The sequence below is a fragment of the Pyrus communis genome, chromosome 10, assembly GCF_963583255.1.
Source record: "Pyrus communis chromosome 10, drPyrComm1.1, whole genome shotgun sequence".
Classification (NCBI taxonomy): domain Eukaryota; kingdom Viridiplantae; phylum Streptophyta; class Magnoliopsida; order Rosales; family Rosaceae; genus Pyrus; species Pyrus communis.
In genome coordinates this window covers 5,266,666-5,336,665 of record NC_084812.1, presented here as the reverse complement: position 1 = coordinate 5,336,665, position 70,000 = coordinate 5,266,666, and the positions used below count along the sequence as shown (strand labels likewise).

Below are 70,000 nucleotides of genomic sequence, written 5' to 3'. Positions count from 1 at the left end.
GATTCAAAGCAAAATAAGCACTCTGTTTCTTAAATATAATCAATTAATGCATGAAAGAAAAGAAACAGTCAAAGGTTAAAAAAATAGACTGTTTCTGGAATGTAAGTCACTGTTTCTGGAATCTAACTCACTGTTTCTGAAATTTAAGTCCTTGTTTCTAAAATTTAAGTCACTGTTTCTGAATTTTGGTTTTTTTTTTTTTTCCAGATACAGTGTTTGTTTGTGCACAGACAAACTGTATCTAATTTTTTTTTTTTTTTTTTCCGAAAACACTGTTATGTTTTGGGTTCTCCAGAAACAGTTTTATGTTTTGGTTCTTTTTTTTTATCCAAACACTTTTTCGTTGGTTTCTGCCATTAAACTTCTTTGAACTTGATTCGACAGCTTTGTTCTGATGAATGCTTCCTTTTTCAACTTTGATTTGAACTGACTCTTCCCTTAGGGGTATTTACGGGTTGAGGTTGGTGAAGAGTTGTCTCCGAGTGACGCACGCCAACATCCAAAGAGAACAAAATCCCCATGTTTCTTACATGTCCACCTGCGCCGAGAAAGCCGGCCAGAAGGGTGGGTTCTTCATGCAAGAGGAAACTGCAGTTCTTCGAGACCACGAACCACGAAGAGGTTGAAGATATGTTCAACATCCAAAGCGAATAAATAATAAGAATTCAAAGAATACCAATTAGCTAGCTAGTTGTGGAGGAAAGGTAATTCATATGATTGAAGTAATTCACACGCACAGATGATGAAGGAATACAAATATATATCCACATCCAACTGTCTGCAAAACTCATCCAAGTACCCCTCCTATATATAACCTGGAAATTCAATCTTGCCCACCAGGCTTGAATCGATCCATGAACTTGTAATACAAATTATACGGACGTGATTGCCACGTTTTGGACCGTACATATCCCTCATATATAAAACCCAGAAACCAAAAATCGTGAAAAATAAATAAGAAAAAAGGTGTAATAATAGTAGTCCGTTGAATTGAATTGGCACCAGTCCATGAAGCAGCTTTGATTTATGTACATGGGCGGCTCCTTTTGGCACGAGAGTTGATCATAAAGCTCGATCTGAACATATCTTCAACCTCTTCGCGGTTCGTGGTCTCGAAGAACTGCAATTTCCTCTTGCATCGAATCATTTAGGGTATTTACGGAAGTGTAGATTTGTAGCGGGTTTTGCTTGTAAGTTTGACCCGTGGACAATAGTTTTGGATGATTTTTTATTAAACTTTGAGTCATTTTGGTTAAATAACATTTTGGGATGGTGTTTGGTTAAATATTTGTTAGCCCAAACCTTTTTCATTAGAGCTCTCTAAAAATAATGCTAGAAAGACAAGACAATGTATTCTAGTATTTCCGTAACTGGAGTGGGTGCCCTTTTAAAAATAATAATTTATAATTAATAAAAATTAAAGAGTTGGATAAAATTCGAAACTATTACAAATATCTTCAAATCATTAATACATGCGTAGTTAATTTCATAACTTTTTGTTTGCATGTGTGTAAACAATAATGCAACATGAAGAACACATGCATGGAAGTATATATATCATGTGATCGACTCTAGCTATTCATCGACCATCAACTTTTGGTGTTGGTGAGAAAGAATTAAATTCAAGAGTTTGATCATTTTTCTAGATGAGAAATTTTTTAGTGTGTCCGGAATACAGAATGATGCATCACATGTTATTATATAAAAGGAGAGAAATTTTATTTCAAATATTATTTTTACTTTATAATGACATGTGGTGTACCATCCCGTGTTCCGGATACACTGTAAAATCTCTCCTCCTATACAGAAAGGGAATTATGTCCTATTAAATTGCACAAACTGATTTAGGACTTGCTTGTTAATTGTATCAAAAAATGGTGCAGAAAATCAAGTTTTCTTTCAATTTTGCTTGTTGGATACAATTACTTACTCAAGTTTGAAGATCACAAAAGCATATAAATGATGATGTAAATGCATTAGAGGCACAACAAAGTTCAATATTTCCCAGGAGATCAATATCACAGCATATTAATAATGAATGTCAAAATTATGTGTGGGATCAAAGCAACATTTACTTCATCTGTGGTTTTTCTTGGTTTCAGAAAGAAATTATGGCTTTGTAGTTCTCTACCAACCAAGGCAGAGTCACCGTACATACATAAATTTGATGACGATTATAATTCTTTTATTGTAGGCAATATCACTATTTTATAAGTTACAATAAAGAAACAAAGAAAGGGAATTGTTATTATCACTCCAAAAATCTTATTCCACACTGCAAACTTTCTTTATTAGGAAAGAAAAATACACTTATGAGGAGTATAGAATGAGATTTTTAAAGTGTCAATAACACATCCCTAAAGAAAATGGGGATTTGAATTTGAGGTGCAAAAGGTTGAAGAAAAAGACTTCTTTTCACATAATCAATCCCTTACTACGTACGGTTAATTGTCATTTAAATCATCACGAGTCACCGCCAATACACACATTATACAATTAACAACAATTAATATTGGTGCATCTGTACTAGTGAATAATGGATATTGATGTTTAGTAAGGGTGAAGTTGAGTTACATACGAATGAACCTTTATTTGGACATCAAGTATACAATAAATATATAGTTATTTGGCACTTCAAAAATGACATCCACATCCCTTTTTATACAACGTTTTCCCCGTATTTTTGTGAATTTGAAATGCATACCAAACTTATTTAAGTAATTAAGAAGGAGATTGTAGCGAGATGGAGTAGGCAAAATTGGACTGGCGATAAGGGTTTGATTAATCTTAATTAATCCACTGATGATAGCCATCTTGTGAATTGAGAAAAGCTGAAATTGCATGGAGGTCTACATCTTCATGGTTTGGTTGAAATAATAAATGATCACTGGTAGCACCCAAATTTTTCCACTTTGCAGCTTCTGCATCCTCCCTCAGTACTAAATCCTCACACTTCGTTCCATCACCATGTCCAACAAAGTTCGAATCATCCACCACATAATTTCCAAATCCATTGATCATTTCGGCCTCGTGTGAAAGGCCATGGATGTAACTGTCGAAATCTCTTAGAAAACTCAACGACGAATTCTGATCACGATCATCTGAGATGTCTGATAGTGCCACCGGATTGGATTTCACTGGATTGGATTGATCATCTTCATCTTGGGAAGGATTAGAACAATAATTACCACGTTGATGATGATTATCGCCAACATTAGGCGCTTGCTTGTTATTAATTATACGTCGAGGTCTTTCTTCTTGAATTCTCTTGCTCAAACTGATATTCCAGAAGTTCTTGATTTCATTGTCTGTTCGACCGGGCAATCTTCCGGCTATGAGAGACCACCTAATATATCAATGCGTCCACCATTATTATTTTTTAACTAATTTTGTACGTGTGCTTGGATCATAGAAATACACAATATAATCAAAAGCTTGGAGGACTAGTTTAAATTGCGGTTTGACCCCCTAAATTATTACCTCAGTTGAAATTGACCCCTTGAACTATTTTTTGGTAAATTAACCCCCTAAACTATTTAAATCAGCCAATTAACCCCTTGCCGTTAGACTCCGTCCACTATTCTGTCAAATTCAAGGCCAGATTAGTCTTTTCATCATCAATTCTTACTTGTCAGCTATAACCACCAATAAAATAATGACACGTGGACACGGAATAATTCAAAAATTTATAGCATAGTAAGAAACATAAAGAAACGAAGCGTTTACATAAGGACCATTTCATATTGTCATTACACATTTTATGTGTCCACATGTCATAATTTTATTGGTGATTATAAGTGACATGTAAGAATTGATGATAAAAAACTAATTTCCCCTTGAATTTGACAGAATAATAGACATAATCTAACGACAAGGGGTTGATTGGCTTATTTCAAATAGTTCAGGGAGTTAATTTACCAAAAAAATAGTTTAGGGGGTCAATTTCAACTGAAGTAAGAGTTCAAGGGGCCAAACAACAATTTCTCCTTTATCTATTTGCATCAAATTTAATTATATAAAAAAAATTAAAAGCTATTGGTTAAAAATATTATAAAGTGAGTATTTAACCCAAAACCAATAAACAATGGATAGTGATGTTCAGGATAATTCAATCACTTATGCAAGGCTCTGATGTGAAATTTACATTCTCAATACGTCTGCTTACATATGAAAACGTGAATAGTCTACTTCATATCATGTTATAATTAATGTGAACATCCAACCCAAAATCAATTGGCTGGGAGACTTATCATGTAAACACTCTTGCAAGCCTTTGCTTCACCATACTGGGATTCACACTATTAATGTGCAAAAATATGTCATACCTGTTTCCAAGAAGCTTGTGCAATCTGATAATGAGGTCTTCTTCTTCCGGAGAAATGTTGCCTCTCTTAACACCAGGTTTAAGATAATTCAACCATCGCAGTCTGCAACTCTTCCCACTCCGATTCAACCCTACAAATATATACAGTAACAATCAATGAAATGGTATTATATATGTATATTATCACTACGAAAACTAGTTTATTATGTAAATAAAAATAAAAACTTTCGCTATACGAACCAGCTTTTTTAGCAACATGTCTCCATTGTCCTTCTCCATGTGTTTTGACGTAGTCAGTAAGGACTTCATCTTCCTCAGCACACCATGCTCCTCTTTTTAGCCCGTCTGTATCACCGACTGATTTTCTCCCCATCTCTCTCTCTCTCTCTCTCTCTCTCTCTCTCTCTCTCTCTCTCTCTGTATATAATTTTTCTGGGTGGAGAAATCATTGCATATTAGTGGGTATATATATAGCGCGATTGAGGAACTAAACTTTGGTTTCCGTTTTTGGAGTGAAGGTCCTAGCACAATAAATGTTTCTGAGATTTAGCGACTTAATGCAGTAATAAAACAAAATATTTATAATTTACCAACTATGTATGTTTGTGTGTGTTTTTAAATTTAAACGTGACTAGGTATTTTTTGACGATCGAGAGAAAGATAGAAAGAAAGAAAGACCTAGAAAATAATGTTATGTTTCCGATCAGTTTTGTCTTAAATGAATGAGCAGAAACATTAATGCAAACGAATAAATATATGGACCATATATAGATGTACATGTTAAAGCAGAGTTTGATTTTAACCAGCATATATTTACCCAGTAGAGCACTGTCGGGAATTACAGTATTTTGGACATTCAGATGTACTTTTCACTGTCATGGATGCATATGGAATAATTTATCACTGTAAAAGCTATTTTACATCTTAAGCTACCTAGTCACAGTAGGTATTTATGCGTGTGCTCTGGTTAGTCTCGTATATATGTAAAAAGCTGCTAGGGTTTCAGTAGGGAAGGAAACCATACTGCATAAACGATGCCAGAGGTTCTGGAGTCACGGTTGATATACACACACATATGTATATTTTTTTATGACCAATGTTATTTAAACATACAAAAGTGACACACTTTTTACGCACCTTTCATAAAGATAGGCCCAAACAATGGCATAGCCCTAGACGTATTGATTGAAGTAAAAATTTACACACCGGTCATCTCAAAAATAAATAACAACTTGTATCATGTGGTTCCACAACTAATTGTGTCCCGACCTTTTGCATAAAAACCATCCACACCTATGGATTGCATGGGTAGTTAAGTAGGGACATTATTGATACAATTAGTGGTGACCGTGGTCTGCCTCTCTAAAAGTTTAACATAATATCATAGTGGGTTGGCCTGCATGATTGGGTTCATTTACAAACATGATCAACACGGAATTGGCTCTATGCGTGCCCCACCCACGTGAGGTGAGAGGGGGGGGCGCAAATTGAACAAAATAAAAGGTCTCACATCAGTAATTTCACAAGATAAATCACAACTTATGTCAAATAATTCAAATTCTAATTGTATTGAGGTATTTTGCATAAAAGCCCCACACATATTGATTGTAGGGTGGTTAGTGTGAGGACAATATCAATGCAATTAATAGTTGACCACAGCCAATCTTTCTGAAACTTCGATTGTACACCTCATACCTATTGATTGCATGAGTGATTAAGTGGGGACATTGGTGATGCAATTAGTGGTGATCCACGACTTGTCTCTCTGAAATTTTAACAGTACATAGATCAGCAAATGTGTCAATTTTATGTGTTTGAATAGTTTTATTTTCACACGCTATGAAAAAAAGATTGACAATAACCACTAACATTAGTTTCACATATTGAGTAAAGTTTGGTAAGCTAATGAAATTGGTAAAACAAATCCGCCTCCTTAGCCACCCCGTTAGAGTTTATTCACCTCATTTTGTACAACCAATTTTGATAATTATTATCAATTTTTCTTGTAGTGATCTACCTTGTGAGGTATTAGTAGTTAGTACAATATGTTAGAAGAGGTATATATTTATCTTCCAATATTAGAATAAGTCTTAAGATCCAAACCCTAATGAAAAAAATGTGAGCAACAATGCGCAACACAACTTTCTTTCTGTGTGGCTAGCCTTGCATGTGTGGATCATGCATGAGTAGTCATGACACTTAAACTCCCAATTGAATTCAATATCTAACCGATGGTCCAATCAACTATCCAATTGACCAACTACTTTTATTGGTGAGAATAACTGCCCTACCATGCTGGTCGATCATCCACTGCAAAAAATAAATAAATATATATAAAAAAATTTAAAAAAAAAACCTAATCATAAATGGTTTTTGTGATGACAAGATATTCAAAAGATAGCTACAGTGTTAACAAAAATTATGATTTAAACTCTAGTGGTATAGTTCGTTAACAAATTTAGTCCTAAAATAATATTTTAATTAAATGCAGAGATAAAAACGTATTGGGTAAATTACACTTTCATACCTCAAGTTTGGGGTCTATTTCAATTCCTTACAACATCTTTAAAACATTTCACTTTCATACCTTAACTACTATTTTATTTCAAAAATAATACTTCCGTTAGATTTTCCATCCAATGGTCTGTTAAATGCTGACGTGGCTGCCACATTTGTGCTGATGTGGCTGCCACGTGGCAAAAAAAATAATTTTTTATACATTAACAATATTATAATATTAACCCTAAAATAAATAAAAAACCAGAAAAAACCCGAACCTAACCCAAATCCCCTTCCTTCCCCCTCACCTCTTTGCAACTCCTATATATATACAAAATCCCTTCCCCTTGAAGAAGAAGAAACCAAACCTGTCCCGATGACCCACTTGCCTTCCCCCCCTCGGCGATGATTGCAGGTATTTGGGTTGTGGTTTTGCAGGTATTGTGTTGCAGGTATTTGGGTTGCAGGGGTTTCTAAGAAAACCAGTGAAAAAAAAAAGCAGAGAAGTGATTAAAGTTGGGGGCTTTGAGGTGGGAGAGGTGGAGGGGGATATGGGTTTTGGGGGAAGGAGACGCGTGGAGGCGGGAGACGGAGGGTGGCGGGGGAAGAGGCGGGAGACGGGTGGAATTCGAAACTCAAACCCTAGAGAGGGAAAGGGAAGGAAGGAATTGAAAAAAGGGTGTCAGGGAGTGTGTTGGGGTTGGTGTGGAGGAAGAAGAAGAGTGGGAGAGATGGGTAAGAGGGTGGGGACGAACGGACGGGAAGGAAGAGATGGGTAAGGGGGTAGGCGTGGGATGTGGGGTTGCGAGGAAGGGGATCTGGGTTTAGGTTTTTCTGGTTTTTTTTATTTTTTATTTTATTTTTTTTTTCATAAATAGGGTTAATATTATAATATTGTTAATGTATAATTTTTTTGCCACGTGGCAGCCACATCAGCACAAATGTGGCAGCCACGTCAGCATTTAACAGACCATTGGATGGAAAATCTAACAGAGGTATTATTTTGAAATAAAATAGTAGTTAAGGTATGAAAGTGAAATGTTTTAAAGATGTTGTAAGGAATTGAAATAGACCCCAAACCTGAGGTATGAAAGTGTAATTTACCCAAACGTATTTTTATCTCATTTTTTCTTTCTTTTCACCTTCTCTCCCCATCTCTCTTTCTTTTGTCTCTGATTTGTATCTTCACCTTCCTCAAGTCTTTCTCTCTATGCCTAACCATTTGTATGGGTTTTCTGTTCAAACCAAAGTACTAGGATCACAAAAGAGTAAACTGTCGATTTACCCCCCTGAACTTTCACCTAGCTTTCAATTTCCATCTTAAACTTTTTTATTGGAAAATTAAGGACTCAAACTAATTTTTTTTTAGTTGATTTGCCCCCTACCGTTAGATTTTCATATATTCCATCCGTATTTCTGTTAAGTGAGACCATATGCACAACATGTGAGGGTAGTTAAGTTATTTCGCTCTTAAAAATGATTAAAAAAACTGAATATAAATATTAAAAAAAAAAAACAAAACTTTCCCTCTATTTTTTCCCACTAATTCCTATCGTCAATTTTATTTTCCCTCTCATTCCTATGCATGAGAAATGACATATGGTGTTATTGTCTTCATAATTAGCTAAGTTAGTCTTTTTCTTGAAGCATGTACTACCATTTTTATTTTCTCTAACAAATTAATAATTTGACAAATGCTCATGGTGTTATTGTCTCCAAAGCAGTGCATTAATATAAGAAACATGTTCATAATACTCATAAAAACTGCTCAAGATAATTACATACTTTTCATAATGTCATAACAATCCCAATACAATTCCACGAAATGATCCTTAAGAAGTTGGAAAACATAAGAGATTTTACCATCCATAAGGTATATAACCCATAGAATCTCGATTACAAAATATGGGCATTCCACTTAACCAAACACAAGCAAAATAAGGTTTTAGTTATCAAAACAAGAGCACAAACATTCTGCTCGAAACGCACATGACACGTGGAGATCAGCTACGCTTTCCATGGCCTTCCTTGTTTGGTTGGAATCTTGTACCTAAACCTATTTTCATTTTTTATGGTTGAGTAAGGTTGAGGGTGTTATGTTTTCCAACTTCTTAAGGATTATTTTGTGGAATTGTATTGGAATTATTATGACATTATGAAAAGTATGTAATTATCTTGAGCATTTTTTTATGAGTATTATGAACATGTTTCTTATACTAATACACTACTTTTGAAACAATAACACCATGAGCATTTGTCAAATTATTAATTTGTTAGATAAAATAAAAATGGTAGTACATACTTCAAGAAAAAGACTAACTTAGCTACTTATGAAGACAATAACATCATATGTCATTTCTCATGCATAGGAATGAGATGGAAAAATAAAATTGAGGATAGGAATTAGCGGGAAAAAATAGAGGGAAAGTTTGTTTTTTTTATATTTATATTCAGTTTTTTAATCATTTTTAAGAGTGAAATTACTTAACTACCCTCACATGTTGTGTACATAGGCTCTCACTTAACAAAAATATGGATGGAATATATGAAAAACTAACGGTAGGGGCAAATCGGCTAAAAAAATTAGTTTGAGTCCTTAATTTTCCAATAGAAAAGTTGAAGGGGAAAATCGAAAACTAGATGAAAGTTTATGGAGTAAATTGACAGTTTACTCATCACAAAAACAGAAAGTGGGTATAGCTGATTCTTTTTCTTCCTAAATTTCCAACCTGCAACCAACCTTTTTTAATATTACGGACAAGCTTATGATGGAGAACAAAACAGTACAAATCACCACATTCACTTGCATCACTGCAGCCATTAAGCTTTCTTCGTTTTCCAGCACACCATGAAACAAAGGCAAGAAGTTTATATAAATCGTTTTGAAATTGTTTCATTATTTTTCAGAGATCGTGTGTGTGTGAAAATACAAATTGGAATGTGGTTGAGATTTCCTATTTTCTGTCACCACAAGAAAGAATAGAGTGAAAATACAAATTACAAAGAGAAAGAAGAGAGACGATGAAGAAGAAGATGCACACATGAAAAAGTACATTTTTTTTCCTGTACTTTTAATAGAAATATCATTTTTGAACTGAAATTTTTAGCCGACTACACCGCTAGGATTAAATCCTAATTTTTTAGCTCAGATGCTATTTTTCGAATATCTTATAAGCACAAGAATCATTAATTCAATTAGGCCATAAAAAAAAAAAAAAAAGGCTCTACGGGTACATATACGTACTGCGAGAAATTAAATAAACTTACATATTCTCAAAGATTGCCCAATCATTAGACCTATTTGGATCATTGACAAACAACTTAAGTCTACACAATGTGATTATATCGATATGTGTATCTATAATATCCTTTAGACCTATACTTGTCACCTATGAAGTGTTGAACAATTCAAGGTTCACCTTGAAAATTTGACAAATTTAAATATAACTTATATTAAATGATTTCACTTTTAATTGTACTGAAATTTTTTTTGATAAAATTCTCATACATATCATGCTGTGTGCATGGTCGTAGATACGATTCAAACCAAAACTTTCTGACTACTTTAAAAGGTGGTTTGAAGCAATGAACTTCCAGAACGTGATGACCATCGAATCTAAGATCAACTGGTAACAAGATATACTAAAGTTATTTCTTTTAAGTCATTTTATAAAAGATATTTGCAGCAAAACCCTCTTACATGCATCTCCTTTTGCTCCTAACACATGAACAAACATGTGGGATGGTAAGACTAGCCACAGATAGAGATCAGACAACAATATTTTCCTTAAGAAGAGAAAACACAGATTTGGGCTCAGAAAAGAACCATACAAACTAATTGTAACTTAAACAGTAATGAGCCTAATCAAATTGGGTTTGAGGGTTTACACCTTCATCTTGGGCCTTTAGATACTGTAGTAGGTAGCCCAACCAAACTATAGCGTTGTTATTTAATTTTTTTTTTTATTTTAAAAAGGGCATTTCATTCATATATTAGTGGATCATTTTTCTTTTTGATGACAGAATACATAATATATGTGTATATGGGTGTGTGGGGTAATAATTTTCACAATCTTATATTTTCACTTTTGTTCTTCACTTCTATTCATGTTCTTTAATTTTTCTTTAATATATTCAATTCAAAATTTAAAAATAAAGCACTAGCATAAAGAGAAAATTCGAGTGCAAAAATCGTTATCTATATACACTTAAGTATGATACTTTGTACTATGAATGAGTGATATCTCTCTCCAGACCTATATACATTGAATTATGCTTATGTTAAAAGGAGAAAAATTAGGCGAGATTATTTATCCGGAAATACACATAAGTATGATATTTAGTACTAAGATCTAATGGTATGTCTCTTTACTTGTAAGTAAAAGATATTAAGTTTGACTCTTATAAATGACGAGTTCAATATTAAATTATTATGACATGCACATTGTGTGGACTTAAACCCAAATCTTTTCATATATTGTTATATTAAAAAAATTTTATATGCACATAAGTATAGATAGGCGATAAGATTTCATTGGTGACCAAATATGTTACGACTTTTAAAAGACAAAAGTCACCATAAAAATATGATAGTGTCATGTAGGCCTAGTAAAGTTAAAAGCTTATTGTGTACACAATAGAAAAGACCAAAGTGTGTTTATTGGATATAGGAAGAGCAAAGTCTAAAAAGTGATCAAATACCCAAAAAAAATAAACAAAAAATGTAGAATGGTGTTATTCACACACTCATTTTTACCTCATCCATTTTTACCTCCTACACAACATGTGGCCATTTTTCTTCTTCAATTTATCAATCTGACAACTAAAAATTGAAAAGCGCATGTAAGAAATAAAAATAGGTATGTGAATATCACCATTCAAAAGTTATTACAGGATTTTAAATTTGAAAAAAAAAATGAAAATAAAAGAAGGTCTGACCAGAAGCGACAAGGCTTGAGTTGGGTCAAGTGGTGAAGCCACTCCCATAATCTCTTCAATGCATTTGGGGTTTGGCATTGCAAATTTGTGTCCAATAATGTTTCCAAGGGGGTTCTACATCTCCCAACCCATGTGCTTGCTTTTTCGCATATGGGACTTCACTTATCTTCATCCTCCACATATTCCCTTTCCAAAACTCCTAGTCGAAATCATCTTCCCCATCTATTAATGTGTCGCACGTTTCTAGGGCTAGTTTCGGAGTGCTGTATTTTTTTTTTTCAAACTGTTTTTGTTGTACTGTAATAATAAATAGTATAAAAGAAATCAAGTAAATGTTTGGTAAGCTACAATGCTAAATGTACGTTTAGCAAAACAAAGATGAGAGTATGTCAATATGAAAGTTTCATTAATTGGTATTATTTACCTGCCTCCAATGGAAAAAAGTTATTTTAGAAAGCATGTGTAGAGCTATTTTTGCTTTCTACGATTTTGGATCTATAATTTTGAAGAAAAAAACACTTTTTTTTTTTCATTTAACAAACACAATTAAGACCCTAGCTTTTTTAAGAATGTGCTTTTAGGCAACCCCAAACTAGCTCTTTTAAGAATGTGCTTTTAGGCAACCCCAAACTAGCTCTTAGGCAATAGATTCTCATATGAATATCCTTCTATTTTGATTAAACTATTGCACATGAAATCTGAACTCATAACTTCGTTCAACTAAGAAAAAAATCAATATCGTTAAATTAAATGATCATGCGCATAACGCTAGTCTATTGAGTGTTTGGTGCCTGAATACTTACATAAGCGTAAGTGTTTTTTTTAAGAGATAATGTAAGCATAAAATTTAAAATAACACATCTTCATTCTCGAAAACTACAAGCAAAAGTTAATATGGTGGGTTGGTGGGTCGGATTTGGATAACTATTTTAGCAACGGGTGGGTATGGGGTAGTACACATTATTATACAATCGGATGTGGACTAGTGTGGGTGAGAAGAATTTTAAGCAAAGCATTTAACCATATTAAGAAGAGAAGCACCACTGTTTACCTGTCGTAAACTAAAAAAACAGAAAGAAAAAAAAAGATGGAGAAAGTTCGAGAAAAAAACTGTTTTTGTATAAGACTTTATGCATATCAATTTTATCTCATGCACGTCTGTCGTTTTCAGTTGAAATTGACCTATTCAAAAAATTAATTAAATCTTGCATATATAAATTTAACAAATAAGACTTTATGCACATCAATTTTATCTCCAGCACATTTGTCGTTTTGAGTTGGAAGTGAGCAGTTTTTTTTTCGCGTAATGTACTATTGAGTGGTTTAAAAAATCAATAGATCTTGCATATATAAATTCAATAAATCTTTACTGACACACTCTGACCGAAATCAAGGCGTGCTGACCGTCACGCGCCGGCCAAGGCATTGCCAGACGCGTAGGTACGTGCCTTGCACACGTACGGAAACCCTAACATTGTTAGGGAATATTTCGTCCAAAAATGGAATATATCGTTATATATACTGACGCCGTTAGTATATTCCGTCAAAAAGTTATAACCCCTCGCCGTAAAACCTGTATAATTTACCAGAAAATAGAGTATATATATCTATACCATAACCATGCTCAGAATAGAAAAATTCACCAATATGCCATGTCAAATATCTCAGCATAAAAAATATGTAAGCCAAGTGATACAACTTAATGCAAATGATATGTTAGCCGAAGTCACCTAGCGTGACCTGTACGGCTCAAATCCACATCTCAACAAATATACCTGCACACGAGTCGGAACCACCTAAAGTGGTTTGTACGACAGGACTGGGTGTAAATAAATACGCTCAAGTGCTACGATCACGTGAAAACTGTGCGAGTAATCGCAGGTCACCTACGAGTAGGAACCACCTATAGTGGTCTGTACGACAAGACTGTGCACCTAACTTGGATCCAAGATGAGCGTATGGTGCGGGAGGTGAACATCACGTGAAGAACTGTGCCCTAACTCTGAGCGGGAGCACTAACACCGGGGTGCAGGTTTATGAGCTCTCAACACATCTCACATAATCAACCAATTTACATAAACAATCTACAACTCACTTGGTACTTATCTGAGAGTCCACAACATCAAATCACAATATGCACATATTGTACAAATTTATAGTCTAAGCATAAATCAATAGGCATGGCATTTCAAACATAATTTCATTTAAATCGATTTTCTGGGAAAAATCTCAAGTATATAGGTATATACGGAAAACCAATTGCCCACTCACATTTTCTGTTTTGCGCCCCTCCAGGTTCTAGTTAAGAGTGCTTTTTGGTGGCTTGCGAGGAATCCACGGCAGCTCTAACAAATTATCACCATTGTATGGTCACCCTTGGGTGTTGTATAATTAGTATTTGTCATGTTGGATTGCACTTAGGCTACTTATGCTCTGATTGTGTATTTCACACTTAATCTCGCACTAGCACCTTTTCTTAGCTAGTATTGTTGGTAACTTGGTTTTTATTTATTCGTATTTCTCTATATCAATATTGCTTCCGCACTGTGCACATGGTTATGTTATCCTCACGTGACAGTCAACACGCCTTGATTTCGATTGAGGTGTGTCAGTTGGTGATAGTCAGCACGCCTTGATTGCAATCGAGATGTGTCATTTACACCAGTTAAATCTCACATAAGTGAAACGTAATATTATAACTGGACCCGGAAATAAAAAGAGAACTCAAGAAAAGAAAAGCAATCTCTAGATCCTCAACACAAGACGCAACCACCATTCCCATTATAAAAAAGTTGGTGTGTTTAGTGGAGACTGAAACATTTGCCTTCAGATTGTCTCCCATTTAGAAAACCAATCGTGGAGATTAAAGATAATCATTGATATCATTGGGGTTTTAAATGCTCATTACAACAACGAGATATTTTTAATTATGATGAGAACATAAATGGTACAACACGTGTTTTAATAGGAATAGTGAGAAATTTTATTTTTTAAGTTATTAACTTTTTAGCACACGTATTTCACTATCTGTATAGTGACACGTGATATATCACCTCGTGTACTGATCATACTGAAAAATCTCTCATGACGAGAACAACACTGAGCTTATGGTGCACGGATCCATACTCAATATTCTCTCTTTATCCATTTCTCCAAAGATACTCAAAAAATAAGGAGTAAACTTGATATAAGTTTAATTTTGTGAGTTATTATTGGGTTTAGGTTTATTTGATGATTATTATTTACATCTTTTTTTTTTATTAAATTGTGATACATGTCATCCTTTATTTATAGGTGTATATTTTGGTTGGTTCTATCCACATACTCTTTTTACTTCTCACTCCCCTCTCAATTTTTAGTCGTCAGATCAAATAAATTGAAGAATATCAAACATAAAAATTAACAAGATGTGTGTAGAGGTTAAAAATAGGTGTGTCAGGATAGCACCACCCAATCCTTTACTCAATTTTAGGATTAACTATAAAAATTAAATCTGTTTTTCCTTTTTCCTGCTCCTAATTCATATCTCAATTTTTTTTCTTTTACCTCCCTCGCATGTTAAATGTGTTAACTAATCTATGTTGTATGTACTACATATATCACTACAAATGCTAGTATGGGTTTATACATGTATCAAAGATGAAATTTCTTTGAACTATTTTCATGGATGACAGGTAGATTAATTTATATTTATTTTCATGGATACCTCTATTACGGGTTAAATGTACTTTATCAATATAAGTATCATATATGATAACATATAAATTTTCTTTTAACTATTTTCCGTAACAGTGGTTAGATTTTCATATTTAAATATTCAAATAACAAATTTGAGTAAAGATGCATAAATTAGAAAATTTAATTAAAGTTGAAAAAAAAAATACTAGACTAAATCCAACAACAAGGACCTTTATCACAGTAAAAAATAAAATAAAATCTGAAAAAAAAGCTAAAGGCAAATGGGCTTGTTTATTTGTTTATGATCAACTTGTGAAAACGACCGTGGCCAATAATGTTGTGTACTTGTGTAAGTGCTCCTAGATTAGCATTAATCATAGTTTTATTAGCGTGGTCCACACGGTTCTTTTAATACGATTAATAACTTGAGAATCTTGTTGGCAATTGGATTAGACTCTAATTATCCTTTCATTATTCATGCTAAGCTACAAAATGCATGTCGTCATGAACATGATTTGAACTTTGGATTGGATTTTATCTAGTTCCTATACTTAGTAACTATCAAAGTGTTCTTTATCATAGGTCATTATTAGTTAATTAATTATAGACTCGTTTGGAAATGCTTTTAATATGGGTGAAAACGTTTTTCTGGTGCAGGTACTTCTGGAATCAATCGTTGGTAAATATACAAGTGAATCCTGAAAAAACACTTCTAGTATTTTTAGAACCTAAAAACATTTTCTCTAAAAACATTTTCAATCGTTTTAAAAACAATTTCAAAATGAGTTTTATTTGTGTGCGTAGAAAATATACATAGGTACTAAGTTACAACCAAGAAATCACGGGCCTTGCTAATATGGGGAATGTTTTCAAATCCAAGGATCATGAAATTTGTAGGTACAACCTGACCAAACGCAAGTACGATCATAGTGATGCTCTAAATTAGCTAATTCCTATGTTGTCATATTTGCTTGTCTATTAAGTATATTGAAAAATTAGACTGAATTTGTCCCGAAAGACGCAAATTATCTTAAATAATTGGTTGGGTGCGCTAAAGAACTTGAGTTAATTTATTTTTGTGTTGGAGTTTGGTGGCTGAGATTAGAGCCACATTTGTACCTCACATTGGCTAGAAGGAGAGCCATATAGTGCTTTATAAGCAATGGTGCCCCAGCTATTGTCAAGATTTTTTGATAAAATCTCATACCCGTTTCCTTCAGATGGTTAAAGAGGGGAGAACGACGGCAATACCAACTCGTGTGTGTGGACTCTGTTCATGTGCTCGGTATTATAGTTTGTAGTAAGTCTATTGATATTAAGGAGTCACCTTCATGTGCTAAATTATAGTTGGCATGCCAATTGAAGCGCTTGTTGTAGTGTCAAAACCTTAGCTTCTAAATTATCGAAATGCTTATTGATTGTAACATACTTTTCTATACTTTGAAACGCTATAAAAAAAAGTTGTGATTTTTTTTTTGTTGAACTAAATTAGATATATAGACGCGCTTATTATCGTCGAAAACATGTTTGATTGAAATCCCTTGTTCAATTTTTACATAAGATAAATTATAACCCAATAGATTTTGAAAGTGAAGTGATTTGTTACACATGTGGAGAAATTTTTTAGTGTGCTTAAAACACAGAGTGATACACTATATCCACATGCGGTTTATATAAATAGAGAAATTTTTTATTTTTTAAATGTTTATTCACTTATATAATGTAGCACTTCGTATTTCGAACAAACCGAACAATCTCTTCACACTAGATAGCAACAAACAAAATATTGGTCTTGAATGGCGTGTCCACATGATACACCTCTTTAAGACGATATTTTTTAATGTGATCGGAACACGTAGTGTACCACTCGTGTTAATAACTTTAAAAATAAAAATTTTCACCATTTATATAAAAACACGTAATATATCACTCGTGTTCCGGTCACAATGAAAAATTTCTCCTCTTTACCCCCTTTTATTTTTTTTATTTTCTAATTTTCCATGAGGAAGTTAAAAATAATTATTTATTTATATAATAATGTCGAAGCATGATATTACTATTAGAGAGTGGGTCCACTTTGATTGAATGAAAGAACTGCAGCAGGGAGAGCATAAGCAGCAAATCAGCAGGCTGGGGACCTGGTTAGGTTTGGAACCAAACTTGCAGATCTCCCGAGCCTCCGGGGACACGCGTCTTCACCTGATTAGCCAAGCTTTTAGATATACCATAGTTTATTTATTTATTTTCTGATGGGACAATCGAAACAAAATTAAGAATTGGGACATGAGTTTGGTTCGAATCCAATTCTGAAAGGGACGAAAAAAACATACTTTAAGAAAGTAGTTCAGGTTGTTCGGCTGGTTAGAGCAAAAAACTAAAAAATTCAAATTACGATCGTAGTATTTTTATATATTTTTTTTTATTAAGCATAAGATCCAAACTCTGGCAGTGTATGTGTAGTAGATCAAGTCATACATTTTTCTTTTAGAAAAATGAAAAGTTCGATGTCATAATTTTCCTTAATTCAAATTTTTACGAAAAAATATAAGAACGATATTTTTACGAAGAGAATTCAAATTCTGAGCGGATGAGAAGAACATAGATAACCAAAATAATGTGGGCATACTTGATCAACTTTTTAGATCCAATATGGTTCATTAGTAACATGATCGATATTGATCTAACTTAACTACCTATTATTAAAATTTTACCACAAAAGATATTATTGATGTTAACAGTAAAATCTCTCAAATATTAATTGTATTTTATTTTGTACGCCTGATTATAGAATTCTATTTTCTAACACGTCTCTAAACTCTTGTTCTTCTTCTTAACTGCACCAAAGATGATGAAAGTTTTGTGAATATTATATATATATAATCAGGATGATAGAACACCCATTTTTTTTATACAACCCTTTAACACACTTTTTTGTAAAACTTCCACTACTTTGAATTCAAAGATGAGCGTGAAAGTGAAAAGCTAACTTTGTTGACTTTCATGGTCTTCTTAAAGTAAAGGCTAGATGTGTATTTTTCTATTTTGGTTTCAGAATCAAACGCATCAAATTTTTTAATGATACGGCAGGACATGTCATTGGAGGAATAAGAGATTTTTCGAATCTTTTAATTATATCCGTTCAACCGAACATTGAAAGGTAAAAAATTAATGATATTTTTTTTTTTTTTTTTACCTTTTTCTTGTTCATCTTCATCCCCCTTCTCACTCTCTCTCCCTCGGACTCTCTTCTCTCTTTATCTGGGATTACTTGGTTCCAGTTTTGGGCAACCAGAGGCCAGAAGGCGATGGTGTGGGCATGGTGGGTCGGTAATCGGGGCCAACATCCATCGAAGAACGCAGAGAATTAAAGAATCGAGAAAATCTGGATAGAAAGGATCTAAAGAAAATTCTGACCCGTCATTAGTATTACATTACACTATGTGCAATATGTATAAAACTAGAGGTACAATGTTACAATTGAAAATTGAAACGAAATTGTGTTTTAAGATCAAAGAAAACATCCTGAAAAATATGGATCTAATTCACACACAAAACCAAAACTTCTTTCAAGCAAAAACGTACGTAAACCAACCCTTGCGAGACTTTCCATGTATATATCAGATGAATCTCGCATGTAAATGCAAACCTAACTAACATTGCTTTAGAGTCTAAAACAAGTTGGTTCTTAAATTCTAAAAGTTCAATCATTAATACATAGATGAGTTTATAGACTACATTACAGATAAATCTTATGCATGTTTTACACATTGTTAACGATTCATATCTTTTATTCACATGAAATTATAAAATAGAGGGAGAGGGAGGGTAAAAGGCGACTATTATTAATTAAACAAAATACAACAATCGCAACTTTAAGAAAAATTACTAAGTGATTGCTTATTAAATGAGAAAAATGTGGTTTCACACATGGCACAAAAATTAAAGAACAGTGACAATCGCCTTATAAGAGCAATGAGACTTTATCAAGAAACTTATATGCAACATTTGCTTGTGTACTACAAAGTGATACAATACAGAAAGATGAGTGTTAACGACTCTATTACAATGTATATAGATGTGGTCAATCAATTAAATGGTTATATTACAGATGTGGTGAGTATATCGAATGATTCTATTACAATAAATTACACGGTTATATCAGAGGTGTGGTCATCAATGTGATCAAACCTCTAGATACCTTAATTCAGGCAACAATTGTAGATTCTATCATCAATCACTAGCAACGTGGCTCATAAATAGACCAATAGACAACTCATATTAGGATATGAGGAAACACACAAGCAAATCCCAACTAAATCCAATATAAAATAAAGGAAATATTTTTACTTACCGTGAAGACGGTTTGGTATTCCAAGTATTATACTACAAATTGTTAAAAAAAAATTATTCAAGTATCCAACTACTTGTATTATGACACTTGGTATAATGAGTCATCTTCCCGATACTCTGAAAATTCTCTCTCTTCACCCTTTTTCTAAAAATTGGATAAGATTAAATTTCAAGATATGTATAATACACAGATACAAATCTCAAAATTTAAACGTAATAGTAATAAATAAGGTGACGTTAACGCCACTTCAAGGTGGTGAACAAAATGCATTCTAAAATAAAATAGGGAAATAACAGGTAGATATGGAATTTATACTATTATACGACGACAATATATTAAGAGAGCTAAAATATTTAGACACACTCTGAGGGGGTCCGAGCGTGAGCGTGACTGTCAAATCTACATATTCTCTCTTCTCTTCTCTCTCTCTAAAAAATTTCAGAATTCAGAGGTGTGGTGTTCTGTTCTCTTCTCCTCTCTTTCTATTCTCCTGTTCCGGAGATTCGATTCAATCGCCGATCTTTTGCAGCGTTTTTTCGGATTCCGTCGTCGTCTTCCTCCTCCTCCATTCAATCTCTGTCTCTTCGCAGAATATAATGTTCCAGATTTTCAAGGTACGAATTTATTATAATTTAATTACGTATTTAGAAAAACAGGGTTGAATAAAAAAACGCAAAAAGATTTATTTTTTAGGTGGATTATATGTATTTTTTTTGTATATTGAATTTATGGGTGTTGTTTAATTTTCTTCTGCTAACACATTGACCATGTCGGCTTCTTGTTCTTCCTCCAAAGTTCTGATCTTTATTGTGGATTTCTGGAGTTTTTGGTTTTTCCCAAATGGAAATTTGAGATATTTTCTTGGTGTGTAAATTTGGATTGTGAAGATATTTATATTTTTTTTTATTACAGGCATTATTTTTTTCTTACTTTATTCAGTATTGTTTTCCACTTCAGGAGTTTTTGCAAAATTCATGTACCTCTGAATTCCCAATTAGTTCTGGTTTCTGCTATTTTTTAAATTTCTTGTAATAACCCAATTTAGATTTTTTTTTTTTTTTGGTTGTTAACTTAACCCAATTGGGGTATTTAATTTATTTAATTGTGATTTAAGAGATTTAATTTAGTTCTTGTACTTTTGTCTGGAAAGATCAAAGAATGCTGTTTGTATCTGCAGCAGTAGTACTCTCATGGCCTCATCTTCTTTGCATCATTGACTGACTTTTTATTTTTTATTTATTTATTTTAATTTTGGGGTGTTTGAGATTCTTCTTTGGGAACTCTGAGCTTTAGTTGGGTATTTTCTTAGTACATTATAAAAGGTTCCCTTTTGTGGAAATGGGATCTGCTTTTTCCCCCATCTTATCATAAATCACATAAAAACAATAATAAAAACAATAATAATAATTATAATCACAGCAAAACTCATGTCTGTTTTCTGATTCTCCCGTGGAAAAGAAGAACCCTTGGAGGTCATGATTTTTTCCACAGAAACTGTCTCGTGTACACTTATGTTCTGGCAGTGATTATCGCACTCTCTTTTTCTCTTCTGACACTTGTTAAAGCATAATCAAAGGACAAAAACAAGGTTGATAAGTGTGGCAGGGAAAGAAAGGGAGTGCGGAAATCACTTTTCTACTTTTTCTTTGGGTGTTTTGGTTAGTGCAAGCATGTTCGGATAGGAAGTTATGATTGTGGGTGTTTGTAAAAAAACTAAAAGATAAGAACTTTATCTTAAATTGGATTAAAGTATGCTTCTTTTCCGATTTTGCTTATTGGGGTTTCTTTCTTTTTTCGACCATCATCACAATCTTTTTCTTTTTCTGTTCTTGATGTTGCAGGACTGGTTCTGATCTGATCCGAATTTTTCTGAGTCCTCAGAAAATAAAAGAGTTTTAATTTAATCCAGTCAATGGAGGGTGACACATTCTCAGGGCTTGGCAATGGCAGCACACAAATTGATGGAAAAGTTCTGCAGACGTTTCAGAAGAGCTTTGTGCAAGTGCAGAATATCTTGGACCAAAACAGGCTGCTGATAAATGAGATTAATCACAACCATGAATCCAAAATCCCTGACAATTTAAGCAGAAATGTGGGTCTGATCAGGGAGCTCAACAACAACATCAGGAGAGTGGTTGATCTTTATGCTGATCTCTCAAGCTCCTTCACCAAGTCCATGGATACTTCTTCTGAGGGAGGAGATTCCAGCGGGGCTTTGAAGTCTGATGGAAAAGCTGGGCACAAGAGAATTAGGCCTGCTTAGAGAGAGAAAGTTTGAGAGAGAGAGAGAGAGATTATAATTTCTTCCTAATTCTTTTGCATGTTGAGATGGTAGAAAGAAAAAAAGGAGAAAAATTGATCAGATTCTGTAAACTCCGCTGTATCTGTTAGATAATAATTCCCCAGAATCGCTGTTTCACTGTAAGTCTGTAACTGTGGATCTAATTGAAGAGATAAAAAGAAGTTAAGCTGTGTTTGTGTAATCCCATATCTTCTTAATTGGTAATAAAAGTTTATATTTGCCCTTTTGTTTATCTGTGTTCCTCCTTCTCTCTCTCTTAATTGGAGCGATATTCTAATTAATCAAATACAAATAACCGAGAGGACAATCCAAACTTGGGTGCAGATGAAGAAGCACATTAATAGAGTCAAACCATATAATTTCTCAGGGAATTTAAAGAGTGCTGATATATTCCGTAAGAGCTGTACAGCTTTTATTTAACTTTTGCTGTTGTCAAAAAGGACTATCTATCTATGAATCCCCTTTTTGATCAAGGGTTCAAGATTAACTTTTGATGCAAATTCTTCCACAGAAACAAAAACCCTTTATTCCCCTTTTTCTCAAAGTTTTCTTCTTGATTTTAACTAAGAACTGGAGAGAGAGAGAGAGAGAGAGAGAGAGAGAGAGAGAGAGTTTTCTCAGTAATCTGCTTCCCATGAAGCCAAAACTGCTTTTTCCCACACTTCTTTATGCTGTTTTTATGGATTTTGTTATTGTTTTCAGCTGTGGACTCTGGAGAACTTGTGTTTGGGTACATATTTTTACAGGCATATGATACATACATCTGTAGCGTGAAGATGCTCTGAAATAATTGGAAGGAAAAGCAGCTTTTAGATTAATCTTTTTGGTTCCCAATCACACACCACCACAGGAACAGAATCTCAGATAAGAGATGATGAGCTTTTTTGACCAGTTTTTCCATTTTATTTATTTATTAATTTTATTATATTTGCTGTAACCAATGACAGTCCTTTTGATTGTACTGATAGAGAAAATAATGTATTCCATAGGTAGTTTAAAACAAAGCACTATATTTCCAAGAGACAGACAGATATGTATAAACAGTGACCCCCAACAACATGACAGGGGCCCCAAAGCTTCCCCCCTCTCTCTCTCTCTCTCTCTCTCTCACTCTCTCTCGTAGATTGAACTCAACTTCCCCATGCCTACGCTTTTGGAAAGGATTCTCTTTTTTCTTTTTTTTCTCTTTTTTTTCTTTTTTTTTGTTTAAACGTTTAAGATTTTATCTTTATAAAAAAAAGAGAAAAAAAAACAATAGAAAAAAGAGAGAAGGAAAAAAAACTGTGAGAGGACGGGAGGGGAAAGAATCCCCATCCTATGCTTATTCCCTCCACTCTCATAGATATTTTATGCACCTAGGATGTCACGTTATTGATATTTCGAAGTAACTATGCACTGATGTACGGAAATAAATAAAATAAAGACAAGTGGCAGCGTGTGATTGATTTTAAATAACGCTAGCATGTCATCAATATACACTTAAGTGATTCTCCCACTAAAGGAACTTTTTGTATTGAAATCGAGTGTATACTCCCAATAGTCTCTCTTATTATCCGCTCATATCACATGCTGAGAGAGACGCTGATGAGACGATATACACCCGGTTATATTTACGAATCTTTCCTATAATTTACTTATTGCCTTTAAGCAATAAATATCCTTGATGGCTATTCTCAAGTTGATGATTCCTTGGCATCTATTTCACTTTCTCTGATTGAGTACATGTCTCTGTTGATGGACCCATATATTTTGCAACCTAATTTCCTGATCTTTGGAGCGGGGGCCCACATGAGTGATTGCTGCAAATGGTTTTTGGATTTTTGAATATTCAATGGAGGGGTGAGATCAACTGAAAAATAAATTAAAGTTATGTAAACGCTCACCTGAGTGGGTAGATTATGTCGAATATATCGTATCGGTATAATGATATTAAATTGACACACTTCGATCCGAATATCGAACGTGGACACCGGACATTCGAAGTGTTCCGGTCAATAATTGTAGAGTGGCGAATTCCTAAAGGGTAAGTGATGTGAAAAAAGTGTAAATAAATTAAAATGAGGTAAAATAAAAGGTGTGAGTAGACAAAAAAATAAGGATTTTTAAAAATCAATTATGTTTCGAACATACCAACTCCTCAATGTAAAAACTCATACAATAGTCATACGTTCACTTTGAATCCGTAGTAGATGTTAACTTGTCCCTAGATTGCACTAGGCAACTATGACATCGTATGTGAGCATTAAGCACCAAAACACGGTATGTCTGCTTAGTTGTGCATATTCCCCGGGAAGATTCATCTAAATATTGCATAAGATCACACTAATCCTTGTAACCAAAACACGGTTTGTCTCATGCGGCCATGCCTAATTAGATTTTATAGAATAAACATGAACAATGAGAACAACAGCTAATCAACAACATTAAACATAGAATGATCACATGTGCTAATTATAAGACAATAATCTTGATCACACCGTCAAATCGCGCCTAATACGAGCTGGCCAACAATGCAAATAAAAAAGTGCTTTTGCTTAGTAATCCACTTGATCAAGTTTAATATATAAACTAACAATTAACCTGCTAAACCATGGTCGTACAATTAATTAACGATTATGGAATGCTTTGTTATAAACATGATCGTACAATTAATTAACAAATATGGAATTCTTTGTTTATTGTGAAAAATTAAGGTAATCACAAAGGGGTTAGAAAACTAGAAGATAGAAAAAGAGGGTGAGGAAAAACTAAGACAAGAAGAAAACATCCAAATTTGAGACAATCACTCGGAAAAACTAAGATAAAAGTTTTGAAAACCTTAGGCTAAGAGAGCTGGAAGATTGAGGAAGAGGATGAAGAAAAACGACAAGAAGAAAACATCCAAATCTGAGACAATCGCTAAAAAATAAGAAGCTCAGAAAATTAAGGAAAAAAAACACTCAGAAAAAAGAGGGGTTGCCACCGACCTCAACCGAAATCAAGGTCGACAACAAGGAAGCTTGGTTTTTGTTCGGGCAAGTAAGCAGACAATGAGAAAAAAGGAAGAGTAAAAAACCCTAATGGGATTTGTCATAAAAATTCAATCGATTTCCATCTTCCTCCACCTCTTCCTTTCATCACTAGCACACCCACCCCATCTTCTTCTTCTTCTCTGAAACCCAAGATTCTAAAAGGCATTAAGCTAGTGGCAGGTAAAGGTCTAACGCTTGGGCATCTAGGCGAGGGCCTAACGTTTGAGTGTCTAGGCAAGAGCCTAACACTTAAGCGTCTAGACGGGGGCCCACGAAATTTTTTATTTTAATTAAATTTTTTACATAACATATAAATAAATGTCTAATTATACTTTAAAAAAATACATAATTGTATTGGGCCTTGAATTTTTCAATTTCGGCTTTTTCTTTGCCTCATATTGTTGCTCATGGTCATCCTCATCCTCATCCTTACCACATATGTGGACTATGAGTCTACAGTGATCAACAGATAGACCTAAGGTCAATTTTGACCCTTTCCTTGATCTATTGAGAATGACACACATTGAATCGGGTGCGAAGCTCCAACCCCATCCTCTAAAGATTTTTTATCGAGGCTTGTTCTTTGCCTCTTCCTTGGTTGCTAATGGCGATGACGGCAGTTCCTGCGGTAGACGAGTAGTTCGGATTCTTAGGATTTGTTCGTATGTTTTGGGCTTAAGTCCTTGTATTAGACCCCTTATTTTGTTGCTTGGCTGTCCACATCTTTAATTTGCGCTTAACTTTGCATGACCACTTTATGTACTTTTGTGTATAATAATAAATTATCATTAAGAAAAAGAAAAACTAGAAAGATCAGATATAATTGGTCCCCTAATAAACCAGGCCAGACAAATTAAACATTGCTATAACATGTGCAATTCTGCAGTGGGAATCTACTTTTGTGTCCATTCCTTTTTTTGTGTTCCTTGCATTTCCAGCAAACTGCAGGTTGGAAAGGAGCCCATAATGTCTAGTTTTCCCCTTTTGACAAAGTTTTACAATTCTTTGATTAATCGACTCACAAAAAGTCATAATGAATCACAATTTAGTATCGAGCTCACTCTAAACGTGTACTCTCTTCGTATCTTGGCGAGTTAAACATGACACTCGGGTATAGTTCCAATGCTGCGAAGAAATATTACATGTGTTTTAGTCGTTAGATTTATTTTATACGATTATTAGATCTTCTATTTTCATTTTCAACCATTCATTTTACGTAGCACTCAATGTTGCGTAATATTAAAGAAAAACTAATCAAACTTACTATAAATTGTTAAATATATATCATCCTCGCACTCTAGTGATTTGAACATGAAACCTCATTCAACTGTGCGGAGTTTAAAGGTCGTTAGACCAATTGGTCATGTAATTTTACATATCCCTCTAAATCATTATTAGTTGAACTAAATTAGGTAATCAGATTATAATGATCGACTTCCCATACTTGAAAGGACCTATTTATGCCCTAATGACAATGCCAGTAATGATGATATTAGTCCCTTAAGTTCTCCACTTTGTTTCTTTTTCCCTAAGGAAAGAAGTTTGGTGGTGAGTAGACAGATTCATCGAGCCCCAAATAATTTGGATATTAACAAATATTATGTGCAGCAATATGAGAAAATATGAAAAACAATAATATGTAATAATTACATAAGAAGAAGAAGAACATGATTTTATGTGTTTGTTATATTAAGCACGAAATTATTGATTAGCGTTATATCAAACAACAAAGTAGTTTAACAATGCAAACATGTTACAACGACGAACTCATAAACAACATCAACAATAGAATAATTGAGTACAGAGTCGAAGAGAGTTGACAATCTCCAAGCTTGCAAGAATGCAATGTCTTGAAGACAGAAGTTCGCCCTACTCTTCAGCTTGTAGTTCGGTAGGTGTCCGTCTTCCAATATTCAACAATCTGTATTTTATTATTTATAAGGTATCAGTGTCATTAATTATAAATATATACCCTAAAACTTATGCAAAATACACACTTCTTCTACCATACAAATGAGGTATATAGTGTGTTAACTTCTTTGAATCATGCCTGATCAATTTGCCTATTGGACTATGGAATTTTCAATTAATTAAGTTAGGTTTCCGTTCAACTTATTCATTAGTTGTGTTGACTTTAGCCTCGTTCTCCTCGATAATCAACTTACTCTCTAATCACACCTTTAATAATTGGATCCTCTCTAGTCCTAACCCACGTTTAAACAATTGCTATCAATGTTACCTTCAAAATTTCTCTTCAGCTAAGAACATAATGGGAGGACTTGGGCCGCATAGTTAACTTCTACTTATACAACCCAAATCTTATAGACATGGACTGACGGACAGTGGTCCATCATAATTTACCACAAACTATAGCCAAAAATAAAATTTTGGGCTACTTTCTTGGTTTTTGGGCCTTAAGGTCCACAAAATTGAGTTTGTTAAGGTTATGTTTGCCTGACTTACAACAGTTGATGCATAAGGCAACATATATCTCACCAACCGTTGGTGTAGCGATACTTTTTTTCACTTGTAGGTAAAAAATCTAGTTGTTATATTATGTATTGTGTGGTTTAACACAAATCTATACTCCATGTCTAAAAAGAACATTTTGCGACAACAAGCTTTCAATGTTACTGTATGTAGGTTTGAAGTTTGAATCTTCCATTTCCGTTGGTGAACATGAACACGAACACTATTCTTGATCACATCCAACCAAGAAGAAACATTAATCCTCCAACGAAGTTGTTAATTTTGTTACTAACTATAGATCTTGGCAATTACTTTCTCAATGTTGAAAAATGTGTAAACTTGAATTTCCCGCTCCTTAAATAGTCCAATCTAATAAACGTTTTAAAAACGTTTTTAAACTCTAGTCGACGTTTTTTTATCAACTATTGTCGTCCATAAGATTCAAATTTAGAACGATGTTGTTATAGTAAAAACTAAATCCATGACCATGAGATTGAAGTCATGACATGCTCCAACATAGTGAAAACTGAAAACTGATGTTGTTTGTGTTAGTTTTATTTTAATTTTTTTTCAAATGGAAAATAAAGTCTAGGACAAATCTCGTCCGTCCATAGATCTAACCGTCCGATCCATCTCCACCTATGCATATAAACCCCCTCATATCTATAACCCCAAAACCCGGTGCCAAACAAGAGTTAGGGTTTTCAGAGCTCCCGCCACCACATTTCAGATCCCATCTCTGCAACTTTCACACCCACAACCATGGCGACTGCGACCCAAATGAGCAAGAAGCGAAAGGTCAGCCCCTCTCCTCCCCTGTTTGTTTCCCCGAGAAAAGCGAGAAAATCAATCTCATTTTCAAATAAAGCTCTCGTCTTTATTTTTGGTTGCAGTTCGTCGCCGACGGCGTTTTCTTCGCCGAGCTGAACGAGGTGCTGACGAGAGAGCTCGCCGAAGACGGCTACTCCGGCGTTGAAGTTAGGGTTACGCCGATGCGAACCGAGATCATCATCCGAGCCACCCGAACCCAAAACGTTCTCGGTATGATTCTCATTTGAAATGAGCTAAATAATCGATGTTTTTGTGATTTAATTAAGCGTTTACGTTAAATAATTAATAGATTTGTGGGCATTGTATATTCTTAGGAGAGAAGGGGAGGAGGATTAGGGAGTTAACCTCTGTTGTACAGAAGAGGTTTAAGTTTCCGGAAAACAGCGTTGAGCTTTACGCTGAGAAAGTTAACAACAGAGGGCTGTGCGCTATTGCTCAGGCCGAGTCTCTCCGTTACAAGCTTCTCGGTGGCCTTGCCGTCCGCAGGTATACGATCCCATCTCAAAACTTTAGTTTATTACTGATCGAATCCCGAGTCAATTTATTAGATAGTCTAGAGCTATTATTAAAATGCACATTGTTGGAGAAAGATGAGGAATAGGCATATTGTGTATTTTGTATGTTGAAAATGTGCAGCATTTGTATTTCTGATTTGGCTTTCTTTAGATGTGGGTATGTCATCTACAAAGCATATTGGTGTTCTCATACCAGCTCTGTGTCGGAAGTTGACGAAATTGATTCATATCCTCCATTCCATCATCCTCATGAAAGTCACTTTCTTTCATGCAGTAACCGTGCGGAGGGTAAATGGTTAATTGTTGCTACCTGTGTACTTTCACCATAGTTGTATGTAATCCAACAGTATTCCGTTTAAAGTAATTGGGAATGGGACTTCAAATTATTTTTTTTGGTAATTGGATGTAGTTTGTATTTCAAACATATAGTGATAATTTTTCCAATTTGTTAGATTTGGTCTTATGTCATCTACAAAGCATATTGGTGTTTCTGTACCAAATTTGTGTCGGAAGTTGACGAAATTGATTGACATCCTCCGTGAGATAATCCCGTGAAATGTTCTTATTCATGTAGTAATCTTTGGGAGGGTACATGTTTATCATGGATCATTATTGTTAGTCTGGCCCGGGGTATCTGACACTCATGTCGATCTATTTTTCTAGTAATCAGGCTATTGTTTGGAATCACTGCCGTTGTGATTTGTGTCATGTCATCTACAAAGCATTTTGGTGTTTTCATATCAATTTTGTGTCGGAAGTTGACAAAAGTGATTGACAACCTCCAAGAGATATTGCTCGTGAAATGCTCTTGCTTTCTTGCAGTTACCTTGGGGAGGGTACATGTTTATAATAGACCATTACTGGTAGTTTCACCTGTGGTTTCTGGTACTCTTTTTGAACTGGAAATAAAGGCAACGATGCTTAGTGAAACCATAATCTCTAGGCTCGTTCTTTTGGGATCAGTGGCTCTGTGTCCTGTCATCTACAAAGCATATTGGTGTTTTCATAGCAAATTTGTGTTGGAAGTTGACAAAATTGATTGACATCCTCCGTGAGATATTCCTTGTGAAATGCCCTTGTTTTCATGCTGTAACCTTGGGGAGGGAACATATTTGCAATCCACTATTACTTTTAGGTAGGCTTGGCACTCATTCAGAAGTATAAACAAAGGCACTGATGCTCAGCCGAACTGTGATTTCTAGTAATCAGGCTATTTTTTTAATCAGTGGCTCTGAAATCTATATATCTTTGAGTTGGCGGGGGCGAGTGATTTTCTTAGTTTATCTAAATGGTGGCACTGCCAATGATCTCAATTATGTTTATTAATGGACTCCATATTGGTATGCATTTTAATATGTCAAATGGATGTCCAGTAACTAATCTGCCAATGACTGTTCCTTTCAGGGCTTGCTACGGTGTTTTGAGATTCGTCATGGAAAGTGGAGCAAAGGGTTGTGAGGTTGGTCATTAGCAGTTTCCGGCTATGATTTACCTGTTGCAATTTTAACTTGATGTTAGATGTTATTGGTACATTAACAGTTGATAGTGGTATGTTAACAGGTGATCATTAGTGGAAAGCTAAGAGCTGCACGAGCCAAGTCCATGAAGTTCAAAGACGGATACATGATTTCTTCTGGTCAGCCAGTCAATGAATACATTGATTCTGCTGTGAGGCACGTCCTCCTTAGACAGGTTAGTCCCACTCACCCGTTTCTTCTTCTTCTTATTGTGTTTCATGGGCTGGTTTTGTTCTGTCCAAATCGTTCACCGTTCTTAATCAACTGATCACTTCATATATTTGCATACAGGGTGTGCTTGGTATTAAGGTCAAGATTATGCTCGATTGGGATCCCAAGGGCAAGCAAGGCCCCAAGACCCCCTTACCGGACCTTGTTACAATTCACCAACCGAAGGAGGACGTATATATCAGGCCGGCACTAGCTGCCCCTGTTGCAGAGCCTTTTTTGGCCCCTACTGAGGTCGAGGCCCCAGTCCCGATTGTGGCTTGAAGTCCATCACATATGTTCCGAGATCGACATCCATTTTTTCTTTTCTAACTCGAATGTCGACTTCTTCATTTATATTGGTTCCTGTGTCAAATTTTCGGCACCAAAATATGGGCTGATGCGTTTCTCAAATTGCTCAATTTTGTTCAATTTGCAATTCTGAACTAAAACGAAAGAACTGGATCCTGCGTCCGAATTAAAATTTAAAAAAAGATATTTGTTTGGAATTGCTTCTGGAATGATTAAAAGTGATTTTACACCACCCAAAGTACTTCTTGAAGAAGCGTATTTATCTACGGAGTACTTGGGCTCTTAATTAGAATTTTCTAAATTCTTTTAGTAAAAGCTCTTCTAGCTAAAGTATTTATGAGCAGAAGTGAGTCCTATACGTATAATAGTCCCCAAACAGTCGGTAGTTGCATATTTATTTATCGCCAACGGGCGTGCAAAGTAGAGAAATCATTCGGACTCTTGATATAGTCATATGGATAGTTGTTAATCTAATATTTAAACTAGACATAATTCACGACCTTTATAATTCAATGAGGGCATTTTTATCTTCTTCAGAAAAAATTCAGTCTTCTATATTTTGGATTATTTTTTAGTCTGTAACCTTGACTAAAATGAATGTCCACATGAATTCAAATCATTTTTTTCAGGCAAATGGTCATTTACCACAGTGGTGAAAATGAGTTGATTTCTTACATGATAAACTAGGTTCGAAACCTATCGACGACTACTCTAACAAAATTTATGGTTTAATAAAAAATTAAAAAAATTATTTTTTTCGCATTTTAGATTTTGTTTAATAAATTTCCAACAAAAAATAATATGGTTTTAAAAGCACACATTCCAATTTGGACAAATGCGCCGGAAAGAAGACAAAAAATTGGAAGGGCGGTGACATAACTGTAATTTCAAATAGCCAGAGCGCCTATCTATATAAACCCCTAAAAACCAATTTCGAAAAATCAAAATCCCTCTCACCCGATCGTTTCCTCCCAAACGCCCCCGCCAATTACACAACCGCCTCTCACTCCGTCGTCTATCTCTCGTCAAATTCCCAATCTACCTTCCCTCGCCGTCGGCGTCCTCCTCTAACCGACACACGCGTATCACTAGGGTTTATCAGAATGCCGGTGAACCTGACGCCGAACGCCATCGCAGCGATGATAGGCGGCGACGTGAATTTGAAGCCGTTGGTGCAGGTGGTCGATATTAAGCTCATCGGCACGCAGGAGAGGTACCGTTTCATGGTCTCCGACGGCGTTTCGTGCCAGCATGCCATGATCTCTTCGCAGCTCAACGACCGAATCAAGACCAACCGAGTCCAGATAGGCTCCGTCGTCCAGCTCACCGAGTACATTAGCACTGTCCTCCAGAACCGCCAGTCCGTATCTCTCTCTCTCTCTCTTCCTCTCTCTCGTTTTCAGTTTTGGTTAATTAAAATAATTTTGATTGTTAGATGAGATTATGCTTGTAAATCTGTGATTAGAATGTGTTTGTGATAATGTTAGGGTTCTAATTCAATTATCTGAATTGAGATTTTGGAACCAAATGTGTGCTATGGAGTCTGAATCTGAGCTGATAAAACTGTGGTTGATTGAGCAATAATGATCAGATGCGATTTTCGATAAAGAAATTGAGATTTCAAAATTTGATGAATCAGTTTATTAGCATATAGTAATTGAGTAGTTTATTTTGATTGTGTAGATTGGTGTAAGTTAGCTGTCGCAATTCTGTGCTTCATGTTCATCTAACTCGAAAAATGAAGAATGTTATTTGCGCTACGCTAGGATGATTTTTTCTTAATCACAAGCTATAATGCAGTCCGTTTGTATTTTAGGAAAGATAACTTAAAAATTAACCGAAGAGCTTGGAATCATTGTGAGTTGCAAAACCTTGTGAATGAATGTAAAGAGTCGGCAGTGTTTTGACACAAGAATGTGTTTCTGTATGATTATTTGTTTCGTTTTTCTGTATCTAAGTGTGCAGCGAGCTTTGAATTGTACTCTTTGTACAGGGTTATTGTTGTGCTGAACATGGAAACTATCATACTGAACTCTGACATGATTGGGAATCCAAAACCATATGGTCCACCTGATTCAGCTGCTCAAAATGCGTTGCGTAATGGCAGTGTTCAGCGGTCAGCTGGTAATCATATGATTTCGCAAAATCCTGTTCAGAATGTGCAGAATCTTAGACCTACTTCTCATTCTGAGAGGCTGAGTGTCAGACCTCGTCTTCATCCTCAAAGCTCTCTACACGATGGGCCAAATTTTCGAGCTACTGTTCAGCCTCCTTACCAACCACCTCCACAGTACAAAAATCATGGCCCAATCATGAAGAACGAGGCACCAGCACGGATCATTCCTATTAATGCTCTGAATCCTTATCAGGGAAGATGGGCTATCAAGGCAAGGGTTACAGCAAAAGGGGATCCCCGTCGGTATAATAATGCTAAAGGAGATGGTAAAGTTTTCTCTTTTGACCTCCTTGACTCTGAAGGAGGGGAAATACGAGTTACCTGCTTCAATGCTGTTCTTGACCGCTTCTATGATATTATTGAGGTTGGCAGAGTTTACTTGATTTCAAAGGGAAGCTTGAAACCTGCCCAGAAGAATTTCAACCATCTGAAGAATGACTGGGAGATAACTTTGGATGCAAGTTCAACTGTGGACCTCTGCCCTGATGAAGATGGTTCCATACCAGCGCAAAACTTCAACTTCAGGCCGATTAGTGAAATTGAAAATGCTGAAAGTAATTCTATTGTTGATGTTATTGGTATTGTGATGTCTGTCAATCCTTCTGTTCCTATCATGAGAAAGAACGGTATGGAAACTCAGAGAAGAATTCTGAATCTAAAGGATCGGTCAGGCAAGAATGTTGAGCTAACCCTTTGGGGGGATGTCTGCAACAGGGAAGGTCAAAAGCTTGAAGAGATGTTGGCTTCTAGGTTTTCCCCAGTTTTAGCCGTTAAAGCTGGGAAGATTAACGATTTCAGTGGGAAGTCCGTTGGAACAATTCATTCTACACAGCTATTTATAAACCCAGATATTTCTGATGCTCGTACCTTGAGAGATTGGTTTGACCGAGGGGGCAAGGATATTGCTTCTGTCTCCATTTCTAAAGACATTGTTCCAGGAGGAACTAAGAATGAGATACGCAAAACTGTTTCTCAGATCAGGGACGAAGGTCTTGGAAGATCAGTTAAGCCAGACTGGGTCACGGTGAAGGGGACGATATCTTTTATTAAAACAGATTCTTTCTGTTACACAGCTTGTCCGTTGATGATTGGGGATAGGCAGTGCAACAAAAAGGTGTCGAGGTCAGGAAACAGAGGATGGCAATGTGACAGATGTAATCAAGAATTCGAGGAGTGTGACTACAGATATCTCCTTCAAGCCCAAGTTCAAGACCACACTGGATTTACTTGGGCGACAGCTTTTCAGGAAGCTGGGGAAGAGATCTTAGGATGCTCAGCAAAGGAGCTGTACTTGTTGAAGTACGAAGAGCAGGATGAATCAAGATTTGGAGACATAGTCCGGAGCAGCATCTTTAATCAGTTTCTGTTCAAGCTCAAAATCAAAGAGGAGATGTATGGCGATGAGCAGAGGGTGAAGATCACTGTGGTGAAGGCAGATAAGGTGAACTATTCTTCAGAAAGCAGATACATGCTCGATATGATTTCGAAGCACTCTAGGTAAAGTACATGATCGAGTTAAATTGAACGGATTTAGTTAGATGCAGCTGATTGCATTGTTCGGAAATTATTTTAATTTTTTTCGATAAGTTTACACAGAAGTTGTTCTCTAGTGACTCTGAATTGATGTCATCACATCAGCATTTATATAGAAGGTATTGTAGACATAGGTGGACTCGCCGGCAACTCCATAAATTTCTGATTTGAGTTCATGGTGTTTTCTTTCTTTGTTCGTTTTCCGTTGCCCTCTATTATTTTCATCCTCTACGTTTGCATTGTGTTTCGAACCGTAGCACAAAAATTGAAAAACGAAAGAGCGAAATTTCGGAATTCACAGTTTTCTGCCAAATTACTAGTTGAATAAGAGTCACTTCTTACACGGATGGAAAACAGACAGAAAATTTCTTGACATATACAATAAGATAGATTTGTGAATGCTTCATATCCTCAGCCTCTCTTAACAGGGTCGAAATTGGCCACGCCAACCACAGCACCAACGATCACAACAGCTACAACGCCGCCGGCCGCAATGCTGAGCAAGAAGTTCTTGAGAGAAGGAGAAACTCCCGAGGCCGCTTCTGCCACTTCCGGGATCACCATTGAGGCGGTGAGCGCGGCCGCCGTGATTCCGGTCACCGCCTTCTCCTTCAAGGAAGCCCTGACTTGGAGCCTCCCGCTCGATTTTGACGCGGCGGGTGCCAATGCCTTTGAGGGCCTCAGTGGCAGTGGCTTGAAGAAGCTCTCGGCGGAGGATTGGATCCTCTTTTGGGTTGCATTGGTCAATGGCACGGCCATTGTAACTGCTGCGGTTGCTGCCATTTTCTCTCTCTAGACTAGCTCAGCTTTCTCTCTCTAAACCGGCTGCTTTTTTCTGTGTAAAATTTGTGTCAGATTTGAGGTGCTTCTTGCTAGATAGTCATAGAGGTGGGGGCTAGGGGGGAAGGGAAGAGGAGCTTAATGAGAGGTGGGAAGTTTGTCAATTATCTTTGTCCGACGTGGCAGCTTCTGTATTGGGATTGGTCGATAAGGTTATCTTATTGGACCAATCACCATCGAGACTGGAATTTGCACCACCCTTCTCATTCGAATTGTCCAATGGCGTCAAACCTCCCAGAGGGGAGTATTTTTGGATGTTACATTCTATCTTGGCTATTTAATTGGGATATATGGACAAGCCAAAACTTGGGACAAGGGCATTTTAATAATTGTACTGATTTATATTCAGATTCTGCTAAATTTATAAGCAGTTTTATGGAATCAATACCATTTCTATTTTGCTTCTAGAACATTCTAGTAAACTGCTTTTAACAAAATCTGGATTCTGAATCTCTTCAATTCAATTCCTCCAATTTTAATTATGGTTCTATAAACGAGCTATAATAATTAATTGACCGGATAAAGAAATCGGTTTGGTATACCTTGTATTATTTTTTAAGGTAGTTAATTTTTTTTATTTGCTACTAACCTTTAAAGGTGGGAGTGTGCTTTACAAAATTTGAGAGCTTAGGTGTGTTTTAATCTGAATCATGATAATATATCACTCACGCCTACGCTCTTTACTTGTTTACCATAAATTAAATTGCCTAATCTCCTACTTTATTTTGGTCAATACTTTCACGTCATCAATTATAACTTATAAGCTGAACGCAACAACTAATCACTTTAATATCGTGTTTTAATATTGAAACTCAGTGTTCCATGTACATATGGCTTCTCATCAAAGGGATTGAAAAAGGTAGAGAGGAAGAAAACTCAAAACTTCATGCATTAAAACAAATCAATTCTAAAATTACAACATCGTGTTTCCACCTGCTCTCACAAATCTCAGTATCTCAGTGTTGAGACCTTTTCCCTTTCCACTGAGCATTCTTCATCAAACTTGCTCATACAAAGTGCATAATTTCAATCGAACAATCAAAACTTCCTCGAGATGAATTGTAACACATCCAACATTTTCGTTGTTGTTCCGATTAGACTTGTGGCAACTTCACTCGCACCTCCCCCTGGAAAATGCGACGAAAATTTCAAGTTAATGACACAAGTCAGAATCTTCGCTCATAGTCATAAAACTGGACTGGAACTAAAACAGAAGAAAGGTACATACTTGCAGCATACGCAATGAAAAATCACTGCCACGTTGGTGGAAGTTCTGCAGTGGATGATCCGACATAGCGGAGATGAACTTCTTGAGGCAGGAGTTTATATTTTATACCGAGATCTTCAAATATTTTCTTCAGCTCTAAGACCAAATCTGATCTCCGGCTGCTCTTGTCTCCGTAGTTCTGAAAGTTTATGGTATGCGTAACATAAAGAGCCATTTTCATTTTGTTGACGTCCTCAATATCCTTAACCACCACGCTATGCGCAGGACGCCAGTGCTGACTCTTGCTGTCCAAGTACCTGAAATATTCAATTTTCTTCAGCAATTCATTTCTATCGTTCAGAGGTGTGCTTATGCCAGTGGATGTTTGTGTATAGAGAACGTATGACATGAAACCAGAAATATCAACAGCAATGCAAAATCATAAGTACACAATTCCAGTACCAAAAGAGAAGCAAAACGAAAAAAGGAGCTACATAACCACCAAAAGATACAAACAGATGAATAAAAAGTTATTCTGGGATAGCAGAATCACCCAAACAGAACTTTTTATTGACGAATCCATGCGACAATCCTGACTAGCAGCTATTAAACTCTATCTGTTCCAAGGATCCTAAACTCTAATCATGCATGTCATGATATTGTGACCAAAGCAGCATGCTGTTATAAGTTGGTTTTGTTGAGCTTGAATCCAACAAATAATTGAGAGGTCGAATAAGTTCAAGTCAACGTACTCTTTTATTCTGGCTTTTAGAGCCACAATAGTATCAGCTGTTGTAGAAACGTGAACAGAAAATTCAACAGAATCACCCATCTCCGGACTCCTGTAGAAGTTGCTGATGGGTTTGGAAGCCAGTACTGAATTTGGATAGAAAATTTTCTCGTTGTCATATCTTAGGAAGATCGTTGTCAATATGTTCATCTCTTCAACTATGAGCTGTCAGGTTGAAATATGTCAAGTAAAGTCGTTCTAATAGAAGTGAAAATTTAACTGAGGAATGAAGATTTCGAAGTTACCTGTACTCCATCAACGACACAACGGTCCCCTACATCAAAAGGGTGCATCACAAAGACGAAAATGATTGCTTCAAACACAGTTTTAGCAGTATTACCAAATACAAAGACCACCAGTAAAAGCTGAGATGATATAAAGACCAGTATGTTGGTTGTCAAAAATCCCATCAGAAGTAGCCACACGATAATGATCACAAGAAGCAAAACCCCTGAGGCAAGCCTATTCAGCTCCTCTATCGCTGTTTTAGTGTCATTTAACGAATGTGCCAGAGATTTGCGTTCAAGGTAGACATTCACCTGAAAACAAGAATCAGGTTAAGAGTGCAGAATTGCAACCCGATGTAGCTGACGAAAAAAGAATTGAAATTCAAGGTTCACGACATGTAGAATTAAGATCCTATCAAAGGGTCGTTTATAAGAATTATAACTGTGTGTGACTAGGGAGACAACTGGACATCACAAGAAGTATGTAAACTGTAGTTTGTGGTAGCATTATACATTGTTGGCTTTTTTCTCAGTGTAGAAGTGTCAGGTGAATTCAAAATGCAACTTTTGCGCAGGTGGGTACATAAAACAAAAGAATAAGAAGTTTCAGATACAAAAACCAACTGGAATTTACCAGCCAGTTCTTCAAAGCTTTTCTCTTGATCTTGCCAGTTTCTGCGGCCCCTTCAAACAGAGGTAATACAATGTCGACCTCCTCCTTTTTCATGAAGCGCAAGAGGTCATCTTCCTCAATGTACCTTGTCCATTTAACCGTAAAAATAGTGAGAAAATTAAAGATAAATAAGTCATCAAAAAGGCCGGAGGAACTTTTCAGATAAACAAAAATGAAATTCTTACTTGTTGCTACCCTTGGCGACATTCAGGAATACATCATAAGCCACAGCCTTTGCTTCCCACTCACTAGTAATCTCCTTACCCTTCTGCTCACTCTCCTCATCGTCAAGACTCTCAAGTGTGTCGGAGATGGTAGATAGCCCGGAACTCCTTACCACGTTAATCAACCCCTTCAAAGTCCAAGCAGAAATTTTCTTTTGGTTCATCTTTTTTAGCTTTTCTACATCGATCACCTCTTCTTTGGGCCCTTCCTTCCCCTCCTTTTTCCCTCCCTTTAAATTTTTGAAGCTCAACTGGCCCCTACTCGGGGTCTTCCCGACTCTTTCTGCCATTTCCATCAGAGGAGGCCCGGAAAGGGTGCGGAGAACATACTGATGAAAAATTGATTCTTGAATCCGATCAAAGAATCTATTGCATTGGAACGAAGAAGCTACCACTTTGACAAACAAATTCTTCAACAGCCATATGCCCGCTCCAATTAGACACGAAGCTAGACCCCTTGTAACGTAACCTAGAATCCTAGAGGTTTTCCTTGACCTCTTCACTCCGCGGTCGAACAACAAACCCCATGCCAGAAGAACCAAACCCAACCAAATAAAAATCTGTACGCTTCTTTTCAACCCGTAAACGAAATACAGAACATTCTTCTTAAGCAAAAAGTTCAACTCAATCACGAAAACCAGAACATTGATAAACCATTCTGTGACCAATCTACCACACAAAACAACCAACACCAAGACAGACCATTTCCACAATTCCAACCCCCAATACATCTTCTTTTCCAACTTAGGAACAGTTAAGCAAGCAATCAAAAACCCAACAATACAAACAAATGCAATTAACTCAATTAGTGCCAACTTTTTCATCTTCTTACCAGACTTCTCACGCACCTTAAGCTTTGCAGTCTTGTAAACCTCCTCATCGTCATCCTCCTCGCTGCTGTTGATCAAAGGCGTTCGTGGGGTTATCGGGGCTGATCTCAGAGCATCTCTCGGTGCTGTGGCTGCGATTTTGGAGCTTGGCGATGCCACATTGGGGGAATTAGCAGTTGACTTCAACTGGGGAATTTCGTCGGTCGCCTTCTTTTCAGCAGGAGGAACCGTCTCCACGAACCTCGACTTGGGCTTCGAGAACGTCGACCGGGAAAACGAAGCTCGCCGGGAAGTGGGTTCGGCTGGGATTTTCGGCGGCTTCCCCGGCGGCGGGGAGGGACTCGGCTTTGGGATTTCTGGAGAAGCAGAGCCGGAGACCCTGAGGCTCTGAAGCTCTGTCAGCTGGAGATTCGAGTCTCTTATTTCGTTACTGTATCTCGTGTGTTCTTCTCCGACAGAAATCTGCAAAACCACATCGTTTGTTCCTTTCTTCTCCCCCACGCCTTTTCCCCCTTCCATTGTAACTTTTCTCCGCCACTGAAGCAGAAGATTCAAGCTTTAGATACCCATTTTACAGTGAGCAAAGTATCAAAACAAGCTTTGTATTTTCCGGGAAAGTTTTGAAATTTCTCGAGAATATTTGCAATGTCCGGAGAGAGACGAAGCTTCAAGCAATTTTGCAGCAGAGTGCTGTGTAATGTGAGTTTTAGAGAGAGAAAGAGAGATTTAATAGGATTTTATGGAAAACGATTGTGATAGAAAATTGGAAACATAAATTGGGAAGACAAATTTTGACGTTTATTGATGAATATATAAAGTTGTAATGGCGCTGGAAATTATTGACCGACTGAGGAGGCTTCCATTTTGTGTTCTTATTTGAGCCGCGAAATAATAACCAATTTAAACAAATCCAACGACAACCAAACAAAACGAAAAAGAAAAATAAGATAAAAAAAGTGTAGTGACTTTTACCCACCTAATTTGAAATCCTTTATTTAATTAAAAAAATTAAAGAATTTTATGAAACTGAGAAAATTATTTTTCATAAAAATATTTTTGTAAACACAATTAGGCATATACCACTGTTTTCAATTTATACAATTAATCACTTTTACAGAAAAATTTAATATAACAATGATGTGAGAGCACATGTTTATAAGATTGGTTATAATAATTACATATATTTAATACAAGAATAATACTTGCATTCCTTGTTTGAAGTATGACCTCATTCCTACATTTGCAAAAAAAATGTAATTTCATTGTAGAAAATTCATAATCGAAATCATTCAACTTTTAATCTTCATTTAAAAATTGTCCTTACAAAAAATTATTTGAATCGGAGATCATTTAGTTATCAAAATATATCAAATAAATCAACGGCTCGTTATTAATAGTTACTTGGTACCTATGTCGTTGATTCAGTTAATATATTTTGATGACTAAACTATCTTGATTTCGAATGATATTTTTGTAGGAATGATCTTCAAATGAAGGTTAAGAATTTAAACCGTTTCGATTATAAAGTTTATACGGGAAAGAATGTCATTTGCAAGTGGGAAATGAACTCATATCCCCAGAAAAGAAATGCAATTTTAATACAATCACCATTTGATATAATAATTAGGATAATGCTTGCATTCCCTCTTACGGGTGAGCTGATTCTCCCAATTACTTATGACGTATCTTCACCGTAAATTTTTTATAATCATAACCATTCATCTTCTAATCTTCATTTGAAGGTAAACTTTACAAAAAAAGTCACTCAGATTGGATATTGTTTAGTCATTTAAATGTATAAAAGAAATCAACAGTTGATCATAAATATGCTACTTATCAACAGTCGATCACGATTCAAAATGATTTTTTTGTAAGGATGATCTTCAAATAAAGATTAAGAGATCGAACGTCTCCGATTATAATATTTTTATGGTGAATATATATTATTTGCAAGTGGGAAATGAGCATATTCCCAAAGGAAGAATGCAAACATTATTCCAGAAATTATTTGTAGTAACATCTTCTATGTAATCTTACTCTTTTTTTTTAAGAAAAATATTATTATTCTTGTATGTACTAAGAAGAGGCTCGCATGTGCATATATTAACATTTCTTTTCTTGTGTTCTCGTTATTACTTGTTAGTAGGGATCATCTCGGTTCGGTTTAAAATGGTCTTGAAATTGTGAACCGAATCGAAGAAAAAGACTCGGTTCGGTTTAAAAGCCAAGTCTTTATTTATTTATTTTTTGTGCATGGGGTTGGTGGCATGTGGATGGCGCAGCCGGTTTCCTAATCAAGGAAATGGTCGTCTTCAATCCAAATTATCTTAATCTCTAGTGTGGAGAATGAGGAAATTAAAAATATAAATTAAACTAACAACTTGGCTTCAGTGTTTAGGGTTTAACAATTTTCCTTTATCTTGTGGATCAACTTTCTCAGCTGTCAGTCAATTTTTTGTTGTTCCAAGTCAAAGCTGTGTTTGATCAATTAATTTGTGAAGCAAGTGTTCTTTACCACAGTGGTGAAAATGTGTTGAGTCCTTACATGATGATGTGAGTTTAAAACACATCGGTGACTAATCTAACAAAATCTATCGTTTGACAAAAAAATAAAAAATAAAAAAATTTGTGGAATAATGAATTGAAGAGAAGTTGACAATGGCTGCTGCTGATCTGATCATCTTTCCCTACAGTCGGTGTGGGCTGTGTATGGGTTGTAAGTTGGCTATATTATATCTAAAGTGGGCAAGTCTTTATATAAGCATTTAAAACCACTAAGTAGACCAGAAGAAGAAGATGAAACCAAAATCTTGCAGTCTCTTTGACCCCTCAATTTAACTCTCTCAAAATTCGACAGCAACTTTAAAACCTCGTCAGGTCGATTTTCTAGCCGAACCACATTACGTACAACTAGAATCCTGAAATTTGTAAAAGATTACTTTGTGGAACCCTGTCTTTAATAAGTTTATTGTCACTGTTGTAAAATGTTACAGGAGAAGGATGAGCACAACAGCCACCAGATGTCGAAGCACTTCAAGATTGATGGGAAGAATCTGTTTCCAGTTTCATAATTAGTCCCTGAGATTCGAAATCGATACAATGGGTCAATGAGTTTGCCCACGTCAATTATTTTGGTCATTCCGTAGAAAATCTCGGTTAAATAAGAATAAAATGACAAAAATACTCTTAATTTAACTCTTATTTAATAGAGATTTTTCAATGAATGACTAAAGTAATTGATGGTGGACAAATTTAGTGACAAGGTCCATCGATTTTCAATCACAGAGATCAAAATAAAGAATTATGCCAATCTCAAATATAGGACTTAACTTGTACGTAGAAATCCTATATCGTTCACTTAAAGTATACCATGTGAATTAGTTAGTGATATATATGACGGTTGTAACAGTTACACCAAAACAATTTCATTAAATTGTCATGTACAACTAATCAAGGAATTCATTGGGTGCTGTTATGTGCTAGAATATGACCAAACCCTATTTCTGAAGTAATTGGGCCATTCGAGAGCGACTGAATTAGGATTGGAATTTTCTCATGAACCTTAGGGTGTCGAGATGTGATGTGATTTTAATTAGCACAATGTATCAATTAGGTATTAGTCTAGTTGTATCTCTTCTTTATGTTTCAAAAAGGTCCAAAAATTAAGTTTCAATCTCCCCTCTCTCACAACATTAGGATATTTTCTTTCACTACAAGCTTCCAGTTTCACTATTTATTTCTTGTTGCACTCTAGAAATAGCATGCCCAAAAGTTTATTGTTTTTTTGCGTTTAACTTGGTGTTGGAAACTTGGGGCCAAAGATTTTTTTTTTTTTTTTTTTTTTTGGGAACAATGGGGCCAAAGAAATTGCTTGAACAAATCATTAGGTTCGTTCTCTCCGAGAGAGAGCCTTTCTCTCTATATTGAGAATTTTTCTCACTTCTAGTGTGAGACTTTTAATCATGAGCATATCCAGTGGTCCCAACCCTAGTTTCGGCCATGGTTGGTCGTCTTTCTCCCTTTTCTTTCTTCCTCTTCTCTTTTCCTGGCTTTAATTGGTTTTTCCCCTTAATTTCTTTACTGATTTGTACGGTTCTTCTGCTCTTGTGGATATCCCTCCTCCTGGCTCATCCCTATTCCAATCTTTAGTCATGCATCCTGTTGAGATTGTGTGTAGAGTTCCAGTGTTTTCACCGGTTCGAGTGTTTCCAACACTACCACCTTATCTATGTTGTCTGCCCTTACCGGCAGTGCCGCTCGTGGGTTTCCACAAATTTCATCTTAGTAGTTGGCTTCTCTTGATTGGTTGCCAACCATCCTGTTTTTATGGTTGTGCTCAAGAAGCAAATTGGAGTTGGAAGTTGTGATTGATGAGGTGATGCTTGATGGAGGAAGAGGAATTGGATGGACCGTGTGGAACTGTGAAGGCGGAGATTGCGTGAAGTTTCTAGTTTCTGTTGTTTAGTTTTGGTCTTAGGCTTATCTGTTAGTTGGTTCATTTTGTATTTTGTTTTGTTTTTGGCCCATCTTTTGTTTGTTTATATGTTTACTTTGGGCCTTTAGTTTTTTTTGTATATATGTTTTTGTTGGTTGGTAATAGAAAGCAACTTTTTACCCAAAAAAAGAAAAGAAAAAGAAATTGCTTGAACAAGTCCCTAAGGAGAAACTAATAGGATTAAAAGCACACCACAATGTAGCACACAAATGTCCTATTGATTTTCCTTATTAACACTAAGATTTGTCAATTGTAGCATATGAAAATAAAGGTATTTCCTGTAGAAGATTGTTTTATCTAACTACTTAAAATGTCACAAAAACTGGATTGCTGTCCCTACTAACCAGCCACCGAAACATAATTATTAGACCGACTTACACTTATCTAAAGTCTACGAAATTTTATATGAAGACACTAGACACACAGAGCCACACTCACACAAATTTTTGTGATTTTTGGAGTTGATTTGCTATTTAAATTAAATCGAACAAAAATAGAACAGAAACAGATTTTAAGTAGTTCACAAATTAAGAAAAGCGAGTTAGGGGAATTGCTATCCACCACCAAATAATCATGCAAACATGTTATGTTTCATTGAAATTCCTTTTATTTCTGGATGAAGATGCTCAAGTTGGCTCAATGTTAGAACTCAACCTATTACTCTTTCTTATGTAATATGTTAAGAGAATGGCGCTTTCAACTTAACTTAGTCCCTAGCATGCAATCTAGAATGACGTGTTCATAGATTAACAAGTAGAAATCATTAAGAACGAAAAGAGTTTGAGTCATCATAAGGCATCGTAAATATTAGCGTTGTCTTACTTATCTTAGAAATTGGCTCACATGTTAATCGCAATTAACAAGTACTACTCTAGAACATATGTAGGTCCTCATTCGACAAGGGCAGGCACACACATATTCATAGCGTTAGAATCCTAGATATGCTTACTAAGTATGCATCCGTAGAAAACACATAAAGAATTTATCAATGAGACAAGTAGTGAACCAATTTTCATCCATTCATAAAAGTAATTCAAACAAAATGTCATAACAAACTTGCAATCATATTTGGAGTTTCAAAACAGCCACTAACTTCTAAAAATTAGTTACACATAATCCTTAAATAAAACCAAAAGAAAGACATGAGTTTGAGAAGATAAAACCGAAAGAAGAGAATGTCAAGACTTCTTTCTTCCTTTCCTTCCTTCCCTAATGATGCTGCCTTGCCTTTTTTTGCCATTTTTTTTTTCTTTTTCAAAATTATTTCCGTAAAAAATACCCTTTATTTCCTCCCCCAACGCTTCTTTAAACCAATTGTTGCTGCATCATTTCCATAACTCCCCCCACTAATAGCAATTTAGTGTTGACAATAAGTGAGAGAAAATGGTAAAACAATTGTAACTCTTTGGGCAGCCTTTATGCCAATTACTCCCTCTTAATCCTCATCTTTAATTCCATTTCCTCTGATATTTGAATAGGTGTCAGCTAACTTTTTCTTGACTGCATCAGTTTTGGCTGCTAGATTTATTGGGTTTATTACTTTCATAGCAGTTACAAACTGCTCAGTCTCTTTTGAATATTTCAGTGTTAAAACGGCCATAACTTCTTCTAGAAAAATGATATTGGCAATCTGCGAAATGCTCCAGAAAATAGACATCCGTAACTTTCCAAGAATATAAGGATCATTCTCTAATTCATTCTGAGCTGTCCGCAACTTGCTTCCAAAGTCAGTTGATTTGCACAGGCAGTTTTAACGAATTTGTTACTAAAAATCCCACTTGTGCTATTTTTCTTTTCTTTGCTTGACAAATCCTACAAAATACAAAAACAAAGTAAATAGCTAAAAAAATATAAGGAACTAACTAAGAAAAGACAAGTGAATTTGATGTAAAATATACGCAAATATGAGCTTATCAGAAACTGATTAAAAAAAGTCTATAGGTAGGAGAGATTTTTCAGTGTGCCGGGAATACAGGCCAATACATCAAGTGACATAGTATAAGTGGTTGTATTTTTTTTTTTTTTTTTTTTTTTTTTAAGTATCAAACCCCTAATATTATGATACTTAATGTATGGAGCCGTACTCCTGGCACACCAAAAATTTCACCCTGAGTAGAATGAAAATTAGTAACAATGATAATTTTGTAGACATTTCCACAAATATGACATGTCTTTGTGTACAACACCAAAAACAATACAAAAAAAAACCTAGCAAAGTAGATCATAAGTAAATCATTAGACAAGAAATTAATTAACTAAAACACAAAGGCAGTACTTATAAACCTAACACAAAACATAAACCATAACTAAACATAGCAAACGCAAACAAGAAGAAGATGAAGCTAAAATCTTGCCATCTCCATGGACCCTTCAAATTAACTTTCTCAAAATCCGACTGCAGCTTGAAAATCTCATCAGGTTGTTGATCCTTTAGCCGAACCACGTTACAACTAGAATCCTGAAATTTGTAAAAGATTACTCTGTGGTACCCTCTCATTAGTGCAATATCACTTTTGTAAAGTGCTACAAGAGAAGGAGGAGCACGGTAGATTGCAGATCTCCAAGAACTACAAGACTGATGTTCAATGCTTGTCTCTTGCTCCATACTTTTTTATCATGATCTCCATGACTTACAAGTTCATGAACGGCTCTCTTCTATCAAAATAAATCAAACCAAAGGCGAACTTGGTAGTCCACGAGTTGGTTGGAATTAGAACATTCACTATCACTTACCGGCTGTGGTAATTTCCCATCGATCTTCATGATCTTCCTAATAAAAAGCGAATACTGGTTGTTCGTCAGAAGCCAGTACACGTGCCGCATGCTGTTACACAAGGTTGGTGATAAGAACTGAAGAAAACTCAAGAGGGTAAACTAATAACATCCTTCAATTTCTTCCATGCCCAACTGTTTGAATCAGACAACTCGCCCATTAGGTTGTCGTAGCTTTTTAGTTTATGATAAGGGGCTTGTAGACGGAGATTGGAGTTTTAGGATTTGAGAACCGAATAATCTTGTACCTTAAAGGTTTCGAGCTCGATCAACATAACCATGGCAGTTATTCAGGTACCACAGAGGAGCTTCTAGGGTTTTGGCTCATGCAAAACACTAGGTCATGAGTACTATTCACATATTTGATCTAGACAGGAACAGGCATGAAGTTTAGTAGCGATGAAAGTATTAAAGTCTTGTTGGACTTGTTATCAACAGACCAAGGTTGATGATATTTGTTCTGAATTAAAGACCCAGAAACCGTGCCACTCCTCTTACAAAACAAATGCCATAAATAGCAAGATGCCACTAGAAAAATATTAGATCAAGAGGTTTAGTTCTGTGAGTAAATTGTAGCAATGGTTCCTTAACTTTAACTTAATTTGAGCAATGGTTCTTCAACTAAAAATCTATTAGCACTGGTTTCTCAACTCATCAAAACGTGCAGCTATAATCCCTCAACTAAAAATCCATTACCAATGGTCCCTCAACTTTAATTCAACTAGAGAAATGGTCCTTCAAGTTTAACCCAATTGGAGAAATGTTTCTTCCAACATAACTCATTTTGACAAAGTTGACAAAAAGGATCATAACTACACGTTTTGATAAGTTGAGGACCAATGATAATGAATTTTTAGTTGAGGGACCATTGTTACAATTTACTCTTAGTTCTTTTGGTTTCTTCGTGAGTAACTCCTCCAAAACTCTATTTTATAGTAGAAAACATTTAGAAGTCTCATATTGAAGGAAAAAAAATAAGGAAATGTCTATTATTGAAACCGACTATTGCGCTAGACAGTTAAAAGGGCATTCTAAGTCTCTGCATTTAGACATTCTATATTTACTAGTTAATTATTTATACAGTTAACTCCACCTAGCGAGATAAGATTTTGATTGTTGTATGTAAGTTTCAACTCAAATTGAAAAATTGTAATTGTAAAGCCATGGTTTACCAATTGAAGGACAAATACTTACACAAGATTAGTAAATAAAACAAGGGAACTTTAACAAACAGTTCTCGGTACTGTTCATTTTAACGAAAAATCATATTTTTACACTAAAAAGTCAATCCTGATACTATTCACTTTACCTTTTATTTTGTCCTTATCGTTAAAAATTAAAATTTTTAAACCTTTTTTTATTAATTTTTCTGTCAAACAATCGAACAATAATATATTTATTTAATTGTTGTCTTAGCCAAGAATAAGGCAGCAGACTGAGAGTGAAATAATTCTTATCTATAAATTTAAGTCCCTCTCAAGTCTCATCCACCCTTGCTTGCTATCTTGTGTTTAACTGTGCATTCCTTTTGTCTTCTTCCAATCATTCCCCCCCCCACAACAGATTATTAAACAAAGTTTATTATTTCCACAACTACATAACCACCACGGCTTTTCGATTGACTACTACTTGTTATAATAAAAATGGTTATCTTGATATACTAGATTAAGAGCTCGTTTGAAAGTATTTTTAAAATGACTGAAAGCATTTTTCGTGAAAATATTTTTGGAACCAATCTTGGTACAAATGTAAGTAAATCCTAGAGAAATGTAAATGTTTCTTGAAAAGGGCACATAAAAAACATTAAGTGTTTCTTACAAAAAAAACTAAGTTCTTTTGAAACTTCAAATATTTTCTCTAAAAGCACCATTAGTCATTTAAAAACATTTCCAAACGAGCGTCCAAACTTATTTTGTTAATACATTATCTAATATAGGTGAAAATTACAATGAATCCTCTCAACTGTATTGAAGAATGTGTGTATAAGCAAATATGTCAATTTTATGTGTCTAAGACTAAGTAGTATTATTTGTTGCCTTCCTAATTTCATTAGTAGTGTAATTATGTAAATCTTAGTAGATTATTTGCAGAATTCTACAATATTTTTTAGATAGTTTTCTTGTCGTAATTGTATTACTTGGAGAGCAAGAATTCTCTCTCCCTTGTTAAAATAGATATAAAAAAAAAACAAAACATGAGAAATATCCCTTAATTATTAATTAATCTAGACACAAAGCACAAGGAATATATAACACAAAATTCCTCAAGCAGTTCTCTCTCTTCCCCTTCCGCCGGTTTCATGCTTCTCTTTTCCCACAGTAAAATAGGCCAACAACATAATTGTTATTTTAATCTAATTTAAACCTAATTAATAATAACAGGATTAGAGTAGAGAATCTCCTTGATGAAATGAAAACAACTACCTAGTACTAATTTAAGGCCCCTCCTCCCCTCCAAATCCTATTGCCACTTTCGCCAAAACCCCCCCAAAAAAATGGGTTACAAGCTCCACACAATACAAAGCCCTTTTTCACAGCCACCGCAGCCCCCGCCTACTGCGCCACCAAAAACCAACTTACCCATGTTCTATTACGGCCTCATAATCGTCTCAGTAGCCGCCATAATCCTAGCCATGTACAACCTTATCTTCGTCAAACTGACTTCGAACCGCCACGACCAGTCTCCGCTACCAAGATCATCAATCAGTTTGGTTGATCTCTCAAGAACACGGAGGAGTAGGAGCTTTGAGAACTTGGACAGCTTCAGGTACAAGAAGAACGAAGGGTCAACGTCAAAAGATGAAAGTTGTGTCGAATGTGCTGTTTGCTTGTCAGTTTTTGAGGACGGAGAAGAAGTAAGAAAGCTTCCTACTTGCAAGCACTCCTTTCATGCTCCTTGCATAGACACGTGGCTCATCTCTCACTCCGACTGCCCGCTCTGTCGCACTCCCCTGCCGGCGAGCTCATGGAGTCATCCACAGCTGACTACTACGCCGGAGGAGAATTCCAGAGAGGTCCTGCTTGCAAACGCTCCTTTCATGCTCCTTGCATAGACTTGTGGCTCAACTCTCACTCTGACTGCCCGCTCTGTCGCACTCCCCTGCCGGCGAGCTCATGGAGTCATCCGCAGCTGACTACTACGCCGGAGGAGAATTCCAGAGAAGTCCTGCTACTGTGAGCTTTCTAGGGTTTCCTTTTTTCGGCTTTTTTTTTCATTTCCATATCTAGGGTTTCTTGGATTTTGTTGGTTTGTGTAGGACGATGGTATCAAGGAGTGGATTGTAGAAAACAAGGATTAGTTGGAGATATTTTTATAGTTATCAGGAACACAAGTTACGTGATATACCATTTCACGTATTATAATAAAGATAAACGATAGAGCTAATACCCTTCTTTTAGGGTATATTAACACAAAACAAATCAGCTTATTGTGATTTGAGTAGAATAGTAATGTTACTTGGCCACGTTCATAGTACACTCGATTAGGTGAACGGAGTGTAAACATATTTTGCCTTTCAATTGGTTCCATCATTGTGTTCAAGGTCAAATTCCCTCTCGCAGAATATTTTTTGTGTACAGACTCATCGAATGTAATTTTATTAAAATATGTCCGTCTCAGATCCTGATTCGATAAATTCCGGCATAAATTTCTCACAGATATTACAATGCCCAAAGTTACTCTCACCCTTCACACTATGCCAATAATATACAAGAGATGAAATCTACATCCTTCTTAAATTGTCTAGCCTCGCCTGTAAATCACTATCTATCCCACCGTCATCAGCTCCAGCTGCCGCTGTTTCAACTTGTGGAACTTTGTTCTTCGCAGCCGGTGCAGCAACAGCAGCGGATGGTGCATTAACAAGCTGCAGAGAATAAGAAAACCGAAAAATCGTTATTGCTGCTCAAAAATTTTAATTCTTGGTAATCAGAGTGCAGAGGAAAAATCTATTTATCTACTGATGTAAAGTACCTCTTGGTTGACGTCAATTCCAATCTCATCAAGAACTTGGCTCACTAGTTCGTCGGTTTCCTCCTCTTCCTCATCTCCTTCCAGCGCATCATCAATGGCATCGCCCATCACCTCAGTTGTCAATTCCATCTTCTCATTCTGCCTCTCGAATTCTTGCATAATTTTCTGCAGTGATGGCAAGTTCATCTGCCTGTTCATCTGGCCCATTGCCTTTGTCACTCCTTTCATCGCCTCTCCCATGGCTTGTGTCGATTTCAATGTCTGAAAAGAAAAAGTGAATTTTAGAACCCAACCCATCCAATATGATAACAAAATAATGACGGTGTTAAAAATTGCGAAAGAAACTTTCATTCATATAATTAAAAAGGCATAATGTAGGATATACCTGAATTCTAAGAGATACACCCTGGAGTTGTGATTTGAGCTTGTAGAACTTTTCAATCTGATGCCGTGTTCGAACAAGGTCTTTTGCCATAACTTTAACAGCTCCCTGACACAAAGTTGGACAAATAAAAACCACAGTTAGGCTTTGTGACCATCAAATCAAAGTCATATACACTACAAGATAAACACAGAAAATGTTCTACGCATGTATAACACCAACTGCATAACTAAAACTCAGCAACAGATAATTAGGCAACAATGACCCGAGGGAGTTTAGGTCTGCGGTCAACAGTAGATCAGCCACAGAGTGCAGACAGAGGAAGATACTAAAATCGACCTTCACGAACAATAAAGCAAAACAGCAACTAGCAGAGAGAAAATAACAACCATCTGCCCTTGCTTGGCACTTTTCTTAATCTCTAGAATTAGTTTCTTCTCTTGTCCTTGGAGAGCTCCTCTCTCCCTCTCTATTTCTCGAATAGATTTGTCCAACATCCTCTTGTTTTCCCGCAAAAGTTCTGAAATCTCAAATTCAGACGCATAAGTACAATGTCAGCTTATAAAAAAGTAATTCTTAAAGAACACTGATATGAATAACAAAATAGTGTTACGTGTCCAAAAACCAAACAACCGGATTACCAATTGAGCATTCAAATCCAGATATCGATGTGCAAATAACGGTGTATAATGCACATACCAAAGATTATCAATAATTATAGACATCCTTGTGCTTCAAGTACTTAGAATTTCTTCATTTCGTCTATACATAACCCAATTGAAGGTTACACATTACAAATTTACACACCACTACAGGTTCAGCTCCGGATATCGGGTGGAATTTAAGGTCTATAATCATTACGACGCCTCCTACGTATACAGATATATTGAAAAACTAAGCACTGGAAAAAGGATTGACCAACTAGATTGAATTGTAAAGCATAAATTTTTTATATCAGCTCCTAAGCATCAATAATTAGCAACAAAATCATTAAATTCTTTGATTAACACACAAATTATTTAAATTTCTCGATTTGCTCCAATCAGTCTCTCTATAATTTCCAAATCTATTAAAACATAACACAAAATTCCCAATTTTGTTTAAAGATGCTACATATTTTACATCAGGAAAGACAAATATCACAGAAATTCAACAAATCAAAACCCTCAATAACATAAAACCAAACCAAATTCACCAAAACTGGATCAATCTACGAACCTGCGGGCGTCTTCCGCTTCCCGAAGAGGAAACTCATGGCGCCGGATCGAAGGGTCGAAAATCAATCTGAAACTTCTCCTGCCCGGATAGGATCGGATCGTCTCTGCGCGCGTTCGACTCCGATTCCTCAGAAAACCGATTGAATTCGTCGGCTTTTCAAAGCTTTTGCCTCTCGATTCGTCGAGCTTTCCCTTCACGCGGTGTGTTTGTGTAGTGGATGGAAGCGTCGTCGACGACGACGACACACCTTAACGCTGCAAACCTCTAGTGCTGGGCCCCGCACGATCGTTTTTTTCGCACGATTTTTGTTAAACTGTTTCTCGAAGGCCCAATGGACCTTCTCAAATTGCATCTGAGGCCCGTACGGTGATGCTTGGGCTTTGAATGGAGGCCCATATTTGGGGGTCGGCGTTTTTGTCAGAAGTTGGTTGGTTTAACCGCACGCGGGAAAAGGCGTCTGGCGTTTTTACGTTTTTTTGTTTTAACCGCCGAGTGAAAGCTGTACATTTGCAGCTGACAGCACCAGAGCGCACGGGTGCACGTGGGGAGCATTGGTCTTAAAGACACCGGGAAGACGCAGACAGGATTCAGGGAGTCACGTGCGGGTTGTCCCACTACGTCGTACGTGAGAGTATAATATACTGTTCCTTTAGCATCCACCTTTGGAACTCACGGTTTGTTCGGAAGTACTTATTTCATAACTCTTTCCAAAAAAAAAAAAAAAAAAAAAAAAAAAAGGCTTCTAATGAAAGCATGAAGTAAGTTTCATAAACATTTTGAGTGTTTCTTGAAGAATTAACGTTTTTGAAAATTTGTATGACTGTTAAATAACTTTATTTTTTATTTTTTATTTTCAGTTGTTTCTAATTTGAACACTTATATCAAAATTATTCGAAAAACTATTTCTTTGCCTTTTCAAAAATTATCTTTCAATTTTTTATTTTTTTCGTAATTGAAAACTAATGATAGTTACTAAACAAGTTTTCATATGTCAAGTTTTTCCTTAAGTACAAAACTAAAAATTGAAAACTGAAATCTAAAGTTCTAAAACTGCCCCTTAAACTTTTCTATAAAAACCATGTCCAAAATGATTATGAACCCACAAAAACACTTTTAGTCATTTGGAAACAAACTCTAACCGATGTTTGCTTTAAATATGCCAACAAGATCCTCTCAGGATCCTTTTGATGAGGATCCTGAAGATCCGTGAATCGTGTTCATTCATCGTACATTGTGCGGTCAATTTTTATAACGAGGATTTGGATTCTATGGAGTTTAACTATGGGATGTGCATTCATTCTTTATTGAAGAACGTGTTGTTATTATGAAATTCAAATATCATTTTCAATAACAAAACCTACTAATTCGATACATTTTCAAGAATATCAACAAAGGCTAGTTCTCCTTCGCAGGAAACTTTTATTTAATGACCAAATACTGAACAATTTACTACCATCAATACTCAGAATTGCTCTTTCAAACAATAAGCATAGTGGATTTATATTGCTTGTACAAAATTCTACGGTGCTCCAAAATATAAGATATTTCAAACTTTTTAACTATTAGACCTTAATTTTGAGAAATTTGGAAAAATAACTAAAATTTAGACCCCATATAGAAATTATAACCACCTTTTTAATTTTATGATAATTATAACCAAAATTTAATATGAAAGTACTAATATACCCATACAGTTCTCCAATGAACCTCACTTCTTTTTCCTCCATACTCCACCATAGATCTCTTAGACTCTTCCTTCTCTAATTTGGTACTTCTCTTCTGCTTATACAATCAGACCCAAAAAAATTGACATTTTGTTGTTTGCTTTTGGAGTCACAAGTCTGGAGCATACACATGGAAGGAAATGCAGCAACATAAATTGATTTGGGAATGGTTTTCTTTGCGTCTGGTTCCGTTTTCTTTCTGGTTTTTCTCTACACTGCCGTAAATATCCAAACTTCTTCTGCCTTTAGATAATCTTTTACCAAGTAAATATGCCTTGAGCAAAGCTACATTTGGGACAGAATTGTAGACTATGCTTTTGGGTTTCATTTGAATTCCTAGAGATTGCCAGCAAATTTATGCTAATGAGGCAATTTGTCCTCAGTGAACAAGATATGAAGAAACAGGGTTTTACTTTTCAGCAGAAATGAAGCTTTCTAGGATGCCACACTCTGTGAAAAAGCTAGGTTTAAGGGTGTATGAGTAATTTTCTATCAAGTTTTGGTTATAATTGTCATAAATTTAAAACGGTGGTCATAATTCTATATGAGGTCCAAATTTTGGTTATTTTTCCAAATTTCCCCTTCATTTTTTGTGTATTGGACCAAAAATTTAACAATTATAAAACCCATAAAAAAATGCTAAAGAGACTTTCTCAAAGCATGGATTCTCCATAAACTGTTTGTCACTACACAATTTAACTTTAATTCTCGTACTAACATTAAATATTATGCAAAAAAATATAAAGTGAAATTTTTATTTTGAGAAAATCTCCTTAACATTTATCAACTCAAAATATTCAATATTCCGAAACACTGGATAAATCCTTGTAGCTGAAAAGACAATTGCATAATTTTATTTTGGACTCACATATGTTATGGAAATCATGCAAATAATGCAGAATGGGCAACTGGCATACTGGCAGTCTGGCAGATTGCAGAGAACCTAACCAGTTCTCTGCAGCGGCCACCCGTTAAGATCATTAGTCACAGACAAATATGGAGAAGATCCAACCACAGAGAGCTGGTGCGTGGTCCTCCTCCAGTCCTGCTCCTCTATATATATCTGCTCAGTGTTCATATAATTCAAATTAATTATATAAATAATTACGTATCAATTTGCTCACATGCATTTGTTTTAAATCATCCTCCATTAATCAATTTTCCAGGCTATTTGCCACGGATTTATGCACGGTTGTTGAGAAACACGAAGTGATTTATTCGGTAGATTGCAATTTCCTATTTGTTTATACGTGCTTATGCGATCACTAGAACGATACGGTATTTTTATTCACTAAGTAAGAAACTTTAAGTTCGTTTCATGTGGATAATGAGTTTGATATCATATTTTGCGGATCTCGCTTAGCTTAAATTATTGATATGTTGATCATGTTGGTTTTCACTAAAATGTGTTGTTCAAATTTACAATTGACAAAAAAAACATTACTGATCGTGTTTCGCCCTTAAAAATTGAGATTGGTGACCACAAATATAAATTGAAGACATGTATTGCTTTCAGATCTTCAACTCATGTTAACACACTGATTAACCAAGATATATAGAGCCATATGTTAACTTAATATCTTGACTAACTAAATTTTCCCTCTCATTTCACTACAACAACCACCAAATATTATTTCACTCAACAGGATTTGGGTGTATGAATTATAGAACATCACGGTATTCGGTTTTGCACCGTCTTTTCAGGCCTTCGTTTACCCCTTTTGCATGAGCCTCCTTGTTATAATTGCATCTTCAAATTGGAGCATCTGTCAATCTTATTTTCAATTGCCGCCGCTCTTACTTTACCTTCCATCCCGTTTCACTAAGATACCAAATTTTTGTAATTTTTATTCAAATTTTTTTTTTTTCACTTTTGAGAAGCAATTGAGAGCTAATGTGCTCAAAGTCAATGAAGGGGGGCCAATATGGGTGTCCCATTAACCATCCCAAGAATATATATAGATTTGAAGATCAAAGAACTTTAATCTTCTCCTATGGTGTAAAAGTTTTGTTGGGACATATGCCTTAATGCTTGATCCTGCAAATATATTGACTTCTTAGATTCCTCCATGAGTGGGCCCCTCCTTGTCTCCCAAGCTTCAAAACTCTTCAAATTTCAATCCCTAATCTCATTTCTGCACATTCAGATCATCTTTAAGATTTAGCATTGTCTTCCTGTTCATGGATGTTGCAATGTGTCTAATGGCCAACTCAATAATGAATCCTACTGTATCTCTACCGAGCGACGGAGTAGAATTTTATGCGTTCGACTTAAATATGTAATGAAATATTTTAAGTGACAGAATAACTTTGCTGTCACAATCTATTGAAATTCAATCATTTTGTATCTGTAAAGAAAAGAGCAGGTTGTAGCAATAGTCTCACAACTTTAACTGAATTGGAGCAATAGTTCCTCAACTAAAAATATGTGACTATTGGTCATTTAATTCATCAAAACGTGCTACTATGGTTCTTTTCGTTATTTTTATCGAAATGAGTCACGTGCTACACACATGAGATTGAATCAAGGGGCAAATATGAAAAATCAAATGAAAAAATTGTGCAATGATCCCTCACTTTTAACACAATTGGAGTAATGATCCCTCAACTTTAATCCAATTGTATCAATGGTTCTTCCACCAACACTCATTTTGACAGAAGTTCTAGTGGAATTGACGAAATAGACCATAGATATACGTTTTGACGAATTAAAAGACCAATGAGCACATATTTTTAGTTGAGTAACCAGACAACACATATTTTTAGTTGAGTAACCAGGCAACACAATTTTTGAAAACCCTTGCCAATGTTCTGACCAATATAATTTATATTTCTGCTGTGCAGACAATAATTAAATGGCCGAAAAGCTCTGAGTTGTTAATCATTTCTAACCCCTTTGAGGCCAAAGTGATTGAAATTTTTACCTGTAAACACTTGAGGTGGTTGAGGCCATGTGCTAAAGCACCAAGCAAGAACTGCTAGCTAGCTGCTTTCACTTTCTCTCTTCTCTAGCAGATAACATTGGTGTGGTTTTACTTTTTCCATTCTCTCTTTTCAATCTGCTTTTTTTTTATAGTACTTATAGCTTAAGCGTGTGAATGTGACATCAACAGAGAAAGTGCTTCCAAAGTGCTTGCAGTTTGAGCAACGCTATCTTATCATGTTTGTGTTGTTGGGAGTGTAAATTCAAACCATGTACATCGGCAAGAAAGCGCTTATATGTAGCTTGAGTATTGTTTTCTCATCAAATTTTATTTTATCACGATAATGTTTATGTTGTAAAATTGTAAACCTAAACACATTTTCTGGCAGAAAGGTCGTTCGAAGTACTTGTAGTTTAAGTAAATTCGCTTGTCAAACTTATGTTATTAGACACTGAATCTAAACCGTAAAAATTAACTAAATAATAACTGACTCAAGAATTTGAAAGTAGAAACCTTTAATTAATTTGCTCAACCTTTTCACTAGAAAAAAAATAAAGAAAAAAGAAAATTACAAGAACCCTTGGGCAATAGCTTGATTGGTTCTGAAATTAGTAGTCTCATACACTGGAAGTTCTTCCATGTACCTTCCAACCCCAACTGGATGATTCAGCTCAAAAAGATCAGAACTTGAACAACTCGCGGCATCATGATCACTTCCTTCATCATCTGCATTGTCACAAAAACTTCTCACAAAAGTTGGACCAACCGCGCCCGTCGTCCTATAACTTGTTGGACTAACCGCGCAAGTCTTCCTGTAACTCGTTGATTTTGTGGTACAATTGAATGTAACCAGGTCTTGCGTTCGACTCTCGCCCGATTGGATCAGCGTATCATAATTAGCAGGACAAGACCTTGCATATTTTTGAAAAGAGGGTTTTGGCATCAAGCTTGGGTCTTCTTCAAACACACATTTGTGGTCGCTTGAAAGCTGAGAATCCTCACCGAGAATCATACGCATCGGGTAAAATCTAACCGTCCTTTTCATGCCATTGCTCGATTTTTTCGCTCTTGAAGACGGTTTGCTCAAGCAAGACCTTGAGAAAGTAGAAGCCGGCGCAGAAGAAGAAGAACAAGATGATTTCGAATTCGAAACATGCTCTGTGATGCTCACATCTTCCACAGCTCCAACATGACACAGTTTTGCCTTTTTGACGTTCCCGGAATTAAAAATTGAATTGATGAAGCTCGCAATACGCCCGCCGGGGGAAATAGGTTGCTTCACTTTCTTCAGTTCTCCATAGATTTTCAAAGCTCGGAGCTTTGTCTTTGAAAACCCGCCTCCTCCGCTACTCTCACTCTTTTCCTTCTCCTCGAACCGCACGAACCTCCCCTCGACCGCCTTCGGCTTTATTCTTGATCTGTAGCTCGAATCTGTTTCGGAAGACGAAAATGCAGCTCCCGAGCTCGACTCCGAGGAACTCGAAGCGGAGTTCGAGAACATGGAGCTGTGAACATTCTGCTTCTCAACCCATTTCTCAATCATAATAGCCCTTCGTAGATTAACCTTCTCTTTGCCTCCTTTAGCAGAGCAGCTCTGTTTCTTTACCATTGTACTCGAATCTCGAACATAACCCTGATCTCCGTCTCCACCGCTCGATTCATCAATTGAGCGGTAGATGGAGTCGAGCAGCGAAGAAGAGAAAGACGGGTTTCTTCTTCGCCTCGAAAACGTTTCTTCTCTCGGTGACCTCTCCCTCACATACATCTTGATTTGCTTACACAAAATTTACAGAGGAAAAAACAGAGTTTTATAGGCAAAAAACAGAGGACACAGAGAGTGTGATAAAAGCAGAGGACAGTGAGAAATAGTTTAAGAAGATGCGTTTGCTGGAGTGTCTGCTTAGAGAAGGTCAAAAGCTGCCGAAGGGAATTTTATAGGGTGCAAGTAGATCATGTGAAAGAACAAGAAAGAACAGGGAGAGATTGCAAGTTCCCTCTGTTTTTATATCAGAAATGTTATCACGGTTGCCAAGTGACCAAGGCCACCTCCAGCCAAGGATATAGGACACTTTTAGCTTGAATATTTGTAAAATTTAACTCCAATCAAGGGCTAAAATGAACTTGTCAAAATGAATCAGCGTGAATTTAGCCAAGAGCTAAAGACATACGGCAAGCCCTCTCCCATCGATGGGACTTTCACATGCACATCGCAAGTCAAGATAGAAAAATTTGGAGCTTGTTTGAAATCGTTTTCTTTAAGAATAATCAACTGTAGAATAAAGTAGATGAGTGTTTGATAAACTGTGTTGTGAGTATGAAAAACAGTGTTCTTTACAAGGGCTACTTTTAGCCCTTTATGACTGAAGATGACCTAAGAATACATCGTCACTCACTTTTGAATTTGTTATCAAAGATGGTAATCGAAAGAACGAGACTCGTTTTTATATTTTTTTTTTGGTTTCTTTTGTAGTAAGGTTTGTGCGCAACAAAGAGCGAGAACGGAGATTGGAAAGAAACCAGGATGATCCCCGCCGGATTCTCTTTGTGAGGATTCTGGAATCCTCAAATCACATTCGTTCATCGTATATTGTGCAGTAAAAAATCATTGTAAAATTTTTATTTAAAATTAAATATAAACAGTACTTGACAAAAAAACTAATCGCACGATATACGATAAACGAATGTAATTCGAAAATTTTCGAAATTCTCAAAAAGAGGATCCGGCGAGGATCCTCTCCCGGAAAGAAAGACAAACACAGAGAGAAAGTAGGATTTTGGGAATAAATTAAAAAAGAAAGTGCCGTGCGTGCGGGTGAATTATGGTTTTTGCGGGTCTTCCAGGCTGGCGTACTTTATTTTTGGGGTTTACAAGTTATGCTGTGTTTCAATTTTCTTTTTGAAGTAGAAAATATCTGTGCTTGGTTGCAAGTGGTAACTTTATTGATTCTTCCTTTTGATTTTGGATGGTAAAACTAATGAGTGGATGAATTTTTTTGTTTCTTTTTCGATTATTTCTTGTACGATTATTTCATATCCAACTCTTGAGATTCATTGCGTTCTTAGTCGTGACGGATTCATGATTTGAACCTTAAAGGGCTTCAGTAGATACGAACATAGCATGAAGTGCGTAAAAAAAAGATTAGTTTATTCACTTAGTGGCCTTATTGTGCACATGTCAACGGATATCGGCATATGCTAAAGTAATCTGATGAGTGATATAGAGAGAATTTGTCGAGTATTGTTTATACAACACCTCGAGATATGCTTAGCATGCATTTCATCGAACACTTGATAAACACAAAAGTCACTTGTACTAAACGTTCGGAGGGTCCTCGAAACATTTTCATATGTATATTTTTTGGACTCGGGTGGTCCCGGGACCACCTTGGTCCCCATTTCCATCCACCCTTGGTTCTTAGCATATGATAAGTTTGTTTTTTTAGTAAAAAAAAAAAAAAAAAAACATAATATTAGACAAGACTATAACGATGTATTGAAAATCTTACGCTAAACAATTTCCACGATGAAAAAAATAAAATATAAATAACCTCTATAAGACAGATACAGATGGAGGCTTGTAACTATTTGATCGGAATAGAACTTTTAACATATTTGCTAGGCAATGACACTTTTATGGTAATATATATGGGAAAATTTATTTGAACTCATGTAACTTCTTTTTACACCCAACTTAAATTTAAATTGTTAATTGTCTATTTTACCCTATTATATAATGACTATTAAGTACAAAATGAAATTAATAATAAAACTCAAATTTATCAATAAACCCATTAAACCCGACCATCACTTCTTATTTATCTTACGTTCATTTTGGCTAAAACCCTAATAGGTCTTGTAGTGAAAAACAAGTTTTTTTTATTGATGGATGGTGGTTTTGAAGTTTTGAATCCTCTAATTAAGGTATGACTCAATTAATGAATATTTTGTTCTTTTGATTTCAATTTTTTTTTTAAGTTTAGAAGATGAGTATTTAGGTTTCAATTTTTTTCATCAATCCCGAATGGTTTGTTAAACTTTCTGCAATTGGAAAATTCTAAGGAAAAACTTCTTATCAATGTTCTTAGATTATAAACTTCCTTACTTGTTGATAAATATAAGGGGATGAATTGTTTGATTTGTTGCTTATGCACATCAGTAGAAAGAAAAAAGGCAAATGTCTGGGTTTGGTAGCAGAAAGAAAAAAAAAAAGAAAAAAAAAAGTAGTCATGGAAATGATAGTGGGAAGAGGGGGGTGGGGCAAGGACACCTCTTTAAAAAAAAAAATCAATTACAGATGTTATTTTATAAAGAGAATTGATGTAAAGATAACTTAAAATTTTGAATTGGGTTTGAGAGGGTAATTTAGGTAATAAATTTAGGTTTAAGGAGCAATTAATTCTTTAATAAAAAAAAATATAGGTGAAGAGAGTAAGTTGGATGTGGAAAGAGGTTACATGGGTTCAAATAAAATTCTCGAATATATATTCTTCCTGTATTTGACGAAATTACTCTTGTTTCTCAACAAATTTTATAAGTTCCATGAAAATCGCCATTTGAGCCTCGTAAAGATCTCTAAGGCTGTTATGAATAAAAATGATACAAATGCGTATTAAAGCTACATGTTTCTAAGAATTTTGCGTATTTCTTTACAGTAATCAGAGTTTGTAGAAGTATGCAAGAAAAATGAATTTGTAGTTCAAATGCTTGAAAGAATTAGAGTTTGTACAAGCACGCAAAAAAAAAAAAGGATTTGTAGTTCAATTGCTTAAAAGCATGTACATTTATAACAGAGATCTTAAATTCGATTCTTCTCGCCCCACTATCATTTGTAAACTCATCAGTGACCAATTCAATTTTCACTTCACTCATCTCATATGGGCTTCTTTTTTTGCCCCTTCCCGGGTTTTGATGGACTTTACATTGTACTTGCGTGGATTTGGCCCATTGACTTCGGCTTTGATAACCAATCACCTTTTTATTTTTTGGCGAAACTAATTTACTTGCTTATTTACTACGAGAAAAAGATTCGAACTGGATGCAAAGACGAGGAAAAGATTCGAACTGGATGCAGAGTCTATACCATAACCAATTTACTTCCCCTCCAACATTTTTACAGCCTATAAAAATGCACTGAACAGAAGAAAGAAGTGCCACAGGAACGAGAGAACAGATCATATCCTCCATTTGGTATTGACATACACATCTTTTCAACTCCTGAACCGAAATTCAGATACAACTGATGCTATTCATCCACCAAAAAACAGAAAAATTAACAAAAATTAAGACTATAACTTTACCCCCCAGCCAATCCCGTACGAATATTTTGGATCATGAACAGGGGAAGCTTTATATTCATCCCTCCGAACATCATGAGGTGCTAGTGGCACCCATTTGGATATCTCTATAGACAAGGCTTTACCTGTATGGAAAACCCGAAAAAGAAAACCAAACCACGAAAGCAACACCTCCTCAAGTTTTCTTGAAGCCACCCGATTTTCACAATCACAAGTATTGTTCGTGTATCCTTGCCCGATTCTCTTCCCACCACAATCTGGCATGCACCTCCCCAAATTTTTCCCGGCTGCACAAATCATGTCAAGGCAATATAATTGCAAATCATGACGATAAATGAGCATGAGAATAAATAGCATTTTCACACTCGAAAATGTTATGTTAGATTTGTACCACCTAAGGATGAAAAGCACTAGTGGAAGCAGAATTATTGCAGTAATATTGATGTCATATGGTTGATGATAGCATTTCATATGACTGGCAATTTAAGTCATAATTGTCACTAAGCTGAACCTCAAGTATTCTATGATGCCATGTAGGGCCAACGTGTCGAAAAACAGTCTACTTAACAAAAGAAAAGCAATCACTGTCGCCTGAAATCTTGCAACTAATCATCTCCTGTGAGAATGATAAGCTTAAGCAATCCGTTGGATGTTCACTTGAAGGGCCACAGGAATAGTAAAATTTTGAGCAGCACTGTATAAATCATATTCTCAACCCGGTTTTGACAAGACTACAAGAATCCTTTGACTGGATTATGGTCATTTTTCGGGTCAAAGAATTGATCAAACAGTCCTAAGGCAGAAAATGCATCGCAAATTTTCCCTACAAATTCTTACTCTTTCAGGTAGTTGCAATATCATCTAACAGAAACAATTTGATGTAACTCTACTCAGTTTCTTACTAGTAAACAGTTGTTGCACATTGTAAAAGTTGAGTTGTTAAGGATAAGGATATTACCTGAATCTGACCCGTCTAAGCTCCCGTTTGCCCCCTGGTAATGCTCTGATTGTGATGTAAACCCCTGGCTCATCCTGTTCAACCCATTCAGTCTCCATATCGCTGGCATTGCTGATTGATAGCTCCCCTGAGCGATCTGCATCCCTTGACGAACTACTTCTGATAGAAGCATCCATGGATGATGTCTCTGTCTTGGTCCCACTTATGCTGGAGAGTTTTGGGGTGGAATTGACACCAACTGAATCGCTGTAATGGCGGGACTGCATTGGGTGATGATCGAGCGAATCTGAGGATGAGTAGCTCATAGCCATCCCTGTGGGACGATACAAGTTGCGAGGTAGGCGTTCTCTAGTTAGTGGTGGAGTTACAGGGCTGGCTTCTGCAGATTCCATCTTTGAACTCTACAAACACGAGAGGAACAAGACATCATTCATCTGAAAATAAATAAAGAAAACAACATAACTTATATATTGTACGCATTAAATGTAATACTTTATAAGTGCAAATGCTGAACTAGAATTGTCATCGGAAACCAAGTATTGCCTTCAGATATCAAGATAGAATCGCCATTGTAACTGAATTGCCACAATGCCATTTCTGTACATAGCTAGCTTGGGGTTTACCTCATCTTCAGATCTACGTGGGGTTGGAAGCGGGAAAGCATTCCGATTAAACCTTTGAACATTGTAAAGTTCCATGACCCTGTCATAGTTGTCAGCCCACCACCTCTGAGCTTGCCATTTGTTGAAAATATCTCGACTAGCCAGAGAAGATAAAACAAGAATTAAGAATCCCCGATGTCATGAAATTACAGCATAAGAAGCGAGAACAAGAGGCACGCCACAAGCACAAAACAGTTGAAAACATTCGTTTAGCGTAACTAGGGCACTACGATCGGTTTTCGCAGAAATTAGCAACAACGAAACACACATTTCCCGTTACTGCAGTTTCATTTTATCTTTCACAGTTGAAAAAAATCAAATGCTACTGTTAAATATGTAACGCCACTTCAAATTGGGCGCGCAACGCCTTGTGACAAAGTGAAAACAGAACTCCGGAAAGGCAAAGCTATATTTCGGTGCATTGGAATAAAGTGGCCTCCAAAGTTTGGACAAACTGGCTTTTTTCAGCAGTGCCTAACCGGTCAAACCTAATAAGTGGCTTTTTCCAAAAGCCGATCAAACAAAACGAATCTATTCAAATACTAAATTGACATCACCAACCAAAAACAAAAGCAAGCTACCCCATTTTTGTTTGTCTCCCAGGCAGCAAGAAAGCTACTGGCGTGGAAATCTAACGTTGGATGTTCATATTTTGTCACGTAGTTTTCAGAATCACCCTAGTACTAATCCAGTTCGAGATAATGTGACGCAAACAAATGCATCCAGAGGAAAAGAAAGACAAAGGCAGCGGAGAATCAGGACAGGCGGGGTAGAATTTAAGAAAAAGAAATCTAAAGGGCTTCTCCGACAGAACGACAACCCTGGCCCACCAACCACTTCAATCCTCACCATACCTCCTCTCCCTTTGGACTTTTCTTTGCTTTGCCATCAGGAGGCGTGAAATTTACTGGCCCTCTGTAGGGCCCATCCGGGGCCCACCTAAATGGTTCGTATTGAATAAGGTCATGTTTGGATGGGTGCTGAGAAAACATCAGAAAATTTTGGGTGGCAACACCAAAACACGCGTAACAACTCTACCTGACTCTACAAAGATAACATTTTGTGTGAGAGCTACCTTATCGAAGTTTTCCGGTAGGCGAAATGGGTTAACATAGTTCGGAACGGGTTGTAGTTAACAGGCAATTATCCTTGCAAGCAAAGTAACATATTCAAATAAAAATAACTCAGTCCTCCAATATCGCTTGTAATGAAAGAAATCTTTTGCACGAAACGGGTTGGATAACGTTTCGTGCAAACGGGCTGTACTCAATGCCCGGCCTATAATGAAAGAAACCTTTTGCACGAACTATTTAATTTTAATTTATTGAATGAAAAATAAAAGGAAAACGAGCATCCAAACATCACCTAACGTACTAAAGCATGACAAATATTAAACTCCTACATCCACCGTCGGATACGAATCCAAAGAACAAAACAGACGGTCAATTTTTCGAGGGAGATTTATTTACCTGAACCGAATGCGCTTGAGATCGTTCCCGCCACGTGGCAGGGAGACGAACGTGATGAGAACTCCGGCCTCCACCTGAGCCACCCACTCCTTGGGCTCGCGCTCTTCCACGAACACGACCGGGTCGACTCGCCGCCCGCTGGCCGAGTTCGGCGTCCCCTCGCCGCTGGAGATCCCTTTCAGCCTCGCCTCCATCTCCTTCCCCCAAGTCCTCGGCGTCGTCGAGCTCGAGCTCCCGGTCCGCCGGTACGACCACCTGAACCGGTCCGAGTCGGCGTCCGACTCGCCACTCCCCTTAAACCGACTCTGAGCCGCCGTCGCCGGCCCCGCGCAGGGGGCGCAGTGCCTGTAGGCTCCCGAAGCCTTTAATGCCATGTCCTTGAGCTGCAAAATTCGAACAATCACGCCAATTCAGGTCGATACATACATATCCATGTACCATACGTTATGGTTTTGAATTAATACCTGAAACGTGAGCGATTTAATTGCGGCTTGCTGCTTGGTACTGGAGGAAGCCGGAGTGTTGGTGGAGTCGGAGACCTCGGGCTGACTCAGCGAGTCGTCGCCGAGTTTCTTCGGGCGAGCTATGCACGTCAGCATTGTGACTGCGCTCACACTTCGTCTGCGAAACTCCCAGAGAGAGGAGAATTGAAACAGAATGCGGTTGCAAAACGAGGTCGTTTCGTGTTTCCCGGCGCCGTATGGATGGAATTTGGAGCGGAAGAAGAAGGCGTGGAGAACGAAGCGAGCGCTGCAACTGTCAGCTAACACAGACGCGACTGAGACAGAGTACTTAAATGCCACCTTAAATTACGCTACCAGAAAGAAGATTCGCTCATCAAAATTTACTAATTAAAATAAAAACATAAATAATTATTACAAAATTAAATTAAATTAATAAAAAAGGTAAGAACTTATTTAGAGCAAGTCCACCGGAGGGTATAGTCCGGTGGACAGGGGACCAAAAAAACCCAATAGCTAGCCTTCCTTGCTCTAGCCCATGCGGGTAATTGGGCTAGGGGTGGGCCCATGGGAAAGGGAAGGTAGGAATCAACGGCCCAAGTGCCTGAGTCAGCCATATTAAAAAATTAATAAAAATGTAAAATGTAAAAAATTAAAAAAAATTAAAAAAAAATGATTTAATTTTTCTATAAATCTCTTATCGTTATCTTCCCCCTTACACCACAATTTTATATTTTCTCAAATACTTTGAGTTGTAATTTCTTATTTAATGATACGTGGCGCAACGAGACCGATTAAAAATCCTATATGAAATTACAAATAAAATTATTTTTTATTATTTTATAAAATAAAAAATACTAATATTTTATTATCTATTGCCATGACTATTGAATTTAAAGGTGGAGATGCAAAAGACAATTACTGTTCATTAAAGGTAATTACTATTCATTGGAGGGGATTTAATGAGTAGTTACCCTGGGGGGCTTCAAACACTGGAAGTGCTCTTAGAGGCGATTTTAGAATGAATTTAAAGTACTTCATAGATGAAGTACATAATTGTTCTTTTTTTTTTTTTTTTTACATAAAGCATTTTAAAAAGTGCTTTTAAAACCTAAAAATATTATTTTTAAAAATATTTTCAATCATTTTAAAAATACTTTCAAACTATCATACGATTTACCTACAAATATTATGGTTTGAGTGTCATCGAAGTTAATAGTGACGTGGGAGTGACGAATGAGGAGAGAGAGGAGAATGTGGAGGGAGGGAGAGAGAGAGAGAGAGAGAGAGAGAGAGAGAGAGAGAGAGGAGTGTGATGTGTTTTCTTTTTGGCTCGGGGCTCCCTGATTGGCTATAGCAGGAAACGTGACGTTTCAACTGGAACCGGGTGTTTACCGGGTTGGGTTTGTGGGGCCCCATTATCCATTTGGTTGTGGAGTTCTAGAGAGGCCTGTTTAAAATACGTTTTGTTGAGTTGGAAGTCCGAGATCCAAGATTTTGTGGGCTGCGGTTGTTGATGTTTGACCTGGATGGTCCAACAGTTAGTTTGGAGAGTTATATCAAACATATGGAGAGCAACTTACTTTAGCACAAAAGATAAGGAAAACTAACGAAAAATTCAAAAAACTTCCCTTTTAATGAAAAGTTATTTTTAAAGATACAGTAAATAGTACTATAGAAAGGTATAAATATGATTTTTTGTTAAAAGTGAACAGTACCGGGAGTGTTTTGTTAAAACTCCCCAAAAGATATTGTTATCAGAGCGTTTCGTGTCAATTTAATCAGGATGTTATTATAAAAAGAGATAATTGGAGCAATGATCTATGAACTTTAGCTTAATTAGAGCTTTGGTTCTTGAACTAAAAATCTGTGTGTATTAATCCCTGGATTTGTTATAATATGAAGCAATGATTCTTATGACTAACTTTTAGAACTTCCATCCAAAATAAAGAGTTTAAAGGGACAAGAAATGGATAGAAATTCTAACGTAGTTAGCCAAAATGAGCATTTGCTCTACATTATAACAAGTTCAGCGACCAATACTCATGTATTTTCAGTTTAGGGACATTTTAAGTTTAGGGACTAAAGCTCCAATTGGGCAAAGTTCATAAATTGTTGCTCTAATTTTGTTTGATAATAATGTACTCGTACTATATAAGTCATTATCGAATATCTGATCATGAGTTAGGTGTTAGGCTAACCTCTATTTATCAATTTTTTTCCTTTTATTCTTGACTTGGATTGGAAAAAGGCTAAGAATCAAACTCTTTTCAAATGGGCTTAACTTCAGATCCATTAAAGTTGGATTCGCGTAAAAATTGAAATAAAGTAATTGCACTCAGGCTTAACTTTGGGTCTGAATTTAGCACACTACGTACCCATGACCATCCTTTACCTCAATATAACCATAAATAGAAAAAAGTTATATAAGTACTATATATGAGTTCGTATATTCCTAAAAATAAATTGATGTTATAAAAAGTCAAATTATCTCTCAATTTTTCAGTATGGGCTGCTGTAGTGTTAGTTTGGGGTTGCTGTGTTGTTTTTGAAAACTGCGTCTACTGTGTTTCGAGAATAAACAGTTGTGAAAAAAAAAAGTAAGTAAATGTTTGATAAACTACAGTAGTAAAAGTGCTTTTAGTAAAAAAAAAAAAAAGAAAAAAAAAAGAAAAAAAGAAGATAGGATTAGGATTGTCAATATGAAAGTTTCATTAATTAATTGGTATCGTTTACCTACCTTCAATGAAAAAGGCATTTTTTTTGTGAAGCATGTAGAGCTGCTTTTGTTTTATGCTGTTTTGGAACCATGATTAAGAAAAAAAAAAAAAAATTATTTACCAAACTCAATTAAGACCATAACTTTTTTAAGAAGCTGATTTTAAAAAAAATTAAGCAAACCAAAACAAGCCCGTAAATTAGTCTCATTTCGGCCTGGGCACGGTTTTGTTAGGTTCGATATGAAAGTGAAATCAAAATCCAAATTGAAAAAAAAAAATTCAATACAGTTCGGTTCGATTTTAAGGTATGTACCAAATTGATACGGAACCATTCGGTTCGATTTCAAGGTTTTAGCATGAAATAGGAATGAGTCGGTTTTGCGCTTCAATTATAGGCCCACTTTTTTAAGAGAGAGATCTGCCGGCGGGGACGAGGGTAGGGGCTGCCTCCGGCGGAGGTGGGGTGGCTGACGGGATTATGTGCGTCGGGTTGCGAGTTCTCCGGTTTGGTTTTCTTATTTTCTTTGAATTTTTATTTATGAAGTTAACGGAGTTAACTTGTGGTCAAGTAAAGGGACACTTGTCCACACCAAAATGCAGCAGAGGGTGGGCAGCGATACACTTGTCCACACCAAGATAAATAATAAAAATTTTTATTTTCTAAATTATTAACTTTGTAACACATATATTTCAATATTTATATAATGACACTTATTATGTGTATCGATCACACTGAAAAATCTTTTCATCCGAAAAATCTGTCCTTCAGCTTCAACTTTATGGTCCATACTATTTTATCTGGTTTTTTCTCCAAAAGTTATTGTAATTTACCTCGGTGCTGCCGACAACCTAAATATTACTAAAATAACAAAAGCCAATAATATTAATAGAGACAGTCAACAAAATAATTATATTATAATCATGCACTATAAAATATTTCGACTAATAAAATAAGAAAAGCACTTTAAAATAATGTTATTTGCTCTCCACCCAATAAAAAAAAGAAAAGGATAACGCTTGTCTTCTAATGAAGGGACTTATTTGTCTCCACCTGCGACGAATTTTACGGTTAGAACATTATAATTAAAACCGGTTATTTCAATTAAAATCGTTTATTTCTAAATTGTCTATATATATATAATTCAATTTTGATATAATTTAATCATTTCACGTGTTAAACTAATTAATGATTTTAATACCAAGTGGTACTTTTATAATAAATTGTCTATATGTTTTGTTTAAATAAATGGTTAAAGATTTTCAAACCGATTAATTTTTTATATATGTTTTTTAATTAAATGATGATAAGAAAAATGGAATGATCACATTATATTGATAAATCGTCTATATGTTTTATTCATATAATAAAAATTCATTAACCATAAATAAAAAGACGAATAAGAATAAAGTACACAAAGCGTTATACAAGAAAATGTTCCGCTCAAATAAAAGAACAAGTCAAACTTAATTTAATTTCCATTTCATGCTAGAAAAG

At 36.0% G+C, this 70,000-nt stretch overlaps 10 protein-coding genes across 10 annotated transcripts; 4 read left to right on the top strand and 6 right to left on the bottom strand.

Annotated features, from left to right (window-relative positions):
• Positions 1 to 2,787: 2,787 nt before the first annotated feature.
• LOC137746515 (transcription factor WER-like) lies at positions 2,788 to 4,697 on the bottom strand. The gene is made up of 3 exons (XM_068486538.1): positions 4,565 to 4,697; positions 4,326 to 4,455; positions 2,788 to 3,346 (listed from the first exon to the last, which is right to left on the bottom strand). The coding sequence occupies exons 1-3, from the start codon at positions 4,695 to 4,697 to the stop codon at positions 2,788 to 2,790; spliced, it is 822 nt and encodes a 273-aa protein (XP_068342639.1).
• A 15,556-nt stretch (positions 4,698 to 20,253) lies between these two features.
• Positions 20,254 to 22,193, top strand: LOC137748677 (protein ELF4-LIKE 3). Its single transcript, XM_068488846.1, has 2 exons — positions 20,254 to 20,404; positions 21,632 to 22,193. Exon 2 carries the CDS (start codon positions 21,703 to 21,705, stop codon positions 22,051 to 22,053), a length of 351 nt encoding a protein of 116 aa, XP_068344947.1. The 5' UTR covers positions 20,254 to 20,404; positions 21,632 to 21,702; the 3' UTR covers positions 22,054 to 22,193.
• Positions 22,194 to 28,251: 6,058 nt separating this feature from the next.
• LOC137747079 (small ribosomal subunit protein uS3z-like) lies at positions 28,252 to 31,056 on the top strand. Its single transcript, XM_068487088.1, has 6 exons — positions 28,252 to 28,370; positions 28,466 to 28,613; positions 28,718 to 28,889; positions 30,323 to 30,377; positions 30,479 to 30,610; positions 30,727 to 31,056. Exons 1-6 carry the CDS (start codon positions 28,335 to 28,337, stop codon positions 30,925 to 30,927), a joined length of 744 nt encoding a protein of 247 aa, XP_068343189.1. The 5' UTR covers positions 28,252 to 28,334; the 3' UTR covers positions 30,928 to 31,056.
• Positions 31,057 to 31,902: 846 nt separating this feature from the next.
• On the top strand, positions 31,903 to 35,899 carry LOC137747378 (replication protein A 70 kDa DNA-binding subunit A-like). The gene is made up of 2 exons (XM_068487479.1): positions 31,903 to 32,314; positions 32,948 to 35,899. The coding sequence occupies exons 1-2, from the start codon at positions 32,058 to 32,060 to the stop codon at positions 34,629 to 34,631; spliced, it is 1,941 nt and encodes a 646-aa protein (XP_068343580.1). The 5' UTR covers positions 31,903 to 32,057; the 3' UTR covers positions 34,632 to 35,899.
• Positions 35,075 to 35,446, bottom strand: LOC137747379 (uncharacterized). Its single transcript, XM_068487480.1, has one exon. It carries the CDS (start codon positions 35,444 to 35,446, stop codon positions 35,075 to 35,077), a length of 372 nt encoding a protein of 123 aa, XP_068343581.1.
• Positions 35,900 to 36,737: 838 nt separating the features above from the next.
• Positions 36,738 to 40,176, bottom strand: LOC137746410 (mechanosensitive ion channel protein 10-like). Its single transcript, XM_068486432.1, has 5 exons — positions 38,586 to 40,176; positions 38,362 to 38,485; positions 37,746 to 38,039; positions 37,463 to 37,665; positions 36,738 to 37,027 (listed from the first exon to the last, which is right to left on the bottom strand). Exons 1-5 carry the CDS (start codon positions 39,971 to 39,973, stop codon positions 36,754 to 36,756), a joined length of 2,283 nt encoding a protein of 760 aa, XP_068342533.1. The 5' UTR covers positions 39,974 to 40,176; the 3' UTR covers positions 36,738 to 36,753.
• A 9,039-nt stretch (positions 40,177 to 49,215) lies between these two features.
• On the top strand, positions 49,216 to 49,898 carry LOC137747715 (RING-H2 finger protein ATL58-like). The gene is made up of 2 exons (XM_068487875.1): positions 49,216 to 49,487; positions 49,625 to 49,898. The coding sequence occupies exons 1-2, from the start codon at positions 49,216 to 49,218 to the stop codon at positions 49,896 to 49,898; spliced, it is 546 nt and encodes a 181-aa protein (XP_068343976.1).
• A 387-nt stretch (positions 49,899 to 50,285) lies between these two features.
• On the bottom strand, positions 50,286 to 52,522 carry LOC137747529 (vacuolar protein sorting-associated protein 2 homolog 1). Its single transcript, XM_068487659.1, has 5 exons — positions 52,294 to 52,522; positions 51,465 to 51,595; positions 51,079 to 51,183; positions 50,694 to 50,954; positions 50,286 to 50,586 (listed from the first exon to the last, which is right to left on the bottom strand). The coding sequence occupies exons 1-5, from the start codon at positions 52,328 to 52,330 to the stop codon at positions 50,443 to 50,445; spliced, it is 678 nt and encodes a 225-aa protein (XP_068343760.1). The 5' UTR covers positions 52,331 to 52,522; the 3' UTR covers positions 50,286 to 50,442.
• A 4,987-nt stretch (positions 52,523 to 57,509) lies between these two features.
• LOC137747714 (protein BIG GRAIN 1-like C) lies at positions 57,510 to 58,706 on the bottom strand. The gene has a single exon (XM_068487874.1). It carries the CDS (start codon positions 58,704 to 58,706, stop codon positions 57,510 to 57,512), a length of 1,197 nt encoding a protein of 398 aa, XP_068343975.1.
• Positions 58,707 to 62,018: 3,312 nt separating this feature from the next.
• On the bottom strand, positions 62,019 to 66,124 carry LOC137747705 (protein Brevis radix-like 4). The gene is made up of 5 exons (XM_068487865.1): positions 65,789 to 66,124; positions 65,325 to 65,707; positions 63,817 to 63,952; positions 63,194 to 63,594; positions 62,019 to 62,522 (listed from the first exon to the last, which is right to left on the bottom strand). Exons 1-5 carry the CDS (start codon positions 65,921 to 65,923, stop codon positions 62,444 to 62,446), a joined length of 1,134 nt encoding a protein of 377 aa, XP_068343966.1. The 5' UTR covers positions 65,924 to 66,124; the 3' UTR covers positions 62,019 to 62,443.
• Between the last annotated feature and the right edge of the window lie 3,876 nt (positions 66,125 to 70,000).

Excerpts from the sequence above, each read along its gene's own strand:
- LOC137746515 (XM_068486538.1), bottom strand. The coding sequence starts at position 4,697 with ATGGGGAGAAAATCAGTCGGTGATACAGACGGGCTAAAAAGAGGAGCA. Across the intron at positions 4,456-4,564 it reads ACATGTTGCTAAAAAAGCTG|GGTTGAATCGGAGTGGGAAG; the intron begins GTTCGTATAGCG and ends ATATATTTGTAG. Across the intron at positions 3,347-4,325 it reads CACAAGCTTCTTGGAAACAG|GTGGTCTCTCATAGCCGGAA; the intron begins GTATGACATATT and ends TTGATATATTAG.
- LOC137748677 (XM_068488846.1), top strand. The coding sequence starts at position 21,703 with ATGGAGGGTGACACATTCTCAGGGCTTGGCAATGGCAGCACACAAATT.
- LOC137747079 (XM_068487088.1), top strand. The coding sequence starts at position 28,335 with ATGGCGACTGCGACCCAAATGAGCAAGAAGCGAAAG. Across the intron at positions 28,614-28,717 it reads CCGAACCCAAAACGTTCTCG|GAGAGAAGGGGAGGAGGATT; the intron begins GTATGATTCTCA and ends GTATATTCTTAG. Across the intron at positions 28,890-30,322 it reads GGTGGCCTTGCCGTCCGCAG|GGCTTGCTACGGTGTTTTGA; the intron begins GTATACGATCCC and ends TGTTCCTTTCAG.
- LOC137747378 (XM_068487479.1), top strand. The coding sequence starts at position 32,058 with ATGCCGGTGAACCTGACGCCGAACGCCATCGCAGCGATGATAGGCGGC. Across the intron at positions 32,315-32,947 it reads ACTGTCCTCCAGAACCGCCA|GGTTATTGTTGTGCTGAACA; the intron begins GTCCGTATCTCT and ends CTCTTTGTACAG.
- LOC137747379 (XM_068487480.1), bottom strand. The coding sequence starts at position 35,446 with ATGGCAGCAACCGCAGCAGTTACAATGGCCGTGCCATTGACCAATGCA.
- LOC137746410 (XM_068486432.1), bottom strand. The coding sequence starts at position 39,973 with ATGGAAGGGGGAAAAGGCGTGGGGGAGAAGAAAGGAACAAACGATGTG. Across the intron at positions 38,040-38,361 it reads AAGCTTTGAAGAACTGGCTG|GTGAATGTCTACCTTGAACG; the intron begins GTAAATTCCAGT and ends TCTTGTTTTCAG. Across the intron at positions 37,028-37,462 it reads CTAAAAGCCAGAATAAAAGA|GTACTTGGACAGCAAGAGTC; the intron begins GTACGTTGACTT and ends TGAATATTTCAG.
- LOC137747715 (XM_068487875.1), top strand. The coding sequence starts at position 49,216 with ATGGGTTACAAGCTCCACACAATACAAAGCCCTTTTTCACAGCCACCG. Across the intron at positions 49,488-49,624 it reads GAGAACTTGGACAGCTTCAG|ACACGTGGCTCATCTCTCAC; the intron begins GTACAAGAAGAA and ends CTCCTTGCATAG.
- LOC137747529 (XM_068487659.1), bottom strand. The coding sequence starts at position 52,330 with ATGAGTTTCCTCTTCGGGAAGCGGAAGACGCCCGCAG. Across the intron at positions 51,596-52,293 it reads GAAGCGGAAGACGCCCGCAG|AACTTTTGCGGGAAAACAAG; the intron begins GTTCGTAGATTG and ends TTGAGATTTCAG. Across the intron at positions 50,955-51,078 it reads GTGTATCTCTTAGAATTCAG|ACATTGAAATCGACACAAGC; the intron begins GTATATCCTACA and ends TTTTCTTTTCAG.
- LOC137747714 (XM_068487874.1), bottom strand. The coding sequence starts at position 58,706 with ATGTATGTGAGGGAGAGGTCACCGAGAGAAGAAACGTTTTCGAGGCGA.
- LOC137747705 (XM_068487865.1), bottom strand. The coding sequence starts at position 65,923 with ATGCTGACGTGCATAGCTCGCCCGAAGAAACTCGGCGACGACTCGCTG. Across the intron at positions 65,708-65,788 it reads TTAAATCGCTCACGTTTCAG|CTCAAGGACATGGCATTAAA; the intron begins GTATTAATTCAA and ends CGAATTTTGCAG. Across the intron at positions 62,523-63,193 it reads CTTAGACGGGTCAGATTCAG|CCGGGAAAAATTTGGGGAGG; the intron begins GTAATATCCTTA and ends TGATTTGTGCAG.